This window comes from Numida meleagris, chromosome 6 (genome assembly GCF_002078875.1).
Source record: "Numida meleagris isolate 19003 breed g44 Domestic line chromosome 6, NumMel1.0, whole genome shotgun sequence".
In the NCBI taxonomy this organism is placed as follows: domain Eukaryota; kingdom Metazoa; phylum Chordata; class Aves; order Galliformes; family Numididae; genus Numida; species Numida meleagris.
In genome coordinates, this window is record NC_034414.1 from 57,682,137 (window position 1) to 57,752,992 (window position 70,856).

Below are 70,856 nucleotides of genomic sequence, written 5' to 3' on the forward strand. Positions count from 1 at the left end.
GCTCTGAGTTTTCTTGCCCAATAATGCATCATAAATAGAGAACAGCATCTCTTTGCGGAGGCTGCTGGCCCCAGGGATGGCTGTACCAGCTCAGAGATGGGGCTGCTCCGGCTGTGGTGCTGCCTTCCAGGTGCCCCTTCTTTGTTCCAGGAGAGGTGGAGGGACTGATGCTATTTCACCACTGCTTCTCTTCCCCGGGCTCCCATCTGCAAAGCAGCCACTGCTGTGGATTCTGCCCCAGACTTCAGCCTTCCTTGGCCCAAGGACAGCAGTTCAGGAGAGGAAAGCAAGCGCTCCAACAGACGCCATCTTCAGCTCCCACCAAGAGTTCAAGGAACCACCACCATTCAGCTGCACTTCTGCCCCAAACCGCAGAGCAGAGAGGCACATCAGAAAGAAGCAGGAGAAGATGGGGCAGAGCAGCACAAGGATGCTCTGCTGGGCACACACAGGAGGGAAGGGAGAGGTGGGGATCTACAGCCGTCACAGCAGGGAGCTCTTCAAATAATTCAGGGTTTGGGCTTCAGAGGATGAGTTTTCTGAGCTCGACCTCCAAGTGCTCACCTCATGTTTCACAGCATTTTCACAAGACCAAGGCAGGTAAGGCAGATCTAGAATGCACATTTTATTTAAGTAAAAAAAAAAAAAAAAACCAAAAAAAAAAACCAAAAAAAAAAAACCAACCAGACAACGTGGGTAAGGTAGGCAATAATTTTTTTTTTTTTTTTATGTTCTGACTATACAATAATATTCCTCTCTTTTTCTCCACTGCCAACGCTACCGTCATCTTCTGTTCTAGTCTAGTTTTAGGGTTGTCCAGTTAAGTTGTCTGAAGATTCTTTAACCAAGTTGACCTTTACCTATTTAGAGTTTCTTCTCAGAAACATTCATATATTATACAGGATATACAGATTTTGAAACGAGACACTTAAAAACACACACAACTATAGCCGCAACACTATCATAGCTGCATTGTAGTGATTACGTTGTTCAGCCAGCTGTAGACTCTGTATATACAATTAGTTTTTATAGTGTTATTTACACAGATGGACTAAAAGCTTTCTTTATTCTAAAAGGTAAAGGCTCTTGTGTTGAAGGATGTGCAGTTTCATAGCCCTGTGAAAAAACACGACAATTATATACACTGTAAACAGCACAAGGCATGAGAATCTCCTCCTCCTACCCCAAACCATCTCGCAGGAAAGTGCACGTGCACTAATATTCCTCTTCTCCTTCGGCTCCCGCTCCTCTGGTCTTCTTATGGAGAGCACGGTTAAAGCTGTGGCAGGCAGGAACCCAGTGATTGTCGTGGAGCCCCAACTTACAGCCCGGGATGCCCTTCTGGGACCTGTGACAGCACATCCAGTACCCGGGCCCGTAGGGTAAAGCTTGGCAGTAAGGTTTGGGGTGCCAGCGGCACAGCGACACGTCCCCCTTCACGTACTTCTTCTTGCACTGCTTGCAAGGGTCTTCTCGGTAGCGGGGGTCGCGGACCCAGCGCGAGTCCGCCGGCCTGATGTTGTAGTACTCGATGATGAACTTGAAGTAGTAGCAAGTACATTTCAGGGCCACCAGACTCCTCGTAGGGAGCAAGCCGAAGATCTTGACTATGATGTGGTGAGGCAGGAAAGCCATATACTGCTGAGGCTCCAGAAGCTGCTGAATTTTAAACCTGGTCTCCAAAAAGTCATGCGAGACCTGCCGTTTCAAGCAGGAAGCATCCAGTACTTGCAAAGCACCTTCTGGATGGGGAACAGAAAGGGCTGATGGCTCAGGAGAGACGCTGGTCCTGACACACGATTTGTCAGATTCCAAAGCATCCTCCTCCTCGTTCCGGGCTCCTTCTCCTGGCTTTTCTTGGGTACGCTCCCGCAGCGGCTGTGGCGCATGGGTGGCATTCTGCTCAGCCTGGAGAAAAAACAGCTGCCCCGGGAGGGGGTCTTCACTCGAACCGGAGGGAGGGAGCTTCTCTTTCCTGCACCCCTTCTCGGTCTTGGTGACCGATATACTGATGCACAAGGGCTCCTTCCTAGCAGGATGCGGGCTCTGCTTCGAGAGGATTACAGCTTCCTTCGACGTACAATCAACGGCTGCACTCTTGCTCGGCAAGGAATCCGCCGGCACCCCGGCCACAGCCGGACACAGGGCTGGCAGAGCTCTGGGAGGCTCAAGCCGCCTTTCAGCATCGCCCCTTCCAGCCGCAATGGCCAACACGGCGTGAGCAAGTCCCGAACCCGCGTTCCCCACGCGAGCCTCCAGCCCTGGATGGAACGGCTGCGGAGCGGAGGCAGCGCCGTCCCACAGCCCGGCATCCCCGCACCTCGCTCCGCAGCCAGGCCCCACCGCCCCCAGCTCCTCGCCCCGGCCCACGCTGCCCGCAGAGGCTCTGCCGGGCTCGGCCCCAGGCTGCGTGCCGCTGGCCAGGAGCACCCGCCCCACGTTCCTGCGGAAGCTGTTGTTGCGCGAGAGGCTGCCGGCGTCCCGCTCGCTCTGCCGCCGCAGGCACTCCGACTCCAGCTTGGCCACCATGTCCAGGACGCGCACCGGCTCGCTCTGCTGCTGCTCGCCGCCGCCACAAGTTCCCCTCTCGTGTACCTCGCACGGCCCGGCAGCAACAAAAGGGTCAGAGCTGGGCAGAACGCTTTTAGACGGAGCGCTCAGCCTCGCGGTGGAGGCGGACGTGCAAGTTTTAGCACAGTCTACCAGTAAAGCACTGGCCCGCTGCTCCAGAAACGCGACCATCTCTATCACGGAGAGGGACCGGCCCGGGAACACGCCCTCCCCATTGTCATTCACGTAATGCACAGAGCAATGCTCAATGCCGCACGCGAAAGGCTCCGGCTGAGAGCACCTAGCGTTCGCCTCCCTCATCCTTTCCAACTGGAGCTTGGCTTTTTTCAGATCGACCGTTTTTTTCCGTCGTTTCACCGTTCTCCCATCGATATCCCACGTGCTTTTCAGCTTCATGGAGCCCAGCCGGTTGCTGCCGCTGCACTGCTGGGCTGCGAAGAAAGCGATCTTCTCCTTCGTATTGCCAGGCTTCACCACGGCCCACACATCCAGAGGCCCTTCCCCTTCTTCTCCCTGGTGGATCGTTGCCGACAGGACGTTCTTCTTCTCCCTGGCGCTCAGACCGTCTGCCGGACCTTTCCCATTCATATTGCACATAGTATTTGGATAAATAATGCCCAGGAGCTTTCGAGATGGAGTCACGAGGGGGGGTTTTGGGAAAACGCTCAGCTGGGTGCAGTTGTTGGCGTATTTGTCTTCTTGTGTCGATCTCTGATGGCTCATAGGTGGGCCTCTCAGGGAGTCCTGGCTTATTTCTGGAGATCGCTCTTTCCTCTGTAACTTGAGATATGGCTTTAAGTGCATACCAGAAACCCTAGAAAAACAGAAAGGGAAGAAATTATAGTTGCAAAATACGCCTGCCTGGAACTAGAGAAGGCGGCTCCGGGTAGGCACCAGCATGCCTCCTACTCTACATCAAGCAGCCCACACCTCAGAAGCAACCACATGAAAAACGAAAAGCAGCAGCCAGACAGCTACAGCCATCCCTTGGAGAACTACTCGCATCTTGCAACGGGATTGAAAGTCTTAAGGATGGCAGAGATCTTCCCACTAGGGAAATTTGTATCCAGGGAGTCCCAAGGCGAAATCCTCATGCTTAAGTTATGTCTGCTGTGCAAACGCAGTGGTTCGTTCTAGAGTCCGAGCAATCCTTCTATCCATTCAGCCCTGATCCTGCTGTAAGGCGCGCATGGATCACAGGGCTTACCTTGACCTTAGCTACCTCTCACATGGACTCTTTTCATAAGATAATGTACAGTTAAAGCTAAAAAGGGAAATTAGCAAGTGTAAGTACATTGATCAGAAATCCCAGTGGACAGCCAATCTCAATACCACCTGAAATGATCACAGAATGGTTTGGGTTGGAAGGGACCTTTAAGATCACCTAGCTCCAACCCCCTGCTATAGGCAGGGACACCTCCCTCTAGAGCAGGTTGCTCACAGCCCCATCCAGTCTGGACTTGAATGCTTCCAGGGAGGGGGCATCCACAACCTCACTGGGCAACCTGTTCCAGTGTCACCACCCTCACAACAAAGAATTTCTTCCTAATATCTAGTCTAAATCTACCCATATCTAGTTTAAATCTACCCAATGATGCCAATTATCCTTTAGTATACCAACACTGGCAGATTTGGTGCTCTCCCTTGTGCTATACATAAGATGCCCACTCAGAAAGTGACAGTAGCATCAACTACGGCTGGAAAGAACCACTTCCAAGTAAGCATTTTTATGGTTAAGAATGTAAGAGCTGTGAAGGAGACACTTGGTCACTACTGCCCTAACAGCAGCAGCACCACTCATGCAATGGTCCTATGCACTCCATTCATCCTTTCTGTTGCACCTTCACCATAATCTCTAATGCAAAGCTCTAGAATACAGAAGCCCAGGGCACTGCTGCATAGGATCCAATCATCAGGAGACTTCATGCTCTTCCTCCAGGGTGAACGTATAAGCATATTACTGAGCCAACTACAGATGATGTTTCCATGGCAATCTCTGAATTCTTACATTAAACGCAGAACTTTTTGAAACGAGGATAATCCATGACTGGTAGTTTAAAAACAGCAAGTTCAATGCCATCACGAGCTGGTACAGACACCGAACACATCTCCCCATGCAGCCACCACCAAAACACTTCTTGGTATTCCATTTCTAGGCCTAAAAACAGCATTTAATTCAAAGCTCCCACAGAGCTCCATGTATTAGCCAATGCATTCTCTCAATAACTGCTGAATCACTGAATCACTCAGGTTGGAAAAGCCCTCCAAGATCCCCAAGCCCAATCCCAGTGCACCCCCACCATGCCCACTGCCCACGTCCCTCAGTGCCACATCTCCACAGTTCTTGAACACCCTCAGGGACAGGGACTCCACCACTCCCTGGGCAGCCTGTGCCAGTGCAGCACTGCTCTTTCAGAGAAGAAATGTTTTCTAATATCCAACCTGAACCTCCCCCAGTGCAACTTGAGGTCATTCCCTCTCCTAGGTTCCTAGTGATAGGGTGAGAAGATCCTAGGGTGCTCAGGAAAGAGGATCTTCTTCCCTTACGATTTTACAGGCATCACCTCACCCTTGCGACCAGTGCTAATATCATCTTCCCTTCAGCTACAGGCTGTGGGCATGACAGAGCTCCCACTTCTGTACAGACACCCACCCAGTCACTGGGTTAATTCTCCCCCCATGCCTTCTGCATTAATTCCAGCTCTTGCTGGAACTGGGTCACCTCCCAGTTCACTTTCCTCTCCAGAATGCAACTGAGCTATTTTGTTTCCCTTCTCAGTTGGATGCTAACAACTAAAATAATCTCGTAAAAATAGAACTTCAGGGTGCTGAAACAGATGAGTAAGAGAGAATGGGAAATCGAGGCTGCTGCAAGTTTGCTCATGCCTAGTTTTCCACAATTCATAGCTGCTCAGAGTCAGGCCTCCAATACACCTGGGTCAGTGTCCAGCTTCTATTATAAAAGCAGGTGAGCGGTCGCAGAGAACCATGCCTGCAGTCCTCCATTCCCCACTGGGAAGGGCATTTTGGAGAAGTTCTTTCAGGAGAAAAGCTCTGGTAGCTGCTCACAGCAGTACCCTGGGGGAAGAAAAGGTGATGGCAATGAAGTTACACAGCTTTCCACATTGAAATCCCAGGAGCTAGGAACAAAAGATCAAACTTCATTCCTGAGTTTTCACGCCAGGGTGTTTGAAAGATGAGCTGAATTGTGTGCTAAAAAGGCTTTCTTCGAGCCATTTTCAGGAATCCAGCAGGACCAATCACTTCAACACCCTTCATTAAGGGAAAACTGCAAATGGAGGTGAGCTCAGGTGTTACATGAATGAGAACAGGACTAAACTGGTTACCCCAGCAGGCTCGGAGGACACGTTTAGCCAGCAAAGTTGGTTCAGCTGCTCACGGCTATTTCAGGTCTATGGAGAAAGACAAAGGGTAAAGTTATGCCTCACCTACTACAGATTTCTCGTTTGAGGTTATATTTCCTCCTGTGTTTCAGTTGGTTTCCAGCTAGGCCAACAATACCATTTAAGGTTGAAAAGTTACAATTTACATAACAAAATTATGCCTTAGTCAGAAGTTTTACTGCCAGAGTAATTGCCTCATTTGAATTCAGCATTCAGTTCATTGCACTGTTTTAATGGATCCAGATTTAAAGAAAACCTTCCTTTAATAGCTCCAGACAGCTACAAAAGGAGGGCTGCTAACTCCATCTGAATGGCACTGCCACTTCCCTCCAAGTTTTCAGGCAACGAGGAAAGAGAACTTCTATATAAAGAACTTCTTTAAGAGAGCCTCTAGTAACAGACCTTACCTGAAAGCATTGCTCGGAGAGAAGTGAAGCCTCAGCCCCACCACTTACACACTTTGCCATGAACATTCAAAATTCATCCTTCTTAGATAAGAAGAACATCTTCCTCATGCGTCAGCAGCACATTTCATTCCTAGCTCCAAGAATTAGAGCAAGGATTTCCAGCAGAAAATGCTTTGAATGCAAACCAGAGCCCAGTCCTCTCCCCCCCACACTCAACCCTATTTCTGCAACATTCCAGCACTGGCAAGCAGAGCATTGTGGCAGCTGAAGGTTAAGGTTTTAAATATTAAAAAACACCAAAAGTAATCATTACGAGGTGGAGTCACTGTCAATTCCCTATAGTACCTAACTGCAGAATAATTCTGTTTGCTTTCCCCCACTCTGTAAGCTATCGAGCTTTCTAATTCTATCTTTAGAGACAATGACTCTTCAGAACTTCATGGAATAAGCATAAAAGGTTTTCAATCCTGTGTGTGTGGTACTGAATTGCTGATAAGAGATAATTCTGCCAAGAATGATCAGCACTGAAGCAACTGGCAGTGCTGCCTTTACACTGTTATTCCATCCTTAAGCCAACAAAGTGAGAGGGCCAGGTTGTTTTTTGTTTTAATTTCTAATCAGCCATGTCTTAGGCACACAAAAACAGGATACTTACAGCTCTGGAATGACACTGCTGTTTTTACAAGCTTCAGTACAGCTCGTTGTCACTACAGTTGGCTCCTATGCTGGACTGATGCATAAATGCACGCCTTCATATATGCACACACCTCCCCTCTCTCTGTGGAAGGGAAGATCTGTTAGCCACTGCACCAAGCTGACCAGAATCTTTCTGCATTTAGACATCTTCGAAATCACAGCGGCCTGAAAACCAAAGTATTTCATTTCATAGGAGCTGGAGTAAAACTGGCTCCATTTTCACAACTCACAGAATTGCAGGAGTTGAAAGGGACCTCAAGAGATCGAAGTCCAACCCCTATGCTAAAGCAGGCACCCTACAATAGGTCGCACATGTAGGCATCCAGACTGATCTTGACTATCTCCATAGAAGGAGGCTCCACAACCTCTCTGGGCAGCCTGTTCCAGCGCTCCACCCCTCTCACCATCAAGAAGTTCTAGATGCTTTTTAAGGTCCCTTTCAACCCAAACCATTCTATGATTCTATGTTCAACAAGACCAGGCCCAGCACCAACCCCAAGTCCTCCCTAGGGTCCACGAAGAGCCTCCACATCCCATCCTGCACCATGGTCAAGATTCCCACAATGTGGGAATTGCTCCCTGTGAAGCACAACGATGTTCTTGGTAGCCAGAGGAAACCACCACCGAAACCACCAGTGCTCTCAGACAGCACACTCACGCCGTATGCCTTCTGGGCAAAGCACCGGAAGGTTTTATTAAGGTGACTATTTCAATCAAAACCCCAGCAGCTTCCCGTGGATTTCTTTTTGCAAACACTCGCTCCCGTAGGCTGCTGACTGCACACGCAGCGCCAACTACAGCTCCGAAAAACCCCTCAGGACACGCTAACACGAGGCACTCGCCAGGAAAAAAAAAAGCCTGCAAACAATGAAAAACCACACCAAGAGCAACCACTGGCAGGGCACATCTCTTCCCTGGCATCTCATCTCTTCTGTAAAACTCAGCTCCTCTGCAAAGAACACGGACAATTACGAAGGACTGAGCGCTGCGTGCGAGTTCAACCATGGTCAAGCACTTGTTATTTCTGGAAGTGCTCGGTGGGTCCTTCGGGCGCGATCTCTGGTGCCGCTTCCATCCCCTTCGCACCGCTGGGGCAGGCAGGGCAGACAGAGAGCTGCTTCCAAGGCATTCCGGAAAGTCCCAGCCAACAGCCAGGGTGGACGATGCTCTGCTACTCACTGGAGCTTGTTCTGGCACGTGGCAGCCATCCAAGCCTGGAGAGAGGCGGGTTGGGAAGCACGGTGCTCCAGAGCAGGGGCTGGTCCGACTACAGCAGCTGTGGAGGCATCTGGTTTCTAGAAAAACCACTCCCTTGCAGCACTAACTTCAGCCTGAAGCAACTGCTCCTGATCCCTTTGTGCCTGCCTAACTGCCTCCTGCAACAGAGAGCAAGTATCACAGACCACACAGGTAAACAGAAGGCCTTTTTTTCTTTTTTAAACAAGAGACTTGCCAGTGTTTTGTACGTAGGTCGCTCTGAAAGTACCGCCTCCTATTTATTTCCACGGAAACTCCAACAGCTACAAAGAGTACAGTAACACGATGTGACAGAGCAAATTCTCAGCTGCAAAACACTCTTTTTCAACGCGGTCACCACCATCAGCTCTGCAGTTTCACCAGCGATGAACGGGATCCTGCACGGTGCATGGTGCGCCCCTCAAAGCCTGCACCAGCAGAGGTGACCCACTGCTGAAACACGCCATGCACACGTGCTGACATCCACTGTTTGTTCTCCATAAACATCCACTGATGAATGTCAGTGGGTGCCACTTTTTCCACGTGGAGGAATCCCGTGACGCACCTTTGCTTCGTATGCACCTCCGTGTCAGATGCCATTTCATCAGGCTGCCCATCTGCCAACAAAATCTAACAGAATATTGGTGGAAAGGTTCAGCCTCTACTGCCATACCACCAAGATCCACCTGCAACGTTGTGAGGCAGTGTAAGAAAAATAGGACACGTTACTTTGGGAACAGCTCTCCTATAAAAGCACTTACCAAATGACGTACAATCAATTATTCAGTGAGCCTCAAGAAGCTCAGATCGACGTTCCCTACTTTCCAATCACGTCACAGATGCCACAGGGGTGACAGAAAGAGGGAAGCAATCAACTGAAATACCTGGCATTCGCAGAGTCATTGGCTGCTCCAAAAGCATTTAGCTCAAAGATGATGGCAGAGCACGCACCCCAGACAGACATCCCCCAGTTTTACAGAAACAGTGATGTTTCCTTTTGGAAACATTATCTTCCCTTAATGTCCATTCCCTCATTTATTAATTGCAACTGGACCAAGGTCATTTTTAATATGATGGGGCAACAAACGTCACCAAGTAGTTAATCCAACAGTGATGCTATTTAGTCTCCACTTTTGCACAAGAAGTGCACATGTGAAAGGCTGTAGGAATTAACCTTGGACTGCACTATCATTAAGAAACTCAGGGGTTCAAAAGGAAGAATAAGCAAAAGCAGATCTGAAGGCAAGTCACCACGCTGTTCTTTAAACTCGAGCCTAAAGGACCTGGTCCATGAAGCTGGCCACACCGTGGTACAGAGCATTTCACTGCAAACAGGGCAACCCAAGAGGCATTCTCCAGGAGTTAAAAGGTGTTTTAATTGAGTTGTGTTCATTCTAATGAAGAGTAGAAGAAACTCCAACTGAACATGTTCCTTCTTCAGGAAGGATACAAGAAGCAGCCACAGGTTTCAAATCTTCAGGTCAATATCACCTGGAAGGCAGTGCTGCAGGGGAGAAAGATCTTGGCATCTCCAGGCCTGGCAGTCTTACTTCGATGTAAAAAAGTGCTTGGAAAGAAAAGAGGATTACAAAGACATGGAGAAACAGGGGGAAAAGGAATAGTACAATATACCAGCCTAATCTGAAGGTTTTCAAAAGATCTTTCTCGAAAAACACTACGAACTGTGGTTTATTCATATGGTCTTCAGGAGGCACAAGGAGACCAACTGGGTAAGACAGATTGACAAAGAATTGTTGAAAGGCACAAAGAAGCTGTCTTAACAGCAGAGAGCCCCAGGTGATGAACAACAAAACACCAGCCTCAAAACCAAAGATACGCCTCAAGAATCAGCCTGGGGAACAATCTGGTTTTGTTACACATGACCTCAACAGCAAAGCTTCAGAAATGAAAGGCAATGCCAACGTGGAAAAGGCACAAAGCACCTGGTAATAGAAATGGGGCAGGATTTTGAAGTACAGATGGTGATGCAGCAGAATGATGAGCACCAGGAAGCACAGTTTCAGTTAACTGAAATAAGTGCTACAAACACATCCATGACACAGAGGCAAATGAAGGCAGATCTGTGATACTGACAAGCCCTCCTGTAAGGTTTCCTTTGGAATTCAGCACACAGTTACTGTCATGGCTCAGAGGAGATTCACCCAGACTAAGAACAATCGCTACTCAAGAAGCTACTAGAAAACACGAGTGCCATGCAGCACAGCAAAATGTAGGTGAGGGAATACAGCTGCAGTCTACAGAACACAGCAAAGAGGTAGAACTGAAAATGAGAGGTGGTCCTTATGCAAAAAACCTAACACCAGCTCAAATTAATACACACGTTGGCACAAAGGTCCACTCTGGTGACTGAAATGTTCCTAACTGCACACTTAGAGCTGTCATCTTCAATAATGGCTTAATCCATGGGAGGAGTGAAGACAAGAGAGAAGCCCAACCAAAAAACAATTACAAGTTTACAAAAGGGATTATGAGATACTCCTTGGGAAAGCAAGGAGCTGGGCAACCAAGGGAGTCCTTTCCAGGCCTAAATTACTATGAGACTAACATAGAAAGTATGTGTTGCCTACATAACCACAAGGAACAAAGGTTAATGTTTACTTTAAACCCACATGAATTTTGGAAATGAGAAAGCCGTCTCTCTTCCTTCAGATTGAGGAAGTTTAAGAAGTCTTGGTTTCAAAAGAGATATGTATTTTTTTTTTTTCCAAGTAGCCTGAATTCAAATAAACTGGCATGTTCTTTCATTTGCATAAGGACAAATTGTTCCGCACTGCGTTCCTATAACAAGACGCAGTGAGAGGCGTTCACTTAATTGTCGCATAAGCACAAGTGTTTGAAATCAGTCGTGCATTTCTTCCTAGGAAGAGACACAGGAGAACGAGCAATACAAATTTAAGATTCAACTGATCCAATTACTTACTCCGCAGTAAGACTAACCACAACAATGACTGCCAGCATTTCCACTTGCTGTAAGCTGACCGCGTATTTTAAAGCCTACTATGACAAGTTATTCTCCAATATACTTCAAAGTCATATTCCCAAATTAATTTACAGCTGTTACTAGAAAAAAAAATCATACTAATCAAAGGTTTCTCCAAGTACAGTACCATCTGTAGTTGTCATTATCAAATAACAGTGTCGAAGAACATTTCTGCCCTTAAGTCACTACAGTTCAGTTCAAGACCATCAGAAAGTAAGGACTGAGACCAACTAAGTGACACGCGAGACAATAAGAAAGCAAGGAGAAGGCCAAATGGGTGATAAATATTTAGCTCTAAGCAGGCCAGCTGGTCTGTTCATACCGTTTGACTTGATGGAAGGTAGAAGATGCTGAATTCAGTGGTTCCCTGTGGAGGCCAGCTCTGCAGGAACTCTTCATCGTAACTCCCCCTCCAGCTAAGGCACGCCGTCACAGCCAGTCCATCCTGGTTCACATGCAAGGCTCCCTCCTCAGCTCTCCTTGCCCTGCACAGGGCTTCACAGCGTCTCTCCCACCTAGAAACTGAACAAACACGAGAAAAGTAGCATCGTGTCTGAGTACAGCAGGGCACAGATTATCAGGACAAGGACGCCTTGCCAGAAGAGGGTGAAGAGGGATAGAAAATATACATACATATAGATATACTACTATATATAGTGCATATTCTATGTATACACAAACATACACATGCTATACACACATGTCCACATATATAAGTATAAAAAAAACTTAACATCAAGCCATTATTGCAGCTGGAGTTTCTGAACACCCCCAACAACACGTACTCTGCCGTGCTTATATGTGGCTGCAGCCCTACCTGGGTACCTCCATGGGACACGCTGTCCTCCAAGTTCCATGCAAGCAAGACACGCAAGACCTTTCTTCTGATTAGCACAGCATCAAGCCAGCTGTAAGATTTGATGCTGCCAGAGGAGTTACGTTAGCTTTCTAATCAAAGTAACACGGCCCATTTCACAGAGAACAAAACAAACATGCCACCACAAAGCTCCAAACCTTCTGAAAACTGCCCTGACTTCGCATCACACGCAGATAAGACAGCAGATCTCACCAAAACAAAGCTGTCCTGCAGTATCTCTCGCTCGCATTAGGTCGCTGCCTTCTACGCATTGTCCTTGGAGCCAACACCAGCAGTGTTGCAATGTACTTTGACACTGGAGTAAGAACCACCACCAAGGTGGAACATGAAGTATGTGACGCAGCTAAGGTGCCCTGGAAAAGCCTGAGTTGCCAGTAGCCTGCTTTAATGATTGTTTGCTTCCTCCCATCTGAAGGACCACGCACAACAATGCCATAATGAAGGAATGCTACGTAAGATGCTAATGATAAAGCTGTGACCCCACAGCATGAGATTTAGTGCAGCAGGTTGTTCTCTTTTCAGCTCTGAGATGGAGCCTCCCCCATCACCTCTTGCCCAGTGAGGTGTGAATGTCCCCTCCCTGGAAGCATTCAAGGCCAGGCTGGATGGGGCTGTGAGCAACCTGCTCTAGAGGGAGGTGTCCCTGCCTATAGCAGGGGTTGGAACTAGATGGTCTTAAAGGTCCCTTCCAATCCAAACCATTCTAGGATTCTATGATGATTCTGCAACACCTGGGGACTGCAGAACTGCACCCACCTTTGCACAGCTCACTTAACCAGCACCCAACCCATGTGGTTTACAACCCAATGCAGCCACTGAACACTCCTGGCCTGGGAAGCCCTCTCCAACTTTGCAGCCACACTTGGAGAAAGAGGCTAGGGATGAGAATGAGAAGCTGGTTTACATCCAGCTGGACTTGTGCATGTTATAGGAATTTCATGATTCCTCCAGTGATGGGGAATGAGAGGTTAATCATCCGCCTATGTTTGAGTAAGCAGGAGCCTAAAATAATACGTAAAATATTGTACAAACACATTCCAGTCCTTCACAAAGAAGTCTCTGCTGAGCTCTACACAATGCAAAGAAACATGCTGAACTGAGAAGGCCGAGGCAGAGCTGGAGGATGAGAGTGTGCCCTCCAATCCATGAGTTCAGAAAGACAAGAAGTTAGAAGACATGGTTACATGTCTAACAGCTGCAGAAATCACAGCTTCGTAGTTAAACACCATCCTCATGAGACTGCTCAGAGCCTGTAACAAGGACAGACCTGCAGGAGGGAAATCTGAGCACAAAAGTCAGACATTTTGGATGTTTTTAGAAAATATATTTCTAAGCGTATGCCTACTGCTTTATGAAAATCAGAAGTTAAACAAAATCATTACTTTCCCAGGAACCACCAGTAAGAGGCATTGAAATCCTGACTTTTATCCAAGCTTTTGTCTGGCTTCGCCTTCTGGCTTTACTGACACCAGCATTTCAGACTCAGCAGGAACTGTATCACAGAAACATTATTATATCCACACCCAAATAAATGCAAACACCCAGTTTTAAGAATGCCAGTCACTTTTTCACTAGCTAAAACTCTCTCGATGTACTCCTGGTTGAGAGCACCGCATGTTTTGTCCTAGTCCTACTGCCCTGTAAATCAAACTGAAAAAAAGAGAAGAGAAACTGAGAAGTATTAAAAAGACAGACACGTACATGAAGAAAAAAAATCTCATTTACAGTAAAGAGCTTGAAAAGCAAGATCATCATGCAAATTCACTCCGGTTGGGGTAGCCACAACCCCAGCCCAAGCATAGGCATCATATAGCACGATGCCATGCATTGAAAGAAAGGCCTAGCACCTACTGGGGGAAAGCAAAAGCTGACAAAATACATACAGCCAAGTTCACAGGGGCAGTGCAGCACAGATGAAAACACAGCTCCACACAAAGCATGCTCTTTCCCCTTCTCTAGCTGCTGGTCTATAGAAAAGAGCTGAAATAGGCTATTAATGGCAGCAATCTACTGACAAATTCCTACTGTGTAAGTTCTAAAAGGCTGTGCTTGTGAATAAAGAAAAAAGGAAAAATAATCAGCATCCAAGCTAGCACAGGGATACTTACTGCCTCTTAGCTATCAAAGTATTTCTTAACCAAGGCTGATCCTTATCAGGAGGTGCATCCCTTCTTTGCTTAGTTTTGCAGAGTTGGGTACAGCCTGAAAACCGAAATACAGATGCACAGAGAAACAGAACAGAAAGAGGAAAATAAGAAACTAATCTTGTTGCTCTCCTTTTCTGAAACCGCCCCCAAACATATGCCTTCATGCATCAGATGTGGGAAGGACTCAGATTTTGGCAGCAGGAAGCATCACACTCTCCCAGCAGCGGACAGCAGATTGCTGAACGGTCCCACCAAACTCTGTATCTCACCATCATTTTTGAACTGCTCCTGCAGTATTAAACAGCATAGAATAAGGGGGAATTCATCTGTGCAGCAAGACACCACAGTTTTTGCTACTTACAGGCACTGCAGAAGTTAAAGCTTTACTGCAGGAGCGGTGCGTTTTCAGCAGCAGCAACGGTAACTGTTGGAATATTTCAAAGGATGGGCTCACTCCTTGAGAAAATTTGCTTTCTAGGAAGCAGGCAGCGGCCTAGGGACTGGCTCTGAGCAGAAACCCCACTGTTGCTAAGAGCACCACGGTCTCTGCCAGCCTGAGCAGCCCACCTCCAGACAGGGACTGGCTCTGGGATGCTCTCCAGCCACACAGCACCATGGCACTGGCTCAGCTGGGCAGCGACCAGCACGCTCAGGATGCAGAAGAAAGCAAAGGCAAGTCTTTCAAAAGAAACTCCAAAGAGTTAACACAGATATAGTCATTAGAAGGGACTTAACCACAGCTGAGGCCTTATAATACAGATCTTTGTTTGGTCTATACCAAACAGTCAGTGACAGCCCCTGCATCCCAATGTTTCTGCTCTTTCGGCCAATGTAGCGAGGATCTGGGATTTTGCAGGGTGGATTCAACGTTATACATACTTCAAACTCTTCTTTAATCACAGCTTCTTTCTAAAGTAGCCTCAATGTTCGCATATGCCAACACATTTCGGTCCCTATCACACCTAGTGAAGCAGGGCAGCAACCAGCTCCACAACAAAATGAGGGTTTTTCAGCCCAAAGTGCTGTTCCAGCAGCAGCACCACCCTTCCAAGCTTATTCAACCACTTCATTTCACTGACTGGCTCTCACTCCAAGATTAAAAAACAAAGCAAGAAGCAGGAAAAAGACACCAAAGCCCAACCCTGCATGCATACCACGGGAAGGGCTCGAATAGAGCAACTGGGGGTTGGAGAAAACCACATTAAAACCAATCAAAAAGAAAAGCAGGGCGATATCTACCAACATCTACTTATTTCAAGCACTCTAAGAAGTCGTTCTTTAATGCAATTTCATGAGTTGGAATTTATTATTTAATAAAACAGTCTTAAGGAAAGAGAATGCTGATCTAGCTGCAGACATCCCTGCTCATTGCAGGGGAGTTGGACCAGATGACCCCTAGAGGCCCCTTCCAACTTCAACAACTCCATGGTTCTGCGAGTCCATAAAAGCAGTGTGTTTTAACTAAAACTGTCTAAGAGTTTGAGAGTGAACTCACATTCTTGTCTCCATCCATCAGCAGCTGGTAACAAACCCTCACATGAAACTGGGTGTTTAATAAGGACACCGCATCCATCTTTGAGCCATTACGAGATTCAAAGATTAACACCTACCGTCAGATGAGGTTCTTTACACCCTGTCAGGTTCCACAATTCAGCCTTTTCATTTAACTGTTAGGTTATTTAACTGGAATTTGAAGACTCCCATGTAAATTTGGACTTGGACACATCAGCAGGGTGTTGTGAAATACAGCCCAGCTTCATGACTGTTCCTACCACACTAGGCTTTCATTCCTCCTTTTCCTCCCAACACTTCACGTCATTGCTTATATCAGCATCGGTCCCTATCCCACTTCCATCCGAACCAACTCAAGGAACTGACCTAGGAGAAAATTAACCCAGAAAAGTAGGCACCAACAACCAATCCCTATCCAGACCCAGCAGGCACTAGCAAAGCACAGTGGGATGTTTTCAACAACTGGATTCAATCACCTCAAATCTGCGTCTTGAAGCATGCTGTGAGAGGTGTCTGCCCTCAAAGCGGTTTTTATATTCTTTCCAGTCAATGGAAATGAACTTCTGAACACACAAGTAAAATACAGAGTGTTTTGTAGGATGGGAAGAAGTGCGTGGGCTCCAAGGCTCCAAAGCTGGATTGCTCACCACTGTCAAACATCAGTAATTGGTGGAGCCACCGTCCCTAGAGATGGAACGTGGAGATGTGGCACTGAGGGACAGCTTAGTGGGGGATGGTGATGAGAGGCTGATGGTTGGGCTAGATTATCTTGGTGGTCTTTTCCAATGCTAGTGATTCTATACCTGTGGCAGCAATCACCGAGTCCTCATTCTAATGAAGCACTACAGGGAGAGCCTGTCTTCCCTTCCAAGATCACATCAATAAAGAAAAGTTTTCAATTTATAGCTCTCGTGTCTTCCCTCCTTCAGGTGTGGTTAGTGTTAGAACAATCTAGTCATCCTCTTTTCCCTCAAAAGGAAAATCCCAAAAGGGAAGAAGAAAACAAGTTCTACTGCACCTTGTTGAGCCTGTATTTTTGTACTGGAAATGATCACCAAGTGTTTCACCTGAACGTTCAACTACTCCTGAAAGGCTTCAGCTGTCTTACACAATTTGGTTAGGGACAATATCTGTAGCTCAACTGGGTAGAAGTTAAGAACTGGCTCATTAGACTCATCCTGCCTGATCCAAGAGAAAAACAAAACCAGTAAATCCATTATTTGCCAATTCTGCTGCAGTGCCGATGACAAACACACAGATCATACATTACTTCACTCTCCAGAAAGCGACCACCTCCTTTGGCAATCGCTGTCACCGCACAATCCGTGCTGTGTCCCGAATGATAAGCAGAGGGTAGCTGAACATTGCTGCTTCAGCTGCTGTGCTCTTGGGTTACTAGGTGTGGGTAAAGACACTGCAATGCATTTAGGGCCACGTGACCCGTGAGCCATGGCTGAATTATTTCGCATATAAAACTAGATTTGTTTTGCCATGCAGATTGTGAATTAATAAAAGCTCAGCTGAATGGCTACTTTCTTGGGGTTAGGGGAAGGAGAAAGCTTCCAGCAGCCTTCCTATTATAGAAGCAATAGAGCTGGTTCCAAAAATAGTAGGCAAGCACTCCAAGAGCTCTGGAGACGTCGTGCCCTGGTTTTATGAGGCTGAAGCCTCACTCGATTGCTCCTCTACGTGCAGAGAATGCTGGAAACGTCTGAAAGATGCAGAAGTGACGTTAAATTGGGAGCTTCAGGACAAACACCAGAGAAAAATCTAGACAGTCTAGATGAAAGAGATCAACTTGAATACCAATAGGGAGCAACCTGTCCCACTTTAGAGACAGACAGATAAAACCAGAAGGAAGAATCCTGTCGTTCCTCAAGAACACAGCGTTCGTTTGCTAAAGAAGATCATGATTATTAGAACAATGATGTTGCAGATTAAGATTGTCAACAGCAATTTCATCACTCTGTTTTGCTTTTTGGATATTAGGAACCCTTGCTGGAGAGGTCATTCTGGCACACGTTTGGTAGATGCGTTTTTGCTGCAACAGCTAATAAATAGCCCATCACATGGCCTGGCTGACAGTAATTATGCACTAGTTAGCCAGTAATGGTTTCTTAGTGATCCAGCACAACAGCATAACCCACTCTAATTCTTAATTTTAAGTCTCCTTTGCCTGTTCTGCGGCAGCATTTATAATACAATGAGAAAAAACTACTTTGCAATACTCTTCTGACTACAAATGGAACTTTGAATCTTTGTACTCCAGCACAGGACTGAGTTTTTCATTGGCATATACTGAAATAGCAGCAGGAAACAAAAATCCTGTACTTGACACTCTAAGATAAAAGTCTCCCCGCAACATAGCACACAATGTATGGTACTAAATGGGGTATTAAATGGCTTCTAAAGCCACTAGATAGGCAAATACAGTTCCTTCTTGCAAGCTTTGTTAATAAGGAGAACGCCACAGTAGGTGACCTGCTATTAATCACTATATTTATCAGCTTTGATGTCTGCTGAATACGGCTCTTACTGGCTGGGACAAGCCTTTGGGATGACAGCTGTGCTTTGATGCAGACTGCCCAAATGCTGTGAGCACAGGTCCAGCCCCAACAGTTCAGCAGAGTAAGCTGCAACTCATTTTTGTTTCTTTCTGCAGAATCTTTCCCTTTAACCAAAGGGCCATGCTGTGGACTTCTCTGTCCTATATCCCAGCCAACTCTTCCCCAGCAAAATCCAGTCTTAAAAAAAAAATAGTGGATTCATTCAGCCCACTCATTGGAGAGCTGTCAACTTACAGTATTCACTATGCATCCCTAAAGTATCCCAGTTTTTCCCGAGTGGTCTCCAAAACTACACTCAGGAACTGGAAGCCCTCCTTGAGTAAGGGAAACAGTAGGTTCAAGAGAACAGTGCTTACACAAAAATGTTCTGTAAGTAACTGGGTCATTTCCATGTAGTATTTCTGCATTTGAAAATGCCCTTTTTTTTTTGTAATATGCTCCTGAATCCACCCTGTTTTCATATATGGGTACCCTTCAACAATTCTGCACCTATGTGCCACGTGATTTGTCAGGAAATCTTAAAATCCTTTCAAGTTTTTGTTTGTTGCTGCGTAAGCCTGCTGATGCCCAAACTCCACACGTCTATAAAGAACCATCTTTCATCTTGCCGGGATAACATAAAACGCTGAACTATGAAATGTGAAGTTTCTATGTCAGCAGCTTACAAAAACTTTGCTTCACAGACTTGGGAGAACAGTTAAACTAAGTATACCCAACTTTGGGGCAAGATGACGCTCAATAGGAAGCTCAAATTATTTTGCACCTAACATTTCATAGCTCAAGGCACCCTTAGTTCTACTGAGGACGGCAAACTTTCAACAGAACAGATTTGTTAAGAGTATTTAGGAACAACCCACCCACAAAAAACACACCACCACCTACACCCTCCCAACAAGCATTGGATTCACTCCTTTGCAGCGCTATCTTGCTTAATAAAAAGAAGTTCACGAAGAACAGGTTGCAATTTCCGACCAGAAAAATAAATGACTCATTAACATGAGGTTCTAACGTGGTCTACGGATGCATTTATGGAAAGAAATGATCTGCTACATAACTTGCTTCAGGTGTACAGCTAGCCATATGCTACAAAGCATACCCTAAGACTCAGAACATTTTCAGAGCATTAAATCTACCAAAGCAGCCTGGTCTTATGCACTTCCCAGCTATCCAGTATGGGCAGCAACAAGGCATGCCACATCCAGCTGTGGATTGATTCGTTTGTCTACATCCAAGTAACAGCTCTCAAAGTGAAGACAGCCTGGATTTTCAACACAGAGGTAGCCCTGTTTTTATCAGTTCATCTCATGCCACTATTGCCCAGAACTCTTCACTGTGCTCCACACAAAGGGCCTCAACTCTCCCCAAGCTGGCCAGCAACCTGAGAACCCACTAACCTGCAGTGAAAAGAACCCCACGCTGTTATCATTTCCTTAATTGCTTGTGAAGGTGGCAAGGTGGGAGGGACAGCTGGGGTGGTCTCTGTGGGACACAGCCAGCTCCACAATGGCCCCACGCAGGGCACGGCCCAACAAGTGGCACCTCTGGAAGAATATACTGAAGAATGGGCAAAAAACACCACATGGAGAAAGGAAGGGGGGAAAAAAAACGACCAAGATCAGAGAATGAAGGGGATGTGGTATGGGGGAACGCCTACAGCGCCCGACAGTGTGAAGCTGGGCATGGGAAAGGGGAAAGGTGTTGGTTTAACATTTCACTTTTTGTTGCTCGCTCCTTACATCTATTTGAACCGGGAATGATTTAGTTTTCCCCCACATCAATAGGCTTTGCCCAGAGCAGGAGTTGTGAAGCAATGCCCCCAGGTTATCCAGACCCACGAGCACAGAAACGCAGGTGGATGATCCAGAGAGCAGCATCTGGATGCATAGGATGTTTCTCACCTCTAAACTGCTTTGGGATCGCAAAACACAGAGTCTGGTCAAGTAGGCCAGAAAAATCTTCAGAGAACCCAAAAGCACAGGCACACAATGAATGACACATTAAGGCTACAGATGAAGACAGAAGGCAGGCAATAGCACGTGCTAAAACTCAAAGTATCTGCTTGGTTTTTGTTTTTCTACAAATTCTTAAAAGAAGAATATACACGGAACATCATCTGCTGAAATAACTCAGCCATGGATAAGCTTGTTTTTTTGGCAAGTAAATGGCAGTACAGACCAGCATTAAATACAGCGTTTCCGTACGACTGCTTCAGAAGGCTGCTGAAATACCCAAGCTAATTCTGAAACCTACCAATCCTGTGGATCTTCAGATATCTTTTCGTTATGTTTTAAAGACTTTTTCCATTAATAACTCAGAGTTGCTTGATGCAAAAAATAGCTTCCCCATTCTTCAGAGCCTTGCAGTCAATATGCCTAGCAACACAATTAAATTTTTAGAAATTCTAAGCACAGCACAAATTCTGCCCTAACTCTTTTTTCAAAGAAAACAAGGAAGAAAAAATAGCATCTACATTTCAGTATAGCTTGTGCATGTTCAAATACCTTGTTAACTGCGAGGACGCATGCTGCACATCTTTCACTTCTCATCCTCATCTTCAACATTCAGCGACACGTACCTGCACTTCTAGGCTTGCTCATGTGAAAGTCTCGCTTATGAGGATACAAACAGGGATAAGCATGTTCCTATAGAGCTCAGTGCCCCCCACTGCTCCCTCCCCAACACAAACAATACTGTCTTTCCAAGGCTTCCACCTCATGGACGAAACATCAGAAATACAAATGAAAATAAGGAAACAAATCAGGAGGAAATCAAGCCAAAAACAGAGTACCCCACACTGTTTTTTTTTTTTTCTGTAGAAGGGTGGTTTAACTGCACCAGATTTCAAGCTGGGGACTGTTACTTTGCTGCGAAACCACTCAGCACATTTTTAGGCTTCCCAGCAGAGCAGCTGGTGCGAGCGCGCTGCACAACAGAAGAACATAACCTTGCAAATTAAACATGCCAGCTCTGGAGGTCCTGCTCATCGCGCTGCCTTTCGTCAACAAATTGCTACCAAAACCCTTCCCTGCAAGCCAGCTGCAATCTGCTAGCCTGAGAACCAAATTACCAAAGTAATAATCAAGCTGTATCAGCTCCATCTCTCAGCGTTTAACATCTCGGACTAATTTTCTGTCAGCCTGCAAGAAATAGTTTCAAACAGCTCCCTCAAGAAAATAAGCTACAAGCTGTAGTTTCATTGGGTTTTTTTTTTTTTCCCCCGTTCTGAGCCATCTCTGCACTATTTCATAGCTCTGATAATTGTACCACTGACTAACCTCCAACTGGGAATAACTGTTTTTATCATCACTATTAAAAACAGTCCCTCACACTGTTAGGAATCTGGAAAGTCACTGTAGCTGCATCCCACCCTTCAGCCTCTCAAAACACTACAGAGCAATGAAAATATGTGCTGAAACCAGAGGATCCCCATGCTGAACACCTCCCGTAATCTGGGGGTAATTACAACTGCTTCTCAGAGAAATTAGCCGTGGAAATTTGATTATTGATTTTACAGGGGCAAGCAATGTGAGATCTTATAAAAGAATGAACTTTAAATGTTCCCTACTGTACTGGGAAAGCTGAATTGTTTTTAGAAGTGTACCAGTAAGGTGCGTGCCATCAGGCCTCACACATTCACCTAACCTCATAGCTGATGCTTGGTTTGGGTTTCAAAGTACGAGATCCATCCGCAGTTTTCATCTCCTGGTCCCACGTTACCTTGGTTTTTACAGATAAGACGTAAGAGTGACCAATGGCTCTCAGAGAAGCTGCAAGATGCAAAGAAAAATGAGAGTTGAAAGAACAGCGGATTTCAGAAACAGCTTTTAATGATCTGAAGGTGCAGCTGCCAAGCAGACAGCAGAGGCTGTGCATCACATGCAGACAGGGAAGTTCCCATGGGTTTATTCCACAGCCAATTACAGTGGATTACCCTATTAGTAAGAGCAAAATATTTTTGTTTGGACTCAAGTTTCAGTGACCTGAAAAAAATCATTGCCACTCGTACTCTGACACGCAGGATCAGCAGCCTGTTTTATCACACTTCCAGTCATCACTGCCCATAAACACACCCTACGTGGGACCTCTCCCTATTGTTTAATGCACCTTCTGTCATCGGTTCCCTCTCAGAGATCAATGTCCCCCTTCAACTATCATTTATATACCCATTAAAATCATTGTCAATATTAAAGAGCAACATCAAATACCCCCCAACCTTTATGTATCCCCTCACACAACCCCCCAGGTGCTTCATATTACACACTTCTGCCTCTGCAAGATGTCCCCGTCCAACATCTGTCGAACAGCAAAGCATCACTGCAGAGCAGAGCAGCTTTCCAGGATCCCTGTGCTCAACGCTGGGTGTGCCTACTTTTGTTTGGTATCAAGTTCATTCTGCTGGCTCCATTACATGGATAGTTTTTTCCCCCCACCTCCAAAAACATCTGTTCTTCTTCTAAGTTCTCCAGACTTCCTTCCCTTTGACCGTATCACAAAGCCTCTCTTTCTAGCAGGGCTGCCTTCTTGATAGTCCATCACCATTATCTTGTTGTTCATTGCCAAGCGATGCAGAACACTAAATCTTGCCGAGCTCCCAGCCCTTTCAGCTCGAGGCCAGGCACCAAAATTCAAGCACTCTGATTTAGAGAGAGGGTTGCTAAACTCCTTCCCTGCCTCTTTTTTTAAACACTCCACAGCTTCCTGTCCTGGGAGGCAACCAAACTGCTGTAAGAAATGCCAGGTTCTGTTCAACATCCTCCATCCCTGTGACACTGAACATTCAAAACAATTAGGTTCCTTCCAAATCTTGCCCTGTAACAGCTTTTATTCCAGGAAGTGCAGAGATGAGTATAAATTACTTCAGCACGAAGGAGTTTGAGCTGGTCACTTGCTAAATCCCACAGCAATTCAAGCGAACGTTCAGGCTTGGCACAAGCACTCATCCGCTCGAGCACACAGCACAATGTCACCCCTCAAATCCCCACTGTTCAACCTCAAGGCACTTTTTTTTTCTCCTTTTTTTAAGGGTGCATCAGCTGATGACTGAAAGTGGAAATGCTTCATTTAGCACATACACTTGTTAAACTGCTCACAGCATGCAAATAAAATACCGCATTGTGCAAAAGTCATTCAGCTTCCCCGGCCGTAGATATGAGCAATGGAACTGTGTCCAGGAAAGAGAAACTTGGAACAGCATGCAAATATTTCAGTCCTTCACTCCCAATATTCACATACCACACTGAAGCCCACATCGGTGTCGCGTGGAGGGGTGACCATGTTGAGAAGCTGTAGCACAGAATGGGTGGGAGAACGACCATTATCTGTCTTTGCCCCAGTACTGCACCCTTTTATTTGTAGTTATTACTGCAAACTGCTTTTTTTTTTTTCTAGACAATGGTTGTGTTATTATAGGTACCTTCATGCCGTGCCAAAACACATACACACAGCAATTCAGAACAATCAGCCTTGTTTTCATGGGAGCAAAGGTTGCAGCCAAATGAAATGGGTGGAGATCACATTAAACAATCTTGGAATCTGCTAATAGGATATAGGAAAATGTGACCATCATGCAGATGCAGAGCTCCCCTTCCACCTTCCAATATCATGGTGAAAATAAAAGCTTTGGAAAACCAATTAAACTATTTGTACGCTACGCAAGAAAAAGTGGTCTCAGTACGCTACCAAGAAACTACACTAATGAGAAGCTCTTTAAAATAACAGCAGAACAAAACACTGACCTTCCAAAGGTCTGAAACCAACAAGCAAGTTCCCCCAGACCACCTGCTGAAAAGAAACAGGATACCTGCTGGATGTCTGCTTATCCACTGTAAACAGAAGCTCACCGCGACGAATGTTCCTGCCTCAAAGACATCGTCACATCCTCCCCTGCCTGACAGGGGAATTCTCATATTGGAACACCTTGCTTGGTCAGCTGTAACCTGCACTCTCCTTGCTGGCTTTTGAGATGTGCATTAGTCAGCTTTCTCCTTCACAAATCTGATCGTGCCTCCGCATGATCGTACACTGAAGTCATGTCCTTGAGCCTGTGACATCAGTCTGTTGCCATGGAAATGTACAGGGCAGTCCAAAATTCAGTATTATGGCACCACTGCAGGATCAGGCAGCAGATCAAGCCAACGCCCGAGAGCTGGTTAATGCAGCACAAACAGCTGACACATTGCAACCTCCGTGCTACAGTCCAACTGCACTTTATCTTAATATTCTTCCCAAATAGGGCTTGAAGCCTCTTGTCAAGAAAGATGACCCGGGCTGTCATTAACGTCATGACAAACAGGCCAGCCATGACGCATCACTGAAGAAGGGCAATATGTTTCCAGGGATGGCCACGAAGGATGAGCGAAGTTCAGCTCTCTGAATAGAAGCTACCATCTGTTCCTACAGCAACACCAGACCTGCCTGGAGAGATCTTTCACAAAGAAACAGGGGTGCCCCCCCCCCGCCCAGCACACGGATCAGGGGCTAGCTTACACACAGCTTTTCTGGAAATAAAAGAGTGCAATGCCACACCACTGTCACCCTTCTGGAAAAGACAGCGTTACATAAGACGTGGATCTTCAAATTGAGCTTTGGCTGCAAACCAAAGATCAGTCCATCATTAACCCGACCTATAACAGAGTAGTTTATTAGTTAAAAAAGGGTGGTACCTTCAAACAGTTGTTATTCCGTGTAGTGTTAGACATTACAGTTCTGTAGGTTCCTTGCACACTCACGGGAATCACATTTCTGAAGAGCAAAAGGGAAGGAAAAAGGAAATTAGTTACAAGTTAATGACCAGCCAGCCCCTGAAACCAAAAAGATCCGCCAGCTTAACACAAAAAGCCAGCCAAGGAACACTGCTCATCCACCCCACTGCAAAGGGTACACAGGAACCATCAGTACAATGCTGACAGGCAGAAAGCCACCAACTGGAGGGAGTCCTCAGTGTCAACTGAGCAAATACACCCCAAAGAGAGCCCAACTACCACCAAAGGCAGCTGCCTTGCCACCAGGGTAAGTCCCAATGGTAAAGAGCTGCTTCAGCACTGCAGGTCCCAGGCTTCAGGGACAGCAAAGAACTACAAAACTGGAAGCATCCACTCCAGACCCCTTCCTTTACCTGGTCCTCCATTCACATCGAGCACAGGCACTCAGGGGTCTGGCTGCTGATTCCCTCAACACCCAAACCCACAACCTCGCAGCCCTACTGCTGCTCCGTGTAAACACAGCCACTCCCTGTGCCCTCAGCTGGTTTCAGTTCACCTCCTTCCGTTTTCTCTCACTAATCCACACGTCTTCTATAACTCGCTCAACGCTTCCTCCTGCAGAGCTGACCTCCATCCTTCCCATAACCTCAGACACACCCTCAGTTTCTTCACAGTGCCATTAGAGAGCTGTAGGCACAACAAGGAACACTTGGTGTTCTCAGCACCAACGTAACCCTCACCTGCTCCTAACGTCCCTCCCCCGTCCCTCCCCCCTCCCCCCCCTCAGGTCCCTGGCTATAATTACCCCATACCATGTTATCTAACACTGAACACAAGCCTCAGGGCTGGGAACCATCGTTTATTTGTCTCTGCAATGCCACACACCCCAGCGGTGTTGTATAAATAAATTCCACAACCTGTTTGAGCGTGAGTCTGAGCTTGATTCAGACCTGAATTATACCAGTTTCTGAATGTACAAACACCTCCACTCGCTCCCTGCTGGCTTTAGCAATATCAACTTATGCAATTAGCCACCAGCGCCAAACATCACGACAGCTAATTGCTGCTGTGGACCACAACTGCAAGAACAACATTTAAATCCCTTCGCTTTTAAATACAAATTGCAAATTATGAAGGGACAAACAAGCTGCTGCCATTCAGGAGTACTCACGCTGACAAGTGCCACGTGCCAGTGCCACCTTAGCCATGAAAGCACCCAGACCTGCTCCAGCCTCAGCCCTCAAGCGCCCAATGTGTTACCCAGTTCCAAGGCTGCAGCGCTGCAGGAGCTGAGATTCTCAAGGCAACCTGATTTCAGACCAAAATAAAGCCAGTAGGCTTCATCTCCATGGAGCTCCTGCAACATAACATAGGCTGAGCAAGTTACTTAGGGTCGAGGTCCTTCTCATTAACGACCTAGGAATTTAGGTTAAAGTCAGATAGCGTTTTCTCTTCCCTAGATAGAGAACTGATGCTATCCAGCCCAGAAGAATCAACCCAGCTTCTGCAACAAGGAAAACTTACACGTACATGACAACAGAAATCTACATGACTGTGCACTTCTCAGGTCCACATTAGGCTTTTTCCCAACAAATTCTCCGGTACTAGATAATTTGCTTTCAGTTTCTTGACTTTCTGCAGTCAAGACAGACCACACCCCAGTGACAGATGCTGAATCCTACTAGCAGCCCTATGCAGCCATACCAGCTGATGGGCACCAAAATGCAAACACCTGCCGACACTCAGCATCCACCTCCCAGTCCCGTACACTGACGGAAGCAACCCTACTTGGCTTCAGGTTGCTCAGCAGAGCAACCACACCTCCAAGGCAAACACATAAAAGGAAGGAAATGCTGAGGGCACAGTTCAACCCTCAGCAGGTAAATAGAAGCCAGGGACGGTCCAAGTTTGTATGGCTGCCAGTGGAAGGCTGGTTAACATGCTTCAAGAAACTGAGCGTGGGGAAAGACAACCTCACCATCCCAAATGGCCACAGGAGCTTTCTCAGCTTGCACACACCCAGGAGGCATTCCCAAATATCAAGAGCAGCACTGGAAAGTCAGACAGACCATGTGGGGAAGCAGGACTCGCACAAGGATCACGTGGCCAGCAGCCTTCTGAAGCAGCCGTGGCCAAGAACAAGCTGGGTCAGGTAGCCCTGCTTCTAGAGCACATATCAGGCTTCAATCTTGTTTTCCTTTAGATAATGCTCAACCCAACCTGCCAGCCTCTTGTCCCTGCAATATCTGTGGACAAAAGCAAAGGCAGAGCAGCGTTCAGCTACAGATTTCCAAAGGAGTACGTTATTTTTTTCACCGAAACAAATAAATGCCTCCTTAAAAAAAGGTGATGCAGTTTGTCTCATTAAGAGACCCATATTGTTCTTATCAAAGCATGGATCCACTCCAGTGCACTATGTACACAGCAGTTTGCAAAGCATGTGTGGGTCTCTTTCTCTCTGAAATAGACTCAATAAATGCACGACCTAACCAAGGGGCCTCACACTCTTTAATTCTTTGAAATCCACCAGCCCTTCACCTTAAGCTATTCCAAGAGCTTAATGCTGCAGCTGGATCCGTACAGTGTTATTCTACATGATCAACCCAGCAGCCAAGTTACGACCAACACAACCAAGCCCAAACTTAAGAAAAAAATAATCATAATCTATCAACATAAAAAAAAGCACATTACGTTTTCTTTCCCAAGACACTTCACTCGTCATGAAATATCTGTCTTAGCGTGTTACCATCCTCCCATCACCCTGACTTGAGTTACCATGCTTACAGCAAGCAGCAGCCAGAGCCAAGAGCACTGCCTCAAGTCCAAGCACAGCTTGCAAGAACAGACCCCCTTTGGGGCAGTGACAGTTGAGTTCAATTTAATTAAAAAACAAACTACATTTCCATTCGAGTCAAAGTCAGAGACAAAGAATTGTACGCAGCTCAGACTGCACAGTCAGCTGTCTCTATAGGAGGAGATCAGATTTAACAGTTTTACAGCTGTCCAAAAAGAAAGCATTACTCGGACAGAGTTTAAGCAGTGACTAGTCCTATCCTATGCAAGATCCACGCACTTCTCTGTAGTGTCTTATGGCCGTGAAGCAGCAAATTTCAAGAACCATCATCCTTCTGAATCATCAGTTCCACAAAGGTATTTTATCAGGACTCAAACTGATGCACAAATGCACTTTTATCCCATTTTAAAGGAAGACAAAGAGTCCTCTCTGAAGCTCTGCCCACTAATTCCCTTCTGCATCACAGGGGCAGCATCGAGGGCCACTTCTCCCTCCGCTGGGAACAGAACCAATGTGGTTCAGGTACAGACTGTTCCCCAAGCCCACTCTCACCGCAGGGCTCCTGTTCTATGGCAGCAGACTCAGTGGAAGAGGCTGGCTCCAGCTGTTCAATTCAGCTATTCAAGACCTAATGCAGAGAAACTCATTAATGCCTCTAGGGAAAGCAAATAGAAACTAAATGCTAACTGGTTTATATCTAAACCTTTTGGGACACATAACGTTAGTGCTATGTATAATCACCTGGCAAAGCTCTAGGAGAAACCTCACCTGTAGCTTCCAAGCAAGGAACACAGTATTTTAGGGTATCTTTGCTACATACCACTGCAGACACACCTCCAGCACGCACAAAGCCCAGAGAAGCATCACAGCAGCTGCAGAAAACTTTGCCCTGCCTAACATTCACGTAATTAAATTACAGTTTCACTCCATGGAAGAAGGAAAGAGCACTTCAGTTTTGTTTAGACTGAAGTGCTGCAAGCCACACCACTTATCTGCTATCAGAACAGACTGCAGGGCCGCTCCGGTGATAATTCAGTAATGAAGTAACTGCAATTGGAAGGTATGCAATTAGGCCCACCTCCTCCTCTCCTCTCTCCCCCAAAAAGAAGCACAGCCGTTATCACATCTCCCTCTAGCTCTGCTACCCTCACCACTTAAAATACCTACAAAGCAAAGTAGAGCTGTCACAAGCTGCTAACAAGCCTGGCTTGGCCTGGCTGGCAGACCAAAGAAGGCATTCTTAGCATCTTCCCAGAAAGAAGCTACCGCTTTACTTCATGGGACTCGTTCTCAGTCACCCACACACATTCATACATTGAGGTTAATGTGCCTGTGTTGGGCTGCTCCAGTAAAAGCACCAGGAAAAGGAAAAAGCATCACCGCTCCTGCTGATTTTAACTGAAAGCCCCTCTCGCCAACCCTACTGGGAGCTGAACGTGACACGGGTAGCACTGCACAGCTCTGCTGACTCCAGCCTGGATATGCTGTTGATGGGTTGTCAGTTGGACTAGATGATCTCAGTGGTCTTTTCCAGCCTTAATGATTCCATGGTTGTGTGATATGCTGGCTCATTTTACCTGAACAACCTGCAGCCCATCTTCCCTTACAGAGCTGCAGATTGCTAGCTAGGTGGCATACATTGCTCCTTCCACGTCCGAGGCCTATACATGGAAGAAGCAAAAGGCCCCAGACACCCCAAAGCCAAACTGTGACTCACAGCAACAATCAAATTTTTCTGAATTTCATAGAAATACTTTCCCAACGATTTAAGAGTCATCCCAACAAAAAGCTGCATGGTGCTTTCGCTTCTCAGCTCAGAGATGAAGCTGCATTAAAACTCAATGAAATTCATACACAAACCTTTCCTCCGTGGCCACATCTACTGATCTAAGAGAGAAACGTGGAAGGAAAACCTTGCAGGGGAAGAACAACAGGCAAAGTTCCGTAGAGACATTTGTCACAAAGGTATGTCTACTACTCCTGTTTACCTTAGGATTTACCTATAGTTGCCTATAGCTATAGCTGCCGTATCACTGGACACTTTAGCAACCATGTAAGCTGTTAAAGCAAAACAAACCAATCATTTGGAGAACTGGTTTAGTCTCCTGTCGCTGTCATCTCATGCATCATCAGCACAGGGAGCGTCTCACCCCTCGAACCGCTCTGGGCTCCCATTCACAAGACTGCAGTGCTGCAATAAAAATGAACTCCCCGTAAGTTAGAATCACAGACTCGTTATGGTTGGAAAAGACCTCTAAGCTCACCAAGTTCATTGCTATCAGTAATCCTCCAAAAGTAAGCATATCAAGAGTGGTGGCAGAGGATCACCCAGGCCTGCTGCTCAGCGCATGAGCTCAGAAAGGAGAACCACGGGATGGTTTGGGTTGGAAGGGATCTTTAAGATCATCTGGTTCCAACCCCCTGTTACAGGCAGAGGCACCTCCCTCTAGAGCAGGCTACTCAAAGTCCCATCCAGCCTGGCCTTGAATGCTTCCAGGGAGGGGGCATCCACAACCTCACTGGGCAATGCTGAACATCGCAGGCAGTGCAAACAGAGCGAGAGCAGCCCAGCACTGGCACAGTGAGAAAGGGCTGCTAGAGGGGACAAGGAGCAGCCCCGCACACATTTAGCAGAAGACAAACACACCAAAAGCGCGGTCCCAGTGCCAGAGCATACGCTTCACCAAGGAAAGCATATTTATTTTGCAATAAAGGCTTAGGTGAGGCAAAGTTCAGAACAAAGACCTCAATTAAGGGCTTTATAAATCAAAAAGGAGCTGGGCTGCCTTGTACAGCAGCACACGAGCCAGGGAATGAAACTCCAGCTCAGTGCTAGCAACTGTCGCTTCATCCATCCCAAGTCTTCTTCCAACCCAGTATCCAAACTCGTTTTAAAACATAACCTCCAGCATGACACACCGCAGAAAGACTTACACTGCAGAGTGGCTTATGAGCAAGATTTTATGCTTGGCTTTCTGCCAGCTTGAGACAAATCAAAGAGCCCAGCAATACAACCCTCATCATCCCAAAGAAGGAACCGTGCTCTCCAGTTCCCCATTCCATTCAAGAGGACATCAGCCAGTCCAGAACACAGCTCCAATAAAGCTATTTCCATTTTCCTTTATAGATTCCTTACTAGAAAATTCCAATTTTTTTTTAACAGATTATAGGCTTCCCTTGACTGACACCTCGCAAAACCACCTTGAGATGCTGAAAAATGAAGTAAAAAAGCAGCCTCTTAGTAACAGAGGGCATTCAGTAACTATGTGCAAGGATGACTTTATACCAAACTCTTCAGAGCTTAAAGATTCACACAAAGAGAACAGCTTTTCACAGAATTAGGACCAGACTTGACGTGCCCCAGTTTCCCCAGGGTTACTTTTAGAAAACCCACCTACACCTAAAACATATCAGCTGCTCTTCACACTGTGCAACGGAATGACTGAAACCTCATTTTTAATTGTATTGTTTCAGCATTCGCTTTAAGAGAATTTAATTTCAACACTTTTTTATTTTCTTTACACTCAAATGACAGAAGGAACTGTGTCAGATCCCAGACTAAAAGATACTGGAAATGGCAGCAAGCTGCTGTTACATATGCAAGTCATTGCAAGGAAGAAAGATGCTACTGAAGCTTACTAAATCCAAGCTGGTAAAACACCAAAAGCTTAAAATGAGCTAGAAGTGGCTTGCAGTTGCTAGGGATGCTTAAAATTAATAAAATCTTAAGTTATTTCCAAAGTTCACACTTAGTAATTAGCACAGCGATGAGCAGGCCCCAAATAAGTGAAGTCAGCCTCGCTCGTTTTTCCGACAGATGGAATTAGCTGCATGCAAAGTTATTTTTGCAACTGGCAATTAAATGTATCCTAAATATCAATTCTGCAAGTACAGCAAGCAATAATCCACACACGGTACCAGAAACATTAAAGAAACACCATCTGAGTACTTGTTTCCCATCATTCTAGACATAAAACTAGAGACTGGGGTGGGATTTCTATCTAAGACCTCATTTTTCAAATCAATTGATTATCTGCCCGTAATTCCACTGAAACAAGTTCTCCCCATGAAGTATATTTGCATTACCAGTCCAAACAGTTTTCTCCAACTAAAAATATCTGCTCTGTCTAAAAGTACATCCTCCTGATGTGCTAACTGACAGAATGGAAAGGTATCTGAATTTTATGTTCAAACAACGTGCTTACTCTGGAAAGTCTCCACATTCTGTCCATTACTTCTCCAAAACCTAGCTTATAGGCATATCTATCTCATATTGCGTATCATATGCTGTAATGGAAAATCTGGATTTGTGCATTCTTACTGATTTCTCACTTACTTCATGCTACAAAGATACAGCCTCCTCCTAAGCCCGGTGGTTCTCGAGCTCTCTGCAGCAGTGCGTTGAAGGATGGCTGAACCCCAAGTGCCCTTGACCAAGATACTCAGCCTGTGCTCTACATTCTGAATTTAGTTTCTCTGTGCACGAAAGTCTACGGCTGCCCCAGTATAGCAAGTTTCTCTCAAAGACACCAGAAGTCCCAGCAGCGTCCCTCTGTGGTTTGCCTTAACCTCGGTGGTTATGCAGTGAGCAGTCCTGCAGGCACATCCAGACCAGGGGGCATGTGCCAAGAGATGCCCAGCCTCATACTGCCAGCATGAGCAGATATATAGCCAAAAAGCACAGGGAAGACAACCAAAACGAACCCTATGCTCACCATGATGCAATGAGAAGCTTCTTGTTTTGCAGCAGAGGCACCAGCTTCCAAAGAAAGCGAGACCAAGCCACAACCCTGATGCATTAAGGCTGCTTTGGAGCTCCAGAAAAGGTGCCCAGAACCCCTGTGTGCTGCTAGAAGAATGCCAAAGCTCTGCATGTTTAACAGAGTATAGGGAAGAGAAAGGAAAGTCCAAATCGATGTCATTTGCAAGGCAAATATGCGACATACTGGACTGCATGCTATCAACCAACATTGAGCAACACTGAAAGTAGAGGTTCTGAAAGCAGCAGGAAGCTCTGCCTGAAACAAAGCGAAAATGCTTTCACAAAAATACTTCTGTGGCCAAATGAAATACTGAGTTCAAATAAGCAAGCAAGCACTTACACCTATCATTGTGGGTTTTTTCCCCTTCCTTGTCTTCTCAAGCAAGGAGTCGTTTATCTCAAAGCTATCAAAAGAAAACACTTCGACTCAAAGTGAGAAAAGCTGCAGAAAAGAAAGCCCTGCCTGGCACAAACAGATAATATTTGAGAAATAAAGAAAAGAGATCCTCCAAGTTAGAGGAAGGAAGAAAACAGTTCTGAATAATTTACTTCGTATAGCCTAGTTCCTGCCAAAACAGCTCTATAAATCCCATGGTAGTTCTGATAATCTCCATTCTTAGAACAAAAAAAAAGCTAAGACTGAACATTAGAAACATTAATTGTGCGATATGGCCTGAATGATGCAAGAACAAGTAGTTAAATGAACCACAACATCTGCTGAATTTTTAATCACTACTTGTTTTGCTGCAAGGCAGAAGAACGCTGCATATTAGCTTCCAAGCCCTGTAAAGAACAGCACATTAGGACAGCAAGATTTCAACTGGCAGCAATTCAGCCTCCGTCCTACCTACATGCCATTACTTTGCTATGAGCTGCAGACGTAGCAGCTTCTAAAGCAGGATCTTTTTTTAAATCATTTGGAAAAGACCATGCTTTCTGCACCCCAAGGTAACAGTCAGCCATTTCTGAATAATGAAAGGATTGACATTTCCTTAACGGCCATTTACACGTCCCTCTGTCAAGTATTTTTACTCTCAAAACATTATGAGGCAGTCATGCAGCCACCCAGCAGCAACTCTTTATGAAAGAGGCAGCTGAACCTCAGATGTGTAGGAAGGTGATCTATGTAAACATGTGCTGCAAGAGGAGGTGCCTTGCAACACATCTAGGCATCCTTGAGCTATCTTTAATTCATCTGCCTCCGACACCCATTGCACTGACGCTGCAGAAACCCACGTTTCACCATGGCTGCCCAAGTGCCACCAGTGCAAGCTGCACAAGACCCCTCCCTCCCCAAAAGGGAAGCCAGTCCTGCTGTGCTTTCACTGCTTCTGAAGCCCAAAATAGCTTGATTAAAACTAATCACCAGGCCTACGGTGGCACATACATCTCAAGTGACAGTACAGGCATGAGACTGCAACAGCAGGATTAGCAAGTGATACAGCAAATAGTCAGAAGGGGGCAAAAAAATAAGTTATTTGGGGAATAAATACATACTAATTCCACAGCTACACCCAGGATTTGCATGATAAGCAGTTACCCTGACTCTTATTCTGATTTACTGGGGGGCGGAGGGGAGAGACTTTTTTTTTTAAAGGACAATATTTACACAATAAAAAAATGTAAAAGTATTGTTTTGAATAAGTCTGTCACGCTGACTTTAATAGATTCTAACTTTGGGAAGTTATTAGAGTCAAAACAGCTCAGAAAACAAGACCAGTAAAATATGGTACAAATAAGAACTGAGCAGCCATATATACCAAAGCAACATGCCTGTGCCCCCCCCACTGCAGAGCTTACATATCCGGGAAGCTGTGGTCTAACCAGCTGCTTTCACCAAGACCTCCATCCAAAGCTTAACACTAGATGTTCCTTTCTGTACATTTGAGCCCAAATAATTAACAAGAGGAAAAAAAAAAAAAAGCAGTAGATTGGGACAAGAGATAGGCAAGTTTCCAGAATGGAAATCTTCAGACCAGTCCTATGTTTTCCTTGCAGGCTTGCCTACGATGGAGGCAAGAAAAGCTGCCACCTTCACTGTGCTGCACTGATGGGAGAAGTAAAGAGATGAAAATCAGCAACAGAAACACTGAAATACACCATATCTGAGGTTAATAAAGTAACCGGCGTTTGGAGATTGTACTGAACCACCCGTTTTGTTAAGGTACAGGGTGGCGAGAAACTAAACTAACACGTTAAGCTGAACGTGTTGATTCTTGGAACCTCAGGGCCAGTTAGCAGCCAGGTGGTATCTTGCGTCTACTACACCATGTTCAACTTCACAGCACATCAATCAACGCGGCACCTCTGTACCCCAAACCACAGCCCTTCCTGGCACGGAAACTGCAGGCAGGTCTCTGTGTACAGCTTGCTGTTATGGAGCTCGCTGCCCAGTGCCGTGGAACGCACCTGCAGCACGAGCTTCCAGCTCCAAGGGACACGTAGAGGTGTTTTATACACCTGTAAGAAAATCACTTGCAGCTTCGAGCTTGACAAGTCACTCGTGCACGTTCACGATCCTTATCTGAGCAGAGGGAAGATTTTAACGAGCGTTTAGCACGTAAAGCTGCTTCTTCAACCTCTGCCTGTCCTCCAATTAAATATGAAAGAAACAACTTAGTCATCCAGAGCCTGCAAGATGATCTGAAGACAGCGGTATCAAATCAAATCCCACAACTTCTCACACCTATTAAAACGGAACTTTGTCATTTTGAAGGAGAGATTTTGATAAGCGTGATGCAATTAACAGACACTGCCTTTGTTACCAGACTGCTCGTGATGAAGCACAGCCTCCTTGACATTCCATCTCCTTCCCTCAAAGGCGCTGTGCTACAGCAAATTTACGGTTTTACCACGTAAAAGGAGAATTTGGGCAGGTTACCTTCAGAACCGCTCAATAAGGCCCTTTCACGCCAGGAAGGAGTGTGGCTGCTGGAAAAGCATAGAGGCACTCCCTTCCCCCTCCCCTCAGGACCAAAAACGCTGCATTCAAAACACTCCCATCCCCTGCAGCAAGGCATTAGGCATTTATTAAAAAGGAATCAAAATACTGTTAAAAAAATATATATAAAAATAAAAGGCTTCCAGTTACGATTTCAAGTGTAAAAAGCAGCTCTGGTGAAACTCGAGTGGGGCCGCATTGAGGAATTCTGCTCACTGAGGAACAAGTCGCTCCCACGTAGGCAGGATGTCATCCGTCCACCTGTGCTGCTCAAATTGCTCGCAAGGAGAGCAGAAATAGATGTGTTGAATTTTCTTCCCTCCGAGTGAGTCATTTTGCTACCACCGCGTTAAGCAGTAACAACGCTAACAACCTGCAGGCACCTACGGGGTTAGACTTTGGACTCCCAAAACGACTGCCTACCTCCACCAGCGGGGTTTTTCGCCTCTTCTCCGGGGCTGACAGACAATTATAGAGGCCAATTATGTAAAACCTTTCATCCGAGAAAACGCGGAGCGCTACACATTCATTAAGCCTCGCAACTCCTCGAGCTCCCCAGTTCAAAGCCAGCTCGCCTATCTCAAGCCACCAAAACTGGATCCCGAGAACAGCATAACCGAGATAGCATGCAGCGCAGCAGGGCCAACCACTTTGGTATTTAGCCAGCTCCACGGGCGGGTTTTGCAGCCCGCGATGAGCCGGTTCTCTGGGAGCAGACAGGCACGCTGCTGTCGGGCGCTGCAGGAGCAGCCCTATCCCCACGGCTCACGCTGACGAAAGGTTTTTTTTCCCCCACCTGGAAGCCACACGGTCACCTTGGTTTGCTGAAGCAACTGAAGGCTGCGTTCGTCACTCCAAGCAAGGCCTCGGAAAAAGTAATTTTGAAAAGAAATCGCTTCCACTGTGCTTGTACTTTTAAGCTTTCCCTCGGTCCTTACACAACTCCCACGTGAACGCGCTATTAGAAGCAACAGCCGCTCTACCCAGCCATATTTTTGCTGCATTTACGGATATTTAGAACCCCTTCTCCGGCAGGCTGCGGAAAAGCCCGCTCAGGAAGCGGCAGGAGGCAGCGCCGCGGGGCCGGCCGCCCGCTCAGGAGGCCCCGCGAACCCCGCACGGGCGGCCCGGAGATGTCCGGCCCCGACCCCGCGGCGCGGACCGACCCCCGACCCGCCTCCCTGTCACAGCCAGGAAGGCCCCGAGCGAGCAGGCCCGCGGCCGGGACGCAGCCAACCGCCCCTCCACGGCCCCCGCAGCCGCCATGGCCGGCCGGGAGCGCGGGCGCTGCGTGCGGGGCCTGCTCGCCGCTCGCCCACCTGCCCGCCCGCCCCGCGCCGCGAGTCCCCGCCGCACCGCCAGAGGCCTACCCGGAACGCAGCCGCGAAGGGAGGGAACCCCGGCGGCACGCAGCGCGGAGCCGCCAGGCTGGGCTCGGCTCGGCGCAGCGCGGCCGGATCCCCCCTGAGCCGAGCGGCGGCGGCGGCGGGAGGAGCCGCGCAGGCCGCGCCAATCCGCGCCCGGGGCGGGGCGGGGCGGGGCGGGACGGGCCTGGGCCCGCCGGGGAGGGACGCGGAACGCCGCCCCCGCGCCGTGCCAGGCACCGCGCCGCCCGCGCCAGGCAGCGCCGCGAGAGTGCTGTCCGCCTCCGCGGCCGTGCGAGGGCGGGGGGTTGCCGGGGGGTGCCTTGGGGTTCGGAGCTTTCCCGTAGGCCCCGTGCTCTTCACAGGAACTTGGTGCCCGCAGGATCTTGGTGCAGTTCAGTAGGACCTTGGTGCTCCCCACGGCGTCTCGGAGCTCTCCGCTGGGTCCGGAGATCTCCGTAGTATCCAGAACTCTCTTCAGGAGCTCGGTGCTCTCCTCAGAGCAGAGCCGGGCCCTGACAGGTGTTGAATCCTGGCAGGTTTTTCCCCAGCCCGGTGCCCATAGGTTCCAGGCCCGGGATATTTGAAGGCAGACCCCGGGGCTGGGGGCCGCTTGTTCACCCTGATGTCTCAAGGCTCGTGTCTTCATGCCAGTGTGCTGGGTGCTGTGAGGTTGAGTGACCAACGTGATGACACTGAAAGCAATGGGACCGCTGACTTAGAATCACAGAATTGGAACAGACCTCCCTCAAAGATCCCCAAGTCCAACCCACCCCCACCGTGCCCACTGACCATGTACCCCAGTGCCACGTCCCCACAGTTCTTAACACCTCCAAGGACAGTGACCCCACCACTCCCTGGGCAGCCTGTGCCAAACTTCCACCGTGCTCCATGGCTCTGACCGCTGATGAGCAGCTTTAATGCACCCATAGGCTAAAAACTAAACAAGTCCTCCACAAAGCGGCCAAAGTAATTCACCTGGGAGATCTTTGGGCTTTAAAAACTACCTGACTGCTGGACAGGAGGGGGTTAGTGCCTGAGGAGGTGTCCTGGCCATGGAGGATGTTGGGACCATCATCAGCTGGCTTGTTCCACTGGTGTTTCCTCTTGAGCGCAATAACTAAGAACATTGTTTCTGTGGTTGCTACCCTCAGATTACAAAAACACAAGCTGTTTTTTCTGCTGTGGACGTATCCTGGAGGCACTGCAGGCCCCTGGGCCGCAGTTGGTCACGCTGGCATCACCCCAGCCATGGCCGCTGTGCCATCCTGCGCAGGGAAAGCTCAGCCTGCTGGGGAAAGGGATGGCAACCAGAGAAATCCTCCGAACCAAAGGCATTGAGAACAAGAGTGAAATGCAAAGGGAAGGCAGGGGGAGAAGGGGAATTAAGTGGTGTCACCAGATGGTAGCGTGAGCCTCAGCGTTCCCTGTAAGGAGCCCCCCCCTCCTCAAAAGATTTCAGCGGTTCATGGCTACTTAGAGAGAAGCAGGGAGCGATGCAGGTCCCCGCGGGGGGACCACAGATGATCAGGGTGAGATCAGGACCGGGGCTATCTGTAAGCAAACCAAAAAGGCCTGATTCCTGCGGCCTGCAGGCAGGCTGCAGTGGAGAGAAGACTTCTCCTGCATAATGCAATACTGCAAAAAGATCCCTGAGACCATTCTCAAGCTAAGAGCGGCGCACTGCATCAGCACAGCACCGTGCCTCAGTTGTCCTACTGAGCAGCAGCACTTGGCTAATTAAGCCAAGGCACAGGATCGCATTAACATGGCATCTCAGATGGCTGAGGTGAATCTCCCAAAGCCTCTGGGGGCTGTTGGCTACAGCCACTGTTCACAAAGAGAGAGAGGACAAGAGAGAAAATGCTGGTAAAATGTGCTCAAGGTCGAACGCCACGTTGGTGAGAGGACTGAAAACAGAACCTGCCGTTCCTCATCTCTCCAGTACTTTCTCCACTGGACCATAACAAAATCCCAGAAAAATGGGATTTTGCTGCTGGTGACACAATAGCTTCGTTTGTTCCACAGGACTATTGTGTATTTTGGTACAGGACCACAGTGATTTCTTTCCCTGTGTGGAAAGGAGCCTTTTCACTAGCCCAGCACAACACTTCAATGACACACACAAGAAGATTCAGGTGACTGAAAGGGGAATGAAATCTGTCATAATACACCCCATGATTGTACCGACGCAATCTCTTGTTGTAAGTTGATAAAAGACAGCGAAATGCTATTTGCTGCTGAGTGACTTCTACGAATTAAATAAGGTTTCTCCTCCCATCATCTCACCCCACACCCAGGGCATTTAGTGATAATATAAGACAGATTTTGCATGTTGTTTAGCTTACATGGCCATCTGGCACTTCTGCATTTCAGTAGCCTTGAACATTGAGAAAACAACAGATAAAGAAAACCAGTCCTATCTTATCAGAGACCTGGAGAAGTTTAACTCTCTCAGAATACACAGGATTAACCAGGTCACTATAGCTCTATATTTATAGTTTCCATCTTAATGAGTGGTCATACTCTGCAAAGCTTTCCCCATGTCATACACTCTAAACCTGGCTGTTCCTTATCTCCTTTGCCGTTGTTTTAATGGTGAAACACTTTACTTTTAGCTTCCATGAGACATTTTGCTTCATACAATCATAGAATTGCTCAGGTTGGAAAAGACCTTCAAGATCATCAAGTCCAACCACAACCTAACCATACTACCCAAACTCTAACAACCCACCACTAAATCCTGTCCCTGAGCACCACATCCAAGTGGTTTTTAAACACAGTCAGGGATGGTGACTCAACCACCTCCCTGGGGAGCCTGTTCCAGTGCTTAACAACCCTTTCTGTAAAGAAGTTGTTCCTGATAGCCAACCTAAACCTCCCCTGGTGCAACTTGAGGCCATTTCCCCTTGTCCTGTCACCTGTCACCAGTGAGAAGAGACCAACCCCGCTCTCACTGCAATCACCTTCCAGGTATTTGAAGAGAGCAGTAAGGTCTCCCCTCAGCCTCCTCTTCCCCAGACTAAACAGCCCCGGTTCCTTCAGTCTCTCCTCGTAGGGCATATTCTCCAAGCCCTTCCCCAACCTTGTTGCCCTTCTTTGGACCTGCTCCAGCACCTCAATGTCCTTTCTGTACTGAGGCGCCCAAAACTGAACACAGTACTCGAGGTGAGGCCTCACCAATGCTGAGTAGAGGGGCAGGATGAGTTCCCTAGTCCTGCTCACCACACCATTCCTGATCCAAGCCAGGATGCCATTGGCCTTCTTGGCCATCTGGGCACACTGCTGGCTCATATTCAGCCGACTGTCCATCAGCACACTAAGGTCCCTTTTTTTTTTTTTTTTTCTTTGTATGGCTGACTCAGGATCCGCAAGATCACCTGAGATATTTGCACCAGCAAGTATGCCAGTTGCAGCAAGGAAGCAAATAGCAAACACAGAGAAGAAAGTTTCCTCATTTCGGAAATCTGGTCCAAAATTCTCCATAAATATTTCAGCTTTATAACCAAAGAAACCTTTAGCCTTCTTGCTGTCCGAAGGAATACATGTTCCTATTACAAAGTCTCCAATAGCAAGTATGAGGATCACCAATAAGACTTATCTGTGCTTTTGCTTCCCATTCTGTTCCTGCAACAGAAATACCTAGCAATATAACCACGGTGATGGCTCCTGGGATTCTAATGTCATTCATTTCATCCATCTTCAGCATTCCATTTTCCTTAGGGAGCTCCACAACTGTTTCTGCAAAGCCAACAACATACATTGCTACTGGAACAGCACTGGCAAATGCAAAAATCAGACCTACAGCACCGCCAAACTCTGGTCCCAAACATCTGGAAGTTAAGTAATATGCTCCTCCTCTTCCTCTTACAAATCCATTTGAGGCTATAGCTGAAGTAGACAGCTGTAATAGTTGTCACAACAACAGCCACTCCAATAACCACGACAGATAGACCTATTCCAGCTTGTCCTACAATCCATGATAATTTGATGAATAGCATCACACCCCAATTATTTAACACACATCATACCAATACACATTTTATCCAGCCAAATTTAACTATCCCTTTGCTTTCAGCTGTGCAAGTGGCAGCTGCATCTCCAGCTGGCATTCCTTGCTCTCCATTTGCATAGCCATCTTCAAAGGGTTCCTCGTCCAGCTCGTCGTGCAGCTCGGCCAGGCTGGGCCGGATCAGCTTCTCACCCAGGTCGGTGGCCGTGTGGCAGTAGTGGTCAATGCAGGGCACGGCATCCATGGTGTTGTGGCCGAAGGTGTGCAGGAGGTGTTGGTGTGGGTGCTGTAGTAGTGTTGGAAATATCCAAATAATTTATCAGGATGGTATCTCTGATAAAAGCAGATTTTATTTGCAATTGCAATGGCAGATGTCCTGCAAGCAGGAGCGCCTGCAGAAGGCAGTGTTCCATCTTTTATGCCCTATTACTCGATGCCTATCTTTTCCTCCCCTGGTTTCTCATTGGCTGAGTACTTCAGGTTCACAATCTTCCCGACGCTCAACTAACATACAGATACTGGCTAAACATAAATTATTGCTAGCTAAGCATGGTTATTGCTAATTAACTTCTAACATTTGCTCACTCAACACTCAGCCATTATTTCTGGACACCTGCTTGTCCTTGGATAGAGATAAGTGTGGAAGGAGGACAGAGGGGAGTATCCTGATGCTGCCTGTTGTATCCCAACCTACCCACAGGGTGAGACAATTCGGCCTTCTGTGGAAGCCCTGGCTTCTTTGATGTTTGACAAGTCTGCTTTTCTTTTGCTGAGGGTCTCTTATCCAAACAGAACAGCCTTACAACCTGCTTTCTAGTCCATAATACTATCCCCATACTATTCACAACTATTACAGTTCTACGAGTGAGAATTAATCACATAATTCAACAACTGTATTCCTAAAACACGTTACTGAAAAATATGGTCTTTCTACTTTTTCAAACTATCTGTTTCTAAGGGCAAGTTACAAAATGCATTGTGCTCTGCGTCTTTAGATCCATTCCCTTTTTTCGCTATCTCATGCAGAAACAACATTCCATTCCTGCAGTAGTAGTGGTGGTGCCCTCCAGAGTGCAGGCTGCCCTTGCTCAGCACCGTGTTGCCGCCGTTCTGGAAACTGACGTTGGCTTCTGGGTGGTGGAGCCGTGTGCTGAGAAATAAACCACAGGTTTTAACCCAGAATAAAAGATTACTGGTGTCTTGTCAGTGCTTGGGAGAAGGACGCTCTTTTCAAATGAAAACACAATGGTCCTGACCTAACTCAATTAGAAACCTACTTCATGCTGCTGAAACATCAATTAATACCAGTGCGCTAAGCAGTTTCTTCATCTGCTTTTGCTAAAGGGGGTGGATAGCTGTACAGTTCACCCACAGTAACCTCACTCCAAACAGTGCCTGGAAAGAACTCGAAGTGTGCTCTCTGCTCAGCGGTGGCTTAGGGTTGATCCAGCATTTATTCTTGTGTTAATTTCTGCTCCCATCTTCCTCGTGGAGGAAAACCAAGAAGGTCTGAATCTCTTTGGAAATGAATGTGATTTCCTTAATAATATGGCTTTTGGCCTTGGAGCATGAGACCAGCTGCAGGATGCTTTCACCTGCAGTGCTGAGTGAGAAGGGTTTTTGACTGAAATCTGTAACAGCGGGGAATATTCATTGTAAACACAATGTAAATAGCAGAGGATGTGAAGATATGCAGAGATAAAAACTACCCAGACTTTGTCTTCAACCACACCTCACATTTTAAGATTGCTAGTTTGCATTTTAGACTTGATGCAGCGAAAGCTGGAAGCTTATAAAAGTCTGACATCTGACTGCTAGGTATCAGGCTGCCAGAGTGCAACTTAACACCTCGAGTCGGGTACCTCGCCTTGCTATTTATAACCCTAAGAGTGTTAGACAGCTCCCAAGGGTGAGTGGAAACTCCCACCTCCCGCACAGTGACCTGGCTCCAGGAAACATCACTAAGAGGGCTCATCCAATGGAGTGAGGTTACCACTTTATTTTTAACACCGTGGGCTGCAGGGGCTGCGCTTGATGTGGTTTGTTGCATATAATCGAGGCAGTAGAGAAAACACCCAGAAAAGGAAGGTCTTCTCCAAGCTCTCCTTGTCCTGGTGAGAGTCCCAATATACATCTCCTTCTTGGTCCGAGGTAGGACTGTATTCATGCTCCCTTCCCAGGATATAGGCTGACACATCAGGGGGTTCGTGCCTCACTGTCACTGCTGAGCTACATGTACAGGAGTTCACTCATGGAGGCCTTCCTTTGACAGCAGGAGAGAGGCAGCTATGTGATGCTGTGGACTACACCTTTGTAACTCCATTTGCCTGAACTTTCACCAAAACCATACTCAGAAATTGTGATTATTTCTAGTCTATATTTAAGGATGGGTTTCTCTACCTATTGCTTTTCAGTAATGGGCATTTACAGACGGGTGGGAAGAATTACCCTCACAGAACACAATATCCCATATGAAAGAATGAAAAGTAGAGGAGAAAGAGCAAGTTAGCAGGTTTCCACAAGATGATTTCCCTGGAACAAAAAGTATCTGATAATGGCAGTCACATTGTCAAGAAACAGGGAAATTCAAATTGGTTCTCAAAGCTTCAGTGGCTCAAATGTAAGCCTATTATCACAAAATCATCAGGACTGCATGAGAATGACACATTTAATCTTTCGGGCATGCATAATATCTGTACAAGATAATGAGTTTATGTATTCATACTGCTTCTTTATCTCTGTTAAATGGTAATATGCTTATTCCTCTTAACACAGTAAAATCAGTAGCAATCAGGAATTTGGCTGGGAAAAAAAAATTACCATGCTTTATCTTAAAGTGACATTGAAATACTTTAAAATCGTGGCATTATTTAAATACAAAAAGACCATTGCAGCGTCCTAGATATCGTTAGTGGAGGGTGTAATTGCAGTGTGTTAAGGAAACCTGTTCTAGCTGTAGACTAGCCAGCTCAGGTAACAACCAGTGAAGCTGCAGGCATGGTCGGAGCTTGCTGAGGACCTAAGTTATATTCTCACATTACCAGTCTGCATGGAGTGTGCCCTGCTGGGCTATCACTGATGTTACTTGAGCTGGGGAGGTTAAAGCCCAGGCTGTAGTGTAGCCACACTGCCTAAACTCAGTACCCATAGGCACTCAAGTTGAAATTAACAGAGCAACAGCTCTGGTCTAGATGCTCCGCCAGTATGAAATAAGAAAAAATGATTTTTGGTTGGAAAGGAGACGCTCCCAAACTATTTTCTTTCCAAAAGCCAGTGGTTCAGCATGGTTCAAATCACTGGACTATATCCTGGTATCATAGGGTAGAATTCTTGAATGCTTTCAAATTCCACTGATCCAGGGGGACAATGGCAGTAACAAAATGCAGCAAAAAGCCAGGACTACATTGAACTCCATGGGCAGAGTCTACAAACACAAACTCCTGTAGCTCTGTTGTTTAATTGGGTCCTTTTTGTACCAGCGGGGTACTTGAAAGCATCAATAAACTCCAAACTGTTCATTATTATTTTACAGTAAATCAAGAATTTTTATGGTCAGGATTTTCAAAGTTTCCAAATCTTTGCTGTATCCCCTGGTTGCCCACGCAAGGAAACGTGTGGTGGCATTTCTCTGACAGCTGCATTCTGTGATTGACAGAGCCAGTACTAACTGGTGCAAGACCAATCACTGCTGCAAGGAGCTCTGCACCTAGGCCGAGCACTCTTTAACCTACTTATTGCTGCCTCCATTCACTGTAACCGTGTTTAAATAAAAATTTACTGATGTTTTTCCACAGTGCTGTTTGGAGATGCTGCTTGCAAGATATGGCCGTCACCCAGCACTGACCACCGCACTCAGCAGTTTCCTGTCTGGCCATACTCATACAGTGTCTGCATTTTTGCAGTGCCACCAAGTGGCTGATTTCCTCATCAACATTTCTGCATTTTAATTTTGATAAACAAGCGCAGAACAAATCATCTTGCACGTGAGTGGCACTGCATACAGTCACACCAGCAAGCCGGGACACTGCTCTTGGATTTATTCTCTTGCATACGAGAGAATGAACATGAAAGATACCTAACAGGCGAGGAATATATTTATGTTGCTTAGAAAAGCTAGGTTAACCTTGACACAGCTGAAAAATCCTATGGGGTGTTCATAAATCTCAGGCAATACTTTATTCATGCCCTTACAAGACAAAGTTACCTCAGGAATGCCTCACGTTATGGTGGCAACGCTCCAGTGTCACCTTCTTCTCGCTCACAGCATCCTCTGAGAACAGCTGTGCTTTTCTGTCAGAACACACAACCAGAACAACGCCCCCAAACTGGCTCCCTGAGGTAGCAAGCAAGCCCGCAGCACGGCAGGCCGTGTGTAGGTAGGCATGTGCTGGCAGCAAGAGCTTGGCATGGCTCCTCGGAAAGCCTAAGCAAGGCCCTGAGGGCACAGACCCCTGCCAAGGCCGCTGAAATAATCATAAAAGATACCAAATCCCACAGCGCCTCATCCCGGCGCCATCTTAGAGTCCCTCCGCTCCCAGAGGCTCCCACCCCGCGCAACTCGCCAGCCAATGAGCGGCAAGCGCGGGGTGGGGCAGTGCTCGGCGCAGCCAATGAGCATCAAGCGTGGCGATGACGCCGACCAATAAACAGCTCATCTCGCGAGTTAGGCTCTGCCCATCAACCGTCCGTTAGGAGCGAGCCAATGAGAGCCCGTAGATTGGCCGGGGCTGGCCAATCAGCGTCTCCAGGTGAAATTTGAAAACGAGTGGAGGCGGCAGCGCTGAGGAAAGCTGAGTGGCGGGGCCGGGAAGGTATGGCGGGGCTTGCAGCGCGGGAACGGGTTCGGGAGGGAGAACCTGAGGCAGCCCTCAGGGGAAGCTGGGAGGCGGTGCGCGGCTTGCTGTGATCCCCGAGGCCCCTTCCCCACACCGCTGCGTCCGGGCCAGTCCTGAAGCTGGCCGTGTTCCGACTTTAAAATTATATTTGTGTTTGCTGTTTCTGCTTTAGTCTGTAGACACTGGGGCTAAAAGGGGCAGTTTTCACACTACTGCTTTCTTTCTTTCTTAATCGAGGATGTGGGATGATGATAGCTTTGTGTTATAATTAAGTGGGGAGTTCTGTCTCTGCTTACATTGTATTTGCCTTCTTCAAGTTTCACATTATCGTTTCTACAGGATTGCTTGCTTAAAAGCAGATAGCTTGCTGTTGATGTTTATTCATGGCAGAAGAACTTAAGTAGGCATACAGTACAATAGCCAGAGAAGTACTTCCTTAAAATGGAAGGCAGAGCATAAAAATCCTTGAAATGCGTTAAAATGGTTACCACAGTACAAGGCAAATGTGGGTTTGTAAGCTTGTCTGATACCTAATAGTTATAGTTACCTTAATAGAATAGTTATTCTGTGGATATGGGCATGGTACCTTCCACAAATTAAAAAACATGCATGTAGTCTGGATAGGTTGCTGTTGTGTTTATAGAGCGTGTGTGAGGAGGCTCAGACACTGGAAATTTGTCCTGCAAGTTGTCAGAGATCTGAGAATTCCCTGTATGCAATAGCAAGTACCATTTGTGACAGCTCAGACAGAAACTTCTTTAACTCTGATGATAGTTTAGAACACTTGGATGGCATCTCCCCACTCTGCTCCCCTGTTCTTTGCCTGGTGATTGCAGAGACCCAAGCCTAAATGCTGCTTCAGAATAATTAAAGAGATAAGGAGAGCATTGTTCTGATGTTAACAAAGACAGGTACCCATCCTCGGGGCAGATGGACTCCTTGAGTAGCTTGCTAGCTGTCACAATTCTAAGAACAAATTGAACAGTAGATAAAGTGAGAGTCTGGAGGGATGGCTCCTGGAGCTTACAGGAGTGATGCACCCAGTATTAGCTCAGAAGTGGACAGTTGGGATCTATCACATTTAGCTTTTAGTTGGAAGGAATGTCCATTTAGTTAGGATTAATTTCTTGGCTAGGCCTATCAAATCTTTAATATTTATCACCTTTACCGCCGCAAAGTCCACAGAGGATGGATGTGGTGTCTCGATGGTAGCTGCTGCTTTTAGGAATGATTTTCTTTTGGTTGGCACAAAAAGCCTGCTTATTTTAGGAGGTGGGTAGTAGTGGTATACTTCCACTAACTGTTTTCTGAAGGGCTTTCTGTAACGCCACAGGAACTACTAACAAGATCAGCCCAAAGATGATTATTGGAGGAGCTCATGGATTAACCTTCCTTAACTGCTTACCTGTAAATCAGGGTAAGCATGACCTGTGAACTATAGTAGACTCAGTCTGATCATTTGCAATCGTTAGCTGGCATCTTTAATGAATTTCTGAAAGTTGGAACATAAAATGAAAGATGAACTGTGAGATTACATCAACAAATCAGGTGGTAGTGGCATGCACCAACTCTTCCAGGATTATATGGAAGACATTTGGTCTCTAACCTGAGCACTTTAAGCTGAGTTGTGCTTTTATTCCCATTTGATCATTTAAACTTCCTTGAGCTGTTTTGCCCTCCTGCAGTGCTAAGCATACTGGGGAGAAAAAGATGCAAAACATAGCCATTTAGATTTCTGACTCGTTCTTTGTCTCTAATATGTATCCCAAGCCCTTCCAAATGGCTGTGCAAGCGCTGCTGGAGCTATGTGCGTTACTCGGTGCATGGATACTGTCATGAAGTTGGGCACAAGGAGCTGCCACTGCCAGCTCCAGAGCACAGAGTCACTTTATATTCCTGCTTAGGTTGGCTCCGAACCTTTTGTTGCTTTTTCTATAGTTTTATCCAGATAAACAGTACTTGTTTCTTATTTCTTTACTCTTTATCTTGGTATTCTGGGTTTGTTTGTTTTTTCCTCCTCTGACATCTAGGTTTCCAAGTTAGGCCTCTGGTGTTGTTTCTTAGCTTGATATATTGGTAGCAAATAGTGAGGGCTTATTTGACTTTAAGAAATCCTGCACAACCGTGGTCTAGGCTGATCATTTCGGTCCAGTTCACTAACCAGTTCTTTAGTTGGATCAAAGCTTGCTGTCTTGAAATTGAGAACCTCCGTAACTGACGTTTATGGGCTGTATAGTTTAGCTGTACCACCTGCTTACCCTAGAACTGTTTTCTTTAAATGATGGGAGATTTCGAAAGCCCTCTGGTTGAAGTAGCAGGCCAAGCAAAACCAAGAACTGATCCTGACCTTTCCCCAGGAGGCATGACAACTCTCAAAAAGGCTTCAGTAGGGTGCAGGGAATTGCACTTTTTGCATTGCTGTTAGCACAGCGTGTACAGACCAACTGTTGCTTTCATCAGGTCTTCCTCAGGTTAAAAAAGTAGGGAGAAATCCTGCTTGAAATAAATGCTATTGTGTTGCAGTTGCATCCTGGAAACTCAGTTAGGAAACAAAGCCGAGTACTCTGATGCATGACAAAAATGCCTTGCCATCAGATAGGGTATAATCTAAACGCTTAGTGGCAATGCTGCTTCCAAGTATTGTCCTACAACCTTGTCATTTACTTGCTTGTCTCCTTAACAAGAAAAACATCTGTGTTTAAAAACAGGCTAGCCAGTCCCTGGCAGTGACTAAGCCTTCCCTGCTAATTCTGTCTTAGAGTTCCTGATTACTTAGCGTACAAACCACCCCCTTAAATACATAAAACCAATAATGAAGAGTCATTGCTGAAATTGTCATTTGCATTTTCTCTGGTACATGTACAGAAATGAAGAATGTAGGTCTTTCTTCGTAACCTGTAAACTCTAACAAAAAGGGCAAAACAAACCATGACTCCTTATTTCCTATCGTTATGACTTTTGTCCAGGATAATCAAGATGGCTGCTACCTCCCAGTTTGTCAGTCGGTACAAAAAGGATTTGAGTACAGAAACCATCAGAACAAAAGTTGCCCGCAGGAAATCCATGCTCCAAAAAGAGAACAGACACAAGTTGTTCGAAAAGGGCAGACAGTTTGGATTGACAGATGTCAATGTTCAGGTGTCAAAAACGAGGGGGATTCCTCAAGTAAATGAGACGAGTGAAACATGCTCGCAAGAAAACAGCAGTTTGAAACAGAGTAAGTAAAGTCTTGTTATAAAGTTTTTTTTAAGTTGTTAAATGTGGTCTGTGTTTTAATTTGAAGGAATGGCTTAAGGTTTAAAAACGAATGACACTCACACCTTCTAACTATCAAGAAAACAAGTCTTAACACCATCCTTTATGACTCCAGAACTATTTTTTAGCCTTTACTCAATTTTGTCCACAGCAGCCAAAGGAAGAAAGCATTTTGCTATTAATACTCAGCGGGATGGCTTTTTGTTCAAGAAGTGAATGACTTGTATCTATAACCTCATCTACATACTACTGCTATCTGTCATATGCTTAAAGAATGGTTAGAAATTGGCAATGCAGCTTACAATTTTATTTTTAATTTGCTACTTTTAGGCAGTTTTCTCTGGGATAACAAGTCTTGCACGTACTGGATTCTGCCTGTGTGGCTCTTCGGTGTGATTATGGCTAAAGAATTAAGTAACTTTTTAAAAGTATTTGCAGAGTTCTTTAGAAATATCTCCACCTTCAGTATTTTGCGAGGAAAAAGTCAAATCCCTATGTAATCGTGTCAAATATATAATCTGAGAAATTACAGCCTGATTATCCTTGCTAAATTGTAACATTCAATAGGTTTTATCTTCCAGACATGTCATTCAAGTTCAGCATCATCTTATGGTTTTATTCTTTCACATTTCATGTCACTTATTCTAAGCTTCCAGCAGACTTTAGTATTTGGTACCTAAAGCTCACCTAAGCTTCAGCTTTCAGTGATAGATGCAGAATCATTGAGTTGACTGTAACTCATTGGATGTGGCCATTCCTCTAACAGTCCATGCAAGTATTTTAATAGAGAATCTGGTACAAATTAATTAATAAACTGATGCTAAAGTGTTTGCTTTAGTACTAGTAGTGTTGCAGGAACAGTCTGTACACTGAAAAATGGTATGAACTAGCAGCATTTCTAGGATGCAGATTCGAGGACATGTTGTTTGCAAGCTGGAATTTATCACTGAATACACTGCAGAGAATGTAAGCTTTTAGCAAGCTGATAGATCACGTGGATTTGTGTTATAAAACTTAAATTGAAAATTGTAGGCACATACTCCAGATAGTCATTTTCTTGCTGACTTAGTGTGTTCATCTTGTATCTTGCAACATTGTTTTGCAGTTTTCCAGCTTGCTTAGTTTCTGACTTTTACTTGGATGAAGAGTATCTTCAATGTAGTGTATCATGTCTATCTTCATCTTTGCTTCAGAACAATCTACAGATGCAGCCACCAAGAGGATTAATGAACGCAGGGAAATGCTTCAACGCTATAAAGAAGAGAAGGAACTCCGAAAGCTGAAAGAGCAAAGAGAAAAAGCAAAAAAGGGTGTGTTTAAAGTTGGGTTGTATAAACCTACTGCATCTGGATTTCTTTCACTTGCACCTGAAGTTCCCGCGACAGTAAAGCCAAAAGAAAAGGTAAAAAGGGTAACATGAAATATCTAAATGAAGCTTATATAGTATATGACACTAAAATTTGTGATTATATAAACAATTTTATGCAAGTTATGTAAACATTTTATAATATAAATACCTCATAAATATTTTATAATAAGGAAATGATAAGGGAGTAATTTCATTCTTTTTTTTAACGAAGCAGGAAATATAGAAGAGATGTTTTAATTTTGGTAGTTATGACTGTGGCCTCAGTTCAAAAATGAGTGGTTCATCTGCAAATGAAAGAGCTAAGTTATTTTAGAGCTGGTAACTTGTTTGCATTTAGTCCATCTGACTTTAAGTTTTTCACATCACATACTTTATCTGCTTTAACTCTCAAGTGCACAGGCATGTTGCTTTACCCACTTAGGCTTCTTGCACACTCTGGCAGTGATGGCAGGGAGAGAAAGGAGTATGTTAACTCTCGTTTCCTTGGGAATGTTTCCAGGTAGCTCCTGCTTTCTCTGGGAGGATTACTCGATCAAAGGCCAAGAACCAAACAGAAAACGCTGCGATATCAACTGCATCTAAGCCCTCTACGGTTTGTCTCTTACGTGAACTTAAGTGAATAAATTGGGAGGAAAAGATGTAATTATCCTTGAGCATGTAAATAAGGATTGCATTCTGACATGATGAATGATATCTCCAGGCAGGTTTTCCTGATGAAAAGGACAGATTAGGTCAGAAAAGCTTTCAGCAAGCTGATAGAATTTATTGTGATGGCTTGAGCATTGTGTTTAACCGAGCTATAGAGAGTTTGATTAAGTCAATACGGAGAAAAGTGCACTGATCTTCCAGATTTCTTTTTCCATGTGAAATATTGCAGTCATCAAGGAGTACAAGTAAGAATAGAGGCAGTAATGAGACTGGAGGTAAATACTTTGGCTTGGAGAACCTGTGAAGCTCTCCTGAATACAGAAAATCTGTTGTAATGCGGAAAAAGAACTGACTTAATGATCTGCAATCACATTTCAGCTTCAAAAAGTTGAACCCAACAAATGGACTGCTTGTTACAAGCTGTGCATGTTTTTGTTCTCACAGTGGGGAACAACACTTGTTTTTAAAATTCAACCTAAAAATATTCTTGTACGTTACGCCGTCTTATTTAGCTACCTGTTTAAAGATGAGTGATTGAGATGCCTATCAGACCCCGTAACTTTGATTTCATGGAGCCTATAGTGACAGGTCTGATGCACAAAACTGTTGAAATCCTACCTATTTTGCCAATTTGGCACCTTGATTTCGTAAAGATATGAAATATTTAACTTGTAGAATATTTCATCTCACATTCATATATGTAAGACCACCACTGCCAAATTTATTATTTTCAACTAGCTTGGTTATAAAGCTGTTTTATTTTGGGAGAGAATTTCCTATGCAAGAAGATCTTTGCCTTGTGTTTTGCACCTATTCTGGGTAATAAATAAGTAGAACCAGTGACTAGAGGTCAAAGAAGATAGAGCAGCTGTGCAAATTTCCTTTTAATGCTGCAGCCTTAAAGCCTTATAAATGAAGATGTATGTTGTTGAAAAGCAATTACTGTAGGTATCACTCACGATTAATCTTTACTGCTCAAAGATGGAATCAATTCACTGTTGGCATATTTTACTAGGAATCTTGATAGTCTCATGGCTTTATTTGTGTTAAGAAGTAGGTTTTCTGAGGAATTTCATCTGCAGTAATCAGTAGAAGCTATAATTTGCATCTAGCAATCTTGCCTTATGTAATTTGAATGCATTTGGAAGGCTTCCAATTGTGACTGCGTGAAGGGAGAACTGAGTTAATACTGAACTTCTTCTGAAAAGTGGCTTTTAAATCATATAATATGTACCAAGATGCAATAGTAATTACCTCCTACTTTCAAAGTAAACTGAACAATTTCTTAAATAGTTTTCTTCATTCTGTTAGATAAGATCTTAATTAGTTGGGTAATGGATTTCAACCCGTCTGAAATGAGCTATTTTAGTTATCCTTGATATCACTGTAATCTTTCAAGACCTTTGTGCTAAATTACCTGCCATTTGTTTTACTGGAGCCTACGAGAGAAAGGTGAGGAAAGAAGTTGGGCTACTTCATTTTGGTAATTATGGTGCTTGATGAAACGTGATGTTCTTTTGTAGGTCTGTGCCAATGGACATGGTGTGCGCCCCACGCAAGCGGGACGGAAACAGATGAGTATGGACAAAATGGCAGAGAAGGGGAAAGGTATGGAGCTAGAGTGATCCTGCATCTGGTTCTGAAAGGACATTGCTGATTATTGCTGATGATTCTTTTGAGTCAATAGCTCGATATCACTGTGGGAGTGAGGCAGGGAACATTTTTAGGAAAAATCGACAGTATATATTGGGGGTTTGGGAACAACAGAGTTTTTAGGATGAACGTTTCTACCAGTTAGAACAAAGGCAACTGCTGAAAGACTATGGAGTATGTGGCTCTAGGTATTGTATGTACCGGTAGCTTCTGTAGACTGGGGGAAATGGAATGCAGGATGCTTAGTGCACTTTGGTTTCTGATGATCACTGTAGGAAAGGGAGAAGAAAGTTAATAGGCAGAAGTGTGTGGCTGCTAGCTGTCCCACAGCTGGAGCTATACAGAGCTTCCTATTTGTCTCGAAGGAAAATATCATGTGTAGTAGCTCCTGTTATTGTAGATTAAATGACTTCATCTGGAAAAGACAAAGGATAGCTGATAGAAATAACGTATGAATTTTGGTATTATAGGTATCCCAAAAAATAGCTACTTATATAAGCTGTAAATACTTTGAGTGAAGTTTGGATCTGTGCAGCAGTTATGCTATTTATGTACTCTAAATGAAACTTGTTACATAACATAACACTGAAAAGAGTTTGGTAGAGCACGTGAGTAAGTAACACGGGAAGTAAGAGCCAAACTTCTGATACACACTAATGTAACTGAGTAAATGTGTGATTGTCTGCTTCAATAGATGACAAGTACAATCTGTTGTTTTCATATTTTAAAGCAGCTCCTTCTGTATCTGTCTGGCTGTTGCACTTGCAATGTGAAGATTCCATACATTTCTCGAGAAAACAAAACAAAATTAAACAAAGCCAACCCAAGCTGTGTCTGTTTAAGCAAGTAGAACACACGTGTAATAATAAATTCTTCCTGATGGCACAGCGATGTCGAGGCTTCGAGTTGTTAATGCTCAGTCATGCAGAGTAGTTAACACATGATATTCTGTAATTCAGAGTGAAGTTATTTTCACATCGCTATGTAATTAAGTCAGCAAGCAGCAGATGTCTATTTAAATAGATTTCATTCATGCTTTCAGTGAATACCAAACAGATTTGTTATCAGTGTTTGGAATGACAATTAAAGCATTAATTTAGATTAATCACTAGACTTGATAATGCTTTTGGGGAATGAAGAATATGCATTAGATGTACTTAAACACTGGTATGAAAATGTTAGGGGAGTGTATGTTTGAGTCAATCAGATGTGATGGTTGTCTAGCTAGTAATTTTTTCCCAACTTGTCAAACATCAATTCTGTGGAAAGTAGAGCAGCATTTTAAAATATATCTATATCATTAGCCATAACCAAATGGGACTTCTAGATTTCCTACAGATATAGAAAAGCAGAGCATGAAGTAAAGAGCTGTTAAATGTTTCTGTGCGTGTTAATACTGTCGGTTTTGAGGGAAATAAGAAACAGTACTAAAACACAGTGATGAAAATGGTTGAGATGGCTAACGTAGTGCATGACCTTGAGTCATATTTTAGAAAAATATATTTCAGGGATGATTAAAATTAAATATTTTAACGTAATTTAATAAATTTACACCTCAGAATGCTTTCGTGTGATGACCAAGGCACTGCTGGCTGTTACAGAGATGGCTGGTTTAAGTTTCCAGCTGTGCAAATAACTACCAGTTATTCCTCCAGAAAACTTCATCTGAAAGATAGGGATGGTGTTGACTTTGTGATTGCAGGGAACACCAAGAGGGGTTCCTTAAGCTTTGTACTTGGTATCTGGCACACTGATGTGTTGGTCTTACCATGATACTGGAAGCACTACTGTACAACAAAGACGTTTTCTGTCAAGGTTCTGCAAAGTATTGCCTTGATGCCAAGGCTGAGCTGCCCTGTCTTTGTTCAGTACTCCTTGCACAGAAGTGACAAAACTACTACTCCTCTTGATTCTGGTTGGTGGCTCTGCCTGTGGCGGGGGGGTTGGAACTTGATGATACTTGGGGTCCCTTCCAGCCGAAGCCATTCTATGATTCTAACAAACTAATGGAACTGATGGTTATGTGTACAGCTTTCTGATTACTGCAAAACCAAAGTTTTTAATTATACTAATTCAATACATCTCCTTAGCAAGCTTTGAAATCTCTGGAATTAATATTTCTTAGTGTTGCAGACTTCAGCCCAGACAGCCTCAAACGTGAGAGTCACCAGAGCAGCTGCCTCTGCAGCTAGGCAGGTGCTGAAAACAAGTACTGCTACTGCTGGTAAGTGAGGCAGTAAGTATAGTCCTGCTTGTGTAGCTGATATGTATGTGATACCATGTGCTTTGAGGAGATGTCCTGACTGGTACTGTGTGCATGAGCTCTGGAAACAACGTGTATATTTGTACTGCTGTCAAGCTCATTGTCAAATGATGTACTAGGATAGCTTTGTGTTTAGGATCTTGTTTGTCTGGGGCACTCTACGCTCATGAGATACATCTCAGCTTGTTCTGAACTGTCTTAGCACACTACATTCTGCTGTGTAGCAGCTCTTTGGAATAGATAGACTAGACCAATAATGCTAAATTGTCATGTAAGAAAATGACCAAATACCCGTGACTTAAAATCTCATCTGGAACTCTGTTGGAATATTTAAGTAATGATGTGGAAACCAATATTGGACAGTTTGCTGTAAAATTAGTCTGTGTGGACTGTCAACATCAATATAATAATCATAGATTGAAAGAACAAAAACTGGACTAGTGAAGATTGGCCAGTTTAGTGAATCACTGCTTAAGGATTAATAAGACTCACAAAGAACAGGTATGTCTGGACATGCTGGGAGCCCATGTTCTCCAACTCAGGAATTTTGTTTGTTTACTCAAATAGGGGAATTTAATGGTTAATGAAGGGGATATTTTTAGTAGTATGGTCTTGTCATCAGGATGTTCTCTGAAACGTTTTGCAATGTCTTTTATATAAGACACAAGTTAAACTCTAGGTTGAAAGTACAGACTGTGATAGTATTGGTTTTGATCCACCCATAGAAGTCCTATGCCATGCATAAACTCACAATCTAAGCTCATTTGACTTAAGTCTCTTCAGCCTTTAAGGAAATTAGGTGGTTCTTTCAAAGCAAGTGATAATATGTAAAGACTAATAGCTTAATGAATCTCTTTTCCAGGTGTTGTATCTCTTAACAGACTGTTAAATCCTAGGCTAGGTTTTCTTTTGAGTGAACGCTTGCAATTAGGTATCTGCCTTCTAGTCCCCTCCCACTCAAGAAGCAAAGCCATCTGTCCCTGTCTTTAACCACCAGACTTTTACAGCAATCTTTTGAAAATATTGGTGAATGATTCTTTTAATCAGATATGTTTTGACCACATAGAGTTTGCTTCACTTTAGGTAACCTGTCCCAGAGAAAGCCAGCAAATGTAGCAAAGCAGAAGAAAGCAGTCAAACCTGATGTCCTGGAGGTAGGTCGTGTAATATTTGAAATGGAAAAGCAGTAAAACTGATAAAAGAGCCAGTAAAAATGGTAGGGCAAGCATTTCATAAATATAGTCGTACTCGTGTGTAAAAGTAACAGGAAGCTCACTAAAAAAAACTAGATTTTGGGAAGAAGCTGTAAGTACTTATATGTTGTATTTTTAAAACTGAAGAGCAAATTTGGTTTGCAGGTATGGATGACTTGTTTACTAATCCTCAGGTTTTGGACAGTGATTTAAATTTGAGATCTTACATGACATATCTTTTACGTGATGTTTCCGCTACTTAAAAAAATAATAATAATAAAAAGACCTTATCAGTTTTCTGGTTTTATCTACTGTTTATAAATTTCATACAGTGCATTTATTTTTGCAGCTTACTCTGAATGTATCCTTTCAATCATCAGGTAATAATAATGTGAGGCTTTAGAGTCTGAGGATTAAATGCATTTTCAGTTTTTGAACCACCAAGAACGTAGCTGGAATCTTTTTCCCTGTGAGATTTGCTTTAATTAAAGGTAGCCACTTCTGTTATCCCACTGAAAATGCAAACCAAACTTAACTACTTCAGTGTAGAGACCACTGTGTTTGAATTCAGGTGACCCTCCAGTTCAGGTTCCTAAATGATTCACATATGCATTCATGCCCTGACAGTCCTGTGTAAGAAGCATCTGTTTTTTTCCTTATGCTCCACTATTCCCTTTTACTTAGTGTTTCCCCCACACCTCCCTTCTCCAGTCCTATTTCAGCAACTGCAGCTGTGTACTAGTATTGTCTTAAAGCTGGAGTATTTCTGCACAGACACTGACAGGAGGTAGAAGGCACTTGGTTCTTAGTTCAGGTAAGGACCTCTTCACAAGCAGGAGAGTTGCTTGATGCTGCCAGCTGGTAAACCCTTGCTGTAACCTTATTCATATTGCCCTTACAAATCTGATAAAGTTTAAATTCAAAACTTACATTCCAAGCAAGGGTATCTAAAGTATAACAAGATTTCCAGTGTCTTGAAGATGCATCTTTTCTCCACAAACAGTCTGAGATCTTTTGGCTGCTTTGAGCTAACAGTATCTCGATACAGGTATCTCAGAAATGTTCTGTATGATTGTCTAGTCACTCATCTTGTAGGAATGTGGACTCAATAACTTCCTTCTCTTTGAACAACGTGCTGTGGTTCTAACTGCACTTGTGTTCTCCTTGTCTTGGGCTGCATTCTTCAGCTATCAGCTTATTTTAGTTTGTTCTTCAGCCTTTAAGTTAAGGTATGTGTATAAACTGTATTTATTCAATGAGCAGAGTAGGATTTGGAGCCAGTATGCTACTCAGCTCTTGAGGAACTTATCACTTTCAAGCATTTTCTTCTAACAGTAAAAGCAAGCATTTGCTGGTTTTAAGTACTGCTCCAATAGGCCACGTGTTTTGCTACTGTAGCCCCTTCAATGGATTGTTATGTTCCTCATAGTCAAGTGCTATCCCCTGTTGCAAAAACACTTTGCAGGTGTCAAATGCCAGTTGGACCTTGCTGTTGTTAAGTCCAGACTTCTGTACTTCTACATTATTGTAGAAATCAAATTACCTGAAACTGTTCCTTTCTTGCTGGCTTTCAAGCAGTCACTTTAGAATTCTGCTAACATCTTTTAGTAAACGCTTAGTGATTTGATAATGTAGTGCTTACTTTGTTTGTGCAGGTAATTCCTTTTAAACATGAAGCGAATGAAAATGCTCCACTGGCTCCAGTGATACGTTCAGCATCAGAACTTGGACAGGCACAGACATCTGTAGAAAAGAACAATCCTGCTCCAGGAAGACCCAGAACACGCTCCTTTGCACCGCAAAATTTTGTGTTTCAGCCCTTAGAAGGACTAACAACCTACAAAGTTACTCCCATGTCTCCTTCTAGGGCAGATGCATTTTTGTCACCTGATGCCTTCTGGGATTTTTCCAAATCTCCAGTGTAAGATTCTTACTTCTAGTAGCCTAAAATGCAAGTGAATTTTTGTGATGCCACCGAAAACTTGAGCTTTCTGTAGTGAGATTCCATGTGTAACAAATTGTTCTGATGTTGAAACACCTGATCACAGTTGCATTTATTGCTTGATCAAAAGTGGACTTAATATGGCAAGGCAAACGATATAATCCTGCCCATGCTTTATCTGTTTATCTATTTTAATAGGAATAGCTTGTGTTGTCTAGCACTGAACCAAAAATAGCCTTCAGAATTTTGCAGTCTTGTGTGTTTGGTCAGATTTTGAGGTCAGTTTCTCAACATTTCTTAATTTTTAAGCATGTCTGTTTTCTTTTTTTCCTCAGTAATACAGTTGAAAAATCCAGTGAAACTAAGGTACAAGAGCCTAATTTAAAAAGTCAGGTTTCACCTTCTGATCAAGGCATTCAAGGACAGCAAATGACTGCAAGTTTGAAAGGAGAAGGTATGAAGTTCACATATGGTTTATCACTGTAATGTTTTTAGTTTTTACCAGATTCTGAATAAATGCTTTTCATATCTTCCAGCAAGTGAATCGGTTAAGACTTCCATTCAGAGATCCAATGAAATGATTCCTGTATCTACAGAGATGGCAGTGTCTGAAACAAAGTCAGATAACATAAGCGAGCAAGAGCATGATGTGCCCTATTTCAGGTCTGTGCCTATTTGTTTCCCTTCATGGTTGTCTGTTCTGTGTCCTTAACATGAGTAATATCTTGAAAACAGTAGCTTATAATGGTTGGTGTCTGTCAGTAGCAACTTTAGTAGACATCCATTGCTATCTTTCCTTTCATATTGTTAGTGCAAGTAAAGAATATAACATTCTGAAGACTAATGCTACGTCCTAAGGAACATAAAGCTTGAAAGCAATAAAAAAAATACATCACAGCAAACTAAAGCAATCTAATGGGTTTTGCTCAAAGACTGTGTAGCTTGTCTGAAAGCAAAAGGATGATAATAATTAACAGTTACAAATAGTGACAACAGTTGAAACATTCTCAAATTATTTTTTCACTGTTTATTTTAAGAAACATTCTTCAGTCTGAGACAAAAAGGCTGATGTCCCAGTGCCTTCAGTGGGATGGAAAATTTGAGCTGGACATTCCAGAGGATGGTAAGCCTGAGCTGTAATAAGCAGGGTAAAAAGGGTGCTATGGTAACTGAAGGTGACAGGGGGAAGTTCATATATCTGAGTATATTTGCAAAATAGTGCTGTCTGCAGCCTTTAGTGAAATTTGTATTAAGCTTCAGAGCTTTAGCCTCGAAACAAAAATGGTATGCATTATATCCTGCTGTTAAATCTGAAGTGTAATGTTTGAAGTGGTAGTAGAGGATGCTGAGCTGTTAGTAGTTGACACTGAAGTGCCTATTGCAATAGCTTTTCTGTAAATTCTAAGTATGTTTAAATGCATAGGCTTTAACAAATATATATAGATGTTTTAACTTGTCTGTGCTTTTTTTATCTTAAAGACACAGAATTGGTAGCAATCTTTTTTAAAGAAGCAAGCTTAGAGGATTTCAGTGGATAGATGGGCTGCAGATAAACTGCATTGCAGGTCTGAACTTAGTTTAAACAGTAAACAGATTCCAAACTCTTCAAATACTTTTTTTATCAGTTGTGGAATGATGAGTTATTCCTATATATTCCATTTTCTTCCTTTGTTTGCTTGTTACCATCAGCTAAAGATCTCATTCGCACAACAATTGGTCAGACAAGACTGCTCATAGCAGAAAGGTTTAAACAGTTTGAAGGATTGGTGGATGACTGTGAGTTTAAACGGGGTGAAAAGGAAACAACATGTACAGACTTAAATGGATTTTGGGATATGATTAATTTCCAGGTACGTACTTGCATGTTTACCTACTATAATAAATATGGAGTTACTTCTTACAAGCAATGGATTGAAACTTTTGTTCATTTAAATACTGAGACTCTGGTTTTTCTCTGTTAAATATGCATGTCCTTGATTATCACTTTGTAACAGTGAATAGTACCAGGTGGTATACAGTGGTTTTACAATTCATTGACCAGTTAAGCAATCTTTTGTAGAGCCAGTTACTGGAAAAAGAGGGTTCACTTATGCTTACCGTGTCTCTGGGGGCAGTTCAAGTTTCTCTGATCATCTGCTTAGTTTGCTTTGGCGTTTGAAGCAAAAATACTTACCAAATTCAAGCATAGCTGTGCATTTCATCTAACTTCCTAAAACAGTGTTTTGTGTGTGTGAATCTGGTGAATCTTGCAAATTAAAGTTGGACTTCTCTGGGATTTCCAATAGATTGAAGATGTGAATAAAAAATTTGATGATCTGCGGAAGCTTCAAGATAACAAATGGCAACCAGTTGATGTACCAGGCAAAGAAGTTGTCAAGGTATGGATGGCTCCTAAAGCATCAAGATGCAACAACGTATTGAGATATTTAAAATGATTAGGAAGCTATTGGAGTAATGAACACTCTTCTTAAATGCAAGTTCCCTCTGAAGCCCTGCTCCTGTTGATGCTCAAAAATTCGGTGAAATTCCTCTCAAACTTGCATCTCCTTTCCCTGCATCTTGCACACGTGCTTAGAATTGGTGCTTGTGATACCTGTTGTCTCTTTTGTTAGGAGGATCAGAACTAAGAATTAACAATGGCTCATGGAGTCTTTGGGCTCTTTGTTAGTAAGGCAAGTGAGTTCAGTTTGGAACAGAAATTTACCCTTGGGATGTAAAACATTGTCTCTGAGCTGCTGATGTTGGCACTGATGTAACTGAAAAAGTTACTGCAGAGGAATTTAGCAGTGACTGACAGTTTTAAGCAGTGAGGGCAAAGTGCTAATGGTGACTTATTACAGTAGGACCATTGGTAGTGTTAGGCTACTAATTCTCTAAGCATCAATAGATCTCACACTGCCTCAAATGTGGTATTGATTATTGCAGAGTGGGTTTTAACGTAAGCCATTTTATTGACGTTTTGGTTTGGAATATTGTAATTGTTCTTAATGACTCAACATTAAGAATCGTATTCGCATTGCCTGAACGCCATGCCATTCCTTGAGACTGCTCAACTGATCAGAAAAATGATGTGAAGGTCGATAAGAAACACCAAACATGAAACTGGAGGAAGTGTATTGTAGTCTTGCATCAACTGACTAAATGTCACACCATAGATACGGTACGTGACACACAACTTCCTTTGAAAAGCTGAATGCCAGGAGAGACTTCACTGATTAACAAGTGTCTGTCCTTGAGTTACTTTATCTCCGTGCCACTAGGAGTCCCTGTATCCCACTGTTTTCAAAGATGATAACCACAACGGTTAGAGAAAGTTCTTAGAAAAACTTGCAGCTCGGAAACACTTGCTATAAACTTGATGTGAGAAATTGACTTGAAATTGTTATTGCAAATGAACCTTACCAGCTAAATGGCAGTCCAAGGCTTCCTGGAGATGAACAGAGATCTTGTCTCTTGTGAGACTGCTGCTGTCTGTGTGGTTGGCAGCTGCGTGGATGTTCACGTGCAGTTATTTCTGTCTGATGAAGCTTCTATTATCTTTCAATTTCAGAAAAAGACTGTTCCAAATGTGGTATCTAAACCAAAGCTGGGAACAGCTGGAAGGGCTGCTGCCCGGAACCGGCTTGCCGCTGTAAAAGCAGCTATGAGGGATAAAATGAAGCATGATGGAGCTGCTGACAGCGCGTACCAGGACAAGCAACCAGAAGTAGAAAAAGTGGTTTTTGAAGCAGGATTTTTCAGAATTGAAAGCCCTGTGAAAAGCTTTCCAGGTGGGTGAAGCTTAATCATTATTTCCATGACCTGAAAATGAGGAAGAGATTTGAACCAAGCTCACTTGGAGACAGGTTATGCTGTGATACTGGATGTAACTCCAGTGCTAGGCACAATTAATGTTTCATCTGATGGTTTGTTATATCAGGGAACTAAAGTAAACTGTTCTGCATGATTGCCATAATTGCTCAAACCAGTGCAATATGAAATTTCTACTTAGATACGGAGTTAAAAGCGGCTGGTTCAGGTTTTTTTAGTGTATGTTTAGCAATGAAATTTTAATCAGAGCATTCCCAGACTTAGCTGAGAGCATGTTCAAAGTCAGTGCAGGCTGATGGCCTTTATTTGTAAGATATGAATTGGAATTATTGAGAACTAAACCTTGCACTGCTGCCTTTGAGGTTGCAGATACAGTACATCTGTAATTGGAATTCGTGTTCAACAAGGTTGTAATACATTCCAGTCTGGAATAAAAGCTGTTGAAAGCTTTTCTTGAGCAAAAGCTCCAAATAAGACTTTATTTTGAGCACCTGTCTTATTGCAATCTGTAAAGCTAGTGTTTTCAGTGATCCTACTTCTCTCCCCTATTTCAAGTGCGTAAGATGACTTGGAATTTCCAAAGATTTTCTTAAAGAATGTTAAAAATCAGTTATGAATTTATCTTTTTGAATTCTATCAAAATGATCTAATGTGAAATATTGAATTTAATGACAGCAGCTTCCACCATGGGGATTTAATAAGAACATCAAATCTCATTGTTTCAGGTTCTTTGTGAAGGGGTGGTAATTACTAAATTGCTTAGCTGGTGTTAAGGTAGCTTGGTAACCTATTGATGTGGTTGTCACCTTTTTCAATTTCTGCTTGCAGCGTATATAACAAATATAATATCTGTATAAAACAAGCAGGAAAAAACCAAGAACATTACTAGCTAGAATCCTAACAATTTCATCTTCTGGAAACTGCTGTTGAGATAAAACATCAAATGCTCTTTTTCAGGCTCACTTTCAAAGACACCTTGCAGACCATCCCAGCAGACTTCTGAAAGTCTGGCAACTCCGAGATCATCCAGAAGAGCTTTGCTGCAGAGCAGTTCTTCTGTTCTTTGTAACCCCAAGGATACGCCTGCAAAGCAAACAACACCAGAGCTCAAAGGCTGCCACCCAGCACATCTAGAAATGCACCAGGTTCCCACTGAAACAGCTCTCCCTAGTGGTTTTCTTGAACAAAGGTAGCCATGGTTAAGGAAGCTTTTAATTTAATTTAGTACAAATAATTGTCTGGTTTTAATTGGGAGAATTAATATTAATGTCCATTAAGTGTTAACCTTCCTTCAGTGTGGCAGAGATAAAGGTTGCAAAGTCGTTCTGTCTTTTCCTTCCCTCAAGCAAACGTTAAGATCTTTGCCTAAATATAATTTCAGTGCAGGAATAGGAGTTTGGGGTTGCTTTTGGGTTTTTTTGTCCAGAATATTTCATTATAGCTGACTTGTGCCAAACCAGCAAGGCATAATTGGAGAGCTATTTTTAAGATCAGTTGGGCTTGTCAAAATCTTTTAATTGAGAAGAATGAAAGGATTGCTGTTTCTCTTTCAGCATTTCCCTGGTTGCAGAAGAGCACAATCCTGTTGCTGGCACAGCAGAGGCCACTAGGGTAAGTCATGCATAGTTCATGTATATCCTTAAAACGTCTTTCTACTATTAGCCAAAGACAAAGAATGACAAATATTCATACCATAAGTGTTAGACATCTTGATTGATTATCCTTGTGTGCAGAAATGTAATGTGATAGTGCAGATCTACCTATTGCAGCAGCTCTAATTGCCTGAGGAAACCCACTGCTGCGTTCAAAGCTTGTCCATTTGTTTCTTTCCTGCCCTGAGCTGAGCTCCTGTCCCTCTCAGGATAAAGGTGCCCAAACCTGATTTGCTGGTTTAACAGTTCTTTTTATCAGCCCTGGATACTTGGGTGTCTGATCAAACATGCAAGATATCTTTAGAATTCCTTGGGATGAGGCGTGTTCCTTTTCTGTAGGACACAGGGACTGCTGCAGTTGTCTTGCATTCTCTCTTTCTGGAGCTACCTTCTGGATCTCCTATTGGCTCTGCTGTATGATGCTTGTCACTTGGCCAAGCACTGCTCCTTTAAGTCCTCCACCTATTTTTCTGGTGTGAATTTTTAAATGGATTTGCATTTGGGGACCATGCCTGAAAGGAGCAAGAGTATCTAGCTCTCTGGGTCTCCGTGCTGCCATATCACAAACCATGAGGCTGTTAAACCGTTCAAAGGTACAGCAAGAGCATTGGTAGTAACACAAGTATCAGAGTTGGGAAATGTGTGTCCTGAAATGTCTGTGGACTTGGTGACGTGCCTACTTCTGAGTAGCCATTAAAATCCAGAGTGCAACCTCCATAGTTCTGATGCTGCTGTGCTGCTTAGTGAAGGCTGCTGCTTTGGAGCTGATCATCCTGCATTTCCTTTCATTGGAAATGTAGGGTCTTAATTTTTATTACTTCTTGGATCTGTACATTACTACAACAGTCTTTGTATATACATACACATGCACACATACACATTTGTATTTTGAAGTCTGTTATTATTTTCTCTTACTCTTTTTACTACTGTTTTTACATGAGAAACTACTTGTTGGTGATGCTACTATGTGAGGAATCTGGCAATCTCTAACGTTTGGTATTGCTGATAAAGTTTTTCTGAGGTAAAGTCTCATTAGAGAACAACCTCAGAATGCTTTTTGGCACTTTAAGTTCAAAATCCATTTATGGAGGAATTTCTTTTATATGTTCTCTAAAAGATAATCCAGTTTATGAGGGTGCTTGGGAAATAGTTCATGAGAAATAAATCACAGTGTTAAGCTGACAGCTTTGCTTTTCCTGACCTTTGTACAGGCTGGAGTTCAAAACCTCTCTCTTCTGAATTGCCTGTAAGATCTGTAGATGACACATGAATTGTGTTTAACACAATATAGATATGCTGGCTTCTGTAAACTCACTTCCCTTGAATGTCCTGGCCTCCTTCTCTCCTTTGTGCTTGGAGCATCAGAGCTACCAAACTGCCTTTACAACAGACAAAAGAGGAAAGAAAGCTTCCTGGTGTCATACAAACTGCTTTATGTCCTTCTGATTACACTGATGTTTTGCTTTTGGCTCTCTGGGAAGCGAGTATAGCTGACATCTGAGCTCTACAGAGGGTTAGGAACAGTTAAAATTCCTGTTTTTCAGATGCTGGAAGATTGTAGCAGTGAGTTAAAAGTAGTGGATGGCATGGAAGAGATGGAACTATCTGCTGCAGAACAGCAAGGACAAGATATCACTATGTGCAGTCCAGAGAAGGGTATGTGCACTGAGTTCAGCTTCATTCAGTCTGGAGAACCAAAAATGCATCAGATGGGTATGTATCTTGAAGCTGCTGCAGTTTACGTGGTACTGCTACATTCTTATGTTCATTATGTTTATATCTAAATATTATTCTTTTAAATCACTGGTACTGTAGCTTTGTTAGTCTATGCGTGCTTGTAGCAAAACCTACATTTGTTGGTATGACTTATCCATGCTTTACATGTGAACAAGCAGTTCCTGTCACTTCTCCATGTCTTTTCCCTGTGGTCTGTGAAGCAGAAAGCTGATAGAAGAGGCTTGCAATAGTAGTTGCAAGCTGTTCTGTTTTTTCTTCACTAAATGCAGAAAACAGTGCATCTTTTTCAGCTTCAGCAAATCAGACTAACCCTAAGAAGAAAATAATAATGAAATGTTCTTATTTTTCAGATGTTTTGTGTAGTGACTTGACTTCCATTGAGAGAAATCCTTTAGATACAGTAAGTTGACCCTTAAGTTTATTTGACAACAGTCTGCTTGTTCCAATACCATTAACCTTTTCTGCAGAATCAGTTACTGCATGAAGTAAATTAAGCTGTGGAGGATGATGTTATCAAGCCAAAGCATACAACCTACTCTAATAAATGCAGGCCACAATTCCTATCTCCTTGTACTGCCTCACACTCATTCCTTGTGGCACGCATCAAATATAGGACAGATTGACACTTGTAACAGAAGAATGACTGATCTTGTTAGGCTGATGATTAAAATAACACTTGTGGATTTTCTTGTAAATATTTACCAACATAATGAACCACCTGGCTGTTTCCTTCCACTTACTGGCTGGAGTTTTCCAGGTGTTTTCCATCCCATTTCTGTAGTTTTATCTGCTACAGACAGAAGCAAGATTCACCAAGGAAAACTCAGGTGTACGAGCACTTTCAAATTGTTAAAAGAATTTGGCTGTATGATGTTCTTGGTCTAAAGTAGAAAAAATCCTCTTTAAGATGTAGATTACTGCTTTAAGTAATGAGTGTCTTCAAAAAGGACCATCTACTCCTTTCTTATTTTCTGCCTGGAAATAAGCTTGCAGAATTCCTTTGGAAAGTCATGGAACTTGAAGTGGTAAATGGCTTTTTCAAAGCAATATCCACAGTTCCAAATACCACATAAAGGCAAGTATGTTGTTATTTTTGCATCCACTAAATTGCTGTAGTTTTCAGGAAGGGTTTCCAATCTTCCTGGCAGATCTCTGCTTTGCATATTCTGAAGCTGCAATGTGTCCACGGGGCACTTTGCTATTAGCTTGCCTTGCGTGCCCTTGCAGTGCTGTTTTGTAGAGCAGATAACTGTTGCTTTTGAGTGCTTAATTCCCACTGATTTCTCCCATAGCCCATGCTGGATGGTGAGCTTCCCTTCACTCCAGTCAAGAACAACGCCCAGAAGTTTGCAGCAGCTGAAACATTCAGTGACCTTATTGTGTTTTCTCCTCTATCTCCTTCTGGGGGAAAATGAATGACTTGAAATTTAACATGCATAAATTATATTAAGTAAAAAACCAGGATGTCTGGAGTACAGTCTGCAAGCCTTGAACTGTGTTCTTCATGATACCTACAGTATTTTATAGTGGAACTTGTTAGAGAACTTGGTAACATTTCTACCATGATCAGTAGTGCAGTCATGGTGCACTGTAAATATTGCTGTGCAGTAGTAGTGCTGTGTTTGCTGGCTTTACCTCCTGCCTCCAATGAATACACATTCTGACTCCAACCTGAAATATTCTTATTTTTGTATAATTTCATGTATTTCTTGTCTACTTTGAGTCATAAAACTGTTCAACTTTGATCTTTTCTGACTTGACCTTAATTACCTCAAGAGTAGTTTTTCATAAGAGATAAGGTTTCTGTACCAGATGCCTGTTACATTAGCTGTACCTGTCTGCATTTGTGATGTGAGGGCACCTCTGGAGGTAAGACTCAGCCTGTTATCTGCCCCAAAGCACTGTTTCATATTCAGTCAGTGCTGTGAGTGTGCTGTTGCACCCTCTAGTTCCAGTACTCTGTGCATTAACTGTGCCTAGTCAGCAGCTGGGATGAGGTCTGATTCTTATTCCTTCCTGTGGGATTTTTCCTATTGCCTAACAACCACTTGCTTTGTAACAGTAGAAATTCGAGCCATCGCTTCAAGGTCAGATGATATCTATTCTTTGCAGTGTATTAAATAGGGATGGATTTGTGAAGATACTCAGTAGTGAGCTGTGTCATTATGTGCCTTCAAGCTAAATCCAGGTGACAAAGGAAAGAGAAAATGGGCAGTCTCTTAACCACTTTCCTTGAATGTTTGGTCAGTTGACCTCGGCCTCCTCTTGTATCTTGCTCCTTATGCATTCTCTCATCTGGACAAGGATGCACAAGGAACGTGCCAGTTACTGCTACTCAAACATGGCCTGTATGTATAGTAGACTACTTCCAGTTCTTATATTTTTAAGAAATAACCTGATTTAGGCTGCTTCTTGTAATGCTGATCTTGGTGTAGTACACACATTCTTCTGCTGGCCTTTATTGTAAACTAAGCCAATGAATGCAAACCCTTCAGCAGAAGGTGCTGCCATTCCATCTGGGGCTTCTTGTTGGACTGCAGTTCTAACCTGGAAGCTGTGTACTGATTGCGCTGAAATAAATGGAGGAAGCTGACCTGACCTGTGTTACCGTGCTGGAATGAACTTTTGGTTTTATAGACAGCTTCAAAAAGATAGAAGGCAAGTCAGTAAGAGCTCTTCTCAGTGTTCAACACTGCACAATGAGTAGTGGAAAAGGGGGATTTGGGGATCTGGTGTGTACACTTAGGGCAGCACTAGCGGCGTGCTACTCCTAGGCTAGAAATCTGAACACTGTGCTTGTTACAACTTGGCATCTCCAAGGAAAAATGAAGCAACTGTTACAAAAGGGCATGAGATGTGTCAGAGAGATCCTTCACAACTTCACTAGTGGCTCCTGCATTGTTCTGCAGACAAGACAAGAAGAATGTTCCCTCTGCTGTGAGTCATGCTTTATTTACCAGTGTGACTAATGTGATGAACTTGCCAATAAACGACCGCCCCACCCCTGAAACTGCTCTTGGCTGACTGGGGAGTGATGAGGTGAGAGAAGAGCCACAGGGCTTGTGATCCGTGTGATGGGCTGCGCAACGCGACGTATGTACAGCATGGATCTCCCTCCAGATGGAAGTGTGACAAGGACATGCTGATTTGGGCCAGTCTAAGCTAAGCAGCTGTGCAGGCAGAACGAATGAAATGGAGTGGGGGGAAGTTTTTCTTCCTCCAGCCTTAGCTCTGAGCCCCCTCCTGAAATGCCTCGTTCTGGTCAGGATCAGACACTTGGGTGTTTTCCACGTTCTCCGGTGTTGCCTAGTGGACAGATCACTGAAGTGGCCCTTTGTCACTTATGTACAACCCTTCCCAGCCTGGCTGTGCAATTCCTACCCTTGTGTTTCCCCTATAGAGAGAACTGAAGCACTACTTTGATACCAAAAGGAATAACTGCTCTGCTAGCAGAGAAACTGAGGCTAAAAACATTGATCTGCCATCTGGGACTTCCAGCAGCAATCTTCAACCCTATCTTATTAACTCATTCATAGGAGCACTGCCTGCAGGTCAGACAGCTTTCCCACAAATTCTTCTTGTAAATCAGGACTGACTCATAGTCATTATCCTCTGGCAAAGAGATTCAATTTCTACAGCAGCAATTCAGCTTCTTCCACATCCAAACACAGCTTGTATCTGAACCAAAACCAAATTTTACTTGTGAAAGTGCTTTATTGCTTCAAAATAGTCACACAGGGAGGCACTCCTGTTACAGCTCTCTGAGGAGTGCTAGCCTGGCGTTGAAGGGACAGCTTCCTAATTAAATCATGGAGGTCAAAACACTGGTGAGAGTGATGTCCCCAGCAATGCACAGTTTGGTGATCTCGTTCAGCTTCTTCTCCCGGAAGTTGAACTGCAGCAAGTGAGCATCGTTCACTGCTACCTTGAAGTGATCTCCCTCGCAGAGGACCTGGAGCTGAAATAAAAACGCCCCGTGAGCCCAAATGTAACCATCCGCTGCAGGAGCGCCGCTGCCCTTTGCCTTCCCCAGAGCCCTGCTCTGCTCCTCCTCGATGATTCAGCCGCTGTGTCTGTCCCATGCCTACGCCTTTCAAGCAGCAGCACCCTGCATTTCCTGCAGGGTGGGCTGAGTTGCACCCATTTTGCAGGAGAAACAGCTTGTGGAGAGAGTTGGACTGGGCTGAGGAAGAATGCCTTACAGCAACCTGCCCAACAGCTGCTGCACCATGACAGCGTGGACAGGGAGAATGTGGTAAGAAATGAGAACCGTGGATTTCTTAGTTTCTTTGTTGTAGTTGTTACCTTGAAGGGGGTTCCAGGTTCGAATGGAAATCTAGGAGCAGTTCTCTCCTCTTTTCCCCAGTTATTGTGGATCATTGAATTGCAGACGATGACCCTTTTGTGGTCTTCCTTGAAACGGGGGTTAAAGTGGAAGGCAATATCTTGCCCCCTCTTGAAATCCAGTGAAAATCTGCAAAGGCAATCATCAGTGAGCTGCTTTTTCCGCTGCCTCCCAGGGCTGGTGAAAAGCAGCAGCAAGTGAGCATAAAGCACCAGCCCCCAGTAGGTAATGACAGGGCAGTTCTGGAGGCTTTTACACCATTATTTCGTGTCCCATTTGATTTTACTGAAGGTGGGTGCTAAAAGTGAACTCAGTCCTGCAGCACATCAGCGCTGCTGCAACCCGTCCGTACCTGTTGGGGTTTGGGTTCACGGTCCCCGTGATGGTTATGAGCATCCGAGGCACGAGTCCTGCGGGCAGGGGCAGATCGTAGGGAACTTTCTGGGGGAGGACAGGGATTTGGTGTTAGCAAAGCAACATCAACAAGCAGCAAGGGCAGGGTGTTGGTGTGACAGCGGTGTGACTGCTTGTGCAACCTCCCAGGGCCGTGCAGCCCCGGGTCCCTCCCCCGGCCAAGCACAATGAGGAACTGGAGAAACAGAAGCCCCTGAAATAGGACAGAGCTGTTACCAGGGGAGCAGCTGGAGCTTCAGCAAAAGGTGCAGTTGGTCCTCCAGAATATGGTCCTGCTCCTGGTGCTCCTCCAGGATGTGGTCCTCCAGGATATGGTCCCGGTGGTCCTCCAGGGTATGGTCCTGGTGGTCCCTGATGCGGTCCCGGTGGCGCTGGGTATGGTCCTGGTGCGCCGGGATAGGCGCCTGGGTAGCCAGGGTATGCAGGGAAGGCCCCAGGTCCTGGGGGCCGCTGCCAGCCCTGGGGTGGGGGGGCACCAGGGTTGTGAGCAGGCAAGGCATCGGAGAGCTGGGGATGGAGGGGAGAGGAGGAGGGGGAAGAGAGGCAGCATCCAGTGGGGCTGCCAGCACCTGGCCTTCATGGCCTGCACGATGCTGAGCACTGCGGCTGGAACGGCCAGGAGCCCCAGTGGTGCTGAGAGCCCAGAAGCCCCTTAATGCGACTTGATTGGTGTTACATGGATTGGCAACAACATGGAATCATAGAATCACAAAATCATTAAGGTTGGAAAAGACTTCAAAATCCCCAA

At 44.5% G+C, this 70,856-nt stretch overlaps 3 protein-coding genes across 24 annotated transcripts in view; 1 reads left to right on the top strand and 2 right to left on the bottom strand.

Annotated features, from left to right (window-relative positions):
* FBXO34 (F-box protein 34) lies at positions 698-37,134 on the bottom strand. Of its 20 annotated transcripts, XM_021401483.1 has the most exons (8): positions 36,987-37,134; positions 25,081-25,159; positions 11,638-11,837; positions 7,038-7,160; positions 6,383-6,512; positions 5,919-5,984; positions 4,580-5,649; positions 698-3,385 (listed from the first exon to the last, which is right to left on the bottom strand). In XM_021401483.1, coding segments are annotated over exons 7-8 (2,172 nt in total). In that variant the 5' UTR covers positions 4,582-5,649; positions 5,919-5,984; positions 6,383-6,512; positions 7,038-7,160; positions 11,638-11,837; positions 25,081-25,159; positions 36,987-37,134; the 3' UTR covers positions 698-1,215. The 20 variants fall into 20 exon arrangements, with proteins under 20 accessions (XP_021257158.1, XP_021257159.1, XP_021257163.1 ...); XM_021401484.1 differs by lacking the exon at positions 6,383-6,512; XM_021401488.1 differs by lacking the exon at positions 4,580-5,649.
* Positions 45,649-67,947, top strand: DLGAP5 (DLG associated protein 5). Of its 2 annotated transcripts, none has more exons than XM_021401876.1 (19): positions 45,649-45,803; positions 48,794-49,044; positions 50,276-50,484; positions 50,951-51,043; positions 52,623-52,707; positions 54,878-54,976; positions 56,099-56,169; positions 57,864-58,129; positions 58,486-58,604; positions 58,687-58,813; positions 59,188-59,273; positions 59,840-60,000; positions 60,436-60,528; positions 61,701-61,920; positions 62,918-63,149; positions 63,514-63,571; positions 65,157-65,325; positions 65,700-65,749; positions 66,642-67,947. In XM_021401876.1, the coding sequence occupies exons 2-19, from the start codon at positions 48,804-48,806 to the stop codon at positions 66,762-66,764; spliced, it is 2,502 nt and encodes an 833-aa protein (XP_021257551.1). In that variant the 5' UTR covers positions 45,649-45,803; positions 48,794-48,803; the 3' UTR covers positions 66,765-67,947. The 2 variants fall into 2 exon arrangements, with proteins under 2 accessions (XP_021257551.1, XP_021257552.1); XM_021401877.1 differs by lacking the exon at positions 45,649-45,803 and adding an exon at positions 47,104-47,244.
* Positions 69,044-70,856, bottom strand: part of LGALS3 (galectin 3) — a 3,289-nt gene continuing 1,476 nt past the window's right edge. Inside the window, exons 3-6 of one of the 2 annotated variants that reach the window (XM_021401880.1) lie at positions 70,325-70,615; positions 70,047-70,135; positions 69,655-69,823; positions 69,044-69,307 (exon numbers count right to left, since the gene is read on the bottom strand). In XM_021401880.1, the coding sequence (XP_021257555.1) occupies positions 69,152-69,307; positions 69,655-69,823; positions 70,047-70,135; positions 70,325-70,615 (705 nt within the window). In that variant the 3' untranslated portion in view covers positions 69,044-69,151. The remainder of the gene's footprint in view (positions 69,308-69,654; positions 69,824-70,046; positions 70,136-70,324; positions 70,616-70,856) is intronic. The other variant, XM_021401881.1, reaches the window with a different exon arrangement.

Excerpts from the sequence above, each read along its gene's own strand:
- FBXO34 (XM_021401471.1), bottom strand. The coding sequence starts at position 11,714 with ATGAAGAGTTCCTGCAGAGCTGGCCTCCACAGGGAACCACTGAATTCA. Across the intron at positions 3,386-11,637 it reads ACCTTCCATCAAGTCAAACG|GGTTTCTGGTATGCACTTAA; the intron begins GTATGAACAGAC and ends CTGTTTTTCTAG.
- DLGAP5 (XM_021401876.1), top strand. The coding sequence starts at position 48,804 with ATGGCTGCTACCTCCCAGTTTGTCAGTCGGTACAAAAAGGATTTGAGT. Across the intron at positions 50,485-50,950 it reads CAGTAAAGCCAAAAGAAAAG|GTAGCTCCTGCTTTCTCTGG; the intron begins GTAAAAAGGGTA and ends GAATGTTTCCAG. Across the intron at positions 58,814-59,187 it reads CATGATGTGCCCTATTTCAG|AAACATTCTTCAGTCTGAGA; the intron begins GTCTGTGCCTAT and ends GTTTATTTTAAG.